The 65509-nt window shown below is 48.4% G+C and overlaps 6 protein-coding genes and 1 non-coding gene across 18 annotated transcripts in view; 4 read left to right on the forward strand and 3 right to left on the reverse strand.

The window, feature by feature from the left end:
* Positions 1-6659, reverse strand: part of SZT2 (SZT2 subunit of KICSTOR complex) — a 51479-nt gene extending 44820 nt beyond the window's left edge. For both annotated transcript variants that reach the window (XM_040231421.1, XM_040231420.1), the window contains exon 1: positions 6569-6659. In XM_040231421.1, coding sequence (XP_040087355.1) covers positions 6569-6595 — 27 coding nt within the window. In that variant the 5' untranslated portion in view covers positions 6596-6659. The remainder of the gene's footprint in view (positions 1-6568) is intronic.
* A 70-nt stretch (positions 6660-6729) lies between these two features.
* On the forward strand, positions 6730-11954 carry MED8 (mediator complex subunit 8). 3 transcript variants are annotated; one of them, XM_040231425.1, is made up of 7 exons: positions 6730-6779; positions 8109-8227; positions 9253-9397; positions 9807-9947; positions 10142-10223; positions 10592-10840; positions 11570-11954. In XM_040231425.1, exons 1-7 carry the CDS (start codon positions 6774-6776, stop codon positions 11632-11634), a joined length of 807 nt encoding a protein of 268 aa, XP_040087359.1. In that variant the 5' UTR covers positions 6730-6773; the 3' UTR covers positions 11635-11954. The 3 variants fall into 3 exon arrangements, with proteins under 3 accessions (XP_040087359.1, XP_040087360.1, XP_040087362.1); XM_040231426.1 differs by lacking the exon at positions 6730-6779 and adding an exon at positions 7382-7886; XM_040231428.1 differs by lacking the exon at positions 6730-6779 and adding an exon at positions 7382-7657.
* A 10772-nt stretch (positions 11955-22726) lies between these two features.
* On the forward strand, positions 22727-24816 carry LOC120856286 (transmembrane protein 258-like). Its single transcript, XM_040231439.1, has one exon. The coding sequence runs from the start codon at positions 24423-24425 to the stop codon at positions 24711-24713; it is 291 nt and encodes a 96-aa protein (XP_040087373.1). The 5' UTR covers positions 22727-24422; the 3' UTR covers positions 24714-24816.
* A 2030-nt stretch (positions 24817-26846) lies between these two features.
* On the forward strand, positions 26847-32925 carry ELOVL1 (ELOVL fatty acid elongase 1). 9 transcript variants are annotated; one of them, XM_040231433.1, is made up of 10 exons: positions 27596-27649; positions 28161-28268; positions 28974-29066; positions 30751-30810; positions 30938-31128; positions 31348-31428; positions 31552-31608; positions 31699-31804; positions 31887-32023; positions 32194-32922. In XM_040231433.1, the coding sequence occupies exons 4-10, from the start codon at positions 30765-30767 to the stop codon at positions 32413-32415; spliced, it is 840 nt and encodes a 279-aa protein (XP_040087367.1). In that variant the 5' UTR covers positions 27596-27649; positions 28161-28268; positions 28974-29066; positions 30751-30764; the 3' UTR covers positions 32416-32922. The 9 variants fall into 9 exon arrangements, with proteins under 9 accessions (XP_040087365.1, XP_040087367.1, XP_040087366.1 ...); XM_040231431.1 differs by lacking the exon at positions 28974-29066 and having other exon boundaries at positions 26847-27649; XM_040231432.1 differs by lacking the exon at positions 27596-27649 and having other exon boundaries at positions 28149-28268.
* A 177-nt stretch (positions 32926-33102) lies between these two features.
* Positions 33103-38521, reverse strand: CDC20 (cell division cycle 20). The gene is made up of 11 exons (XM_040231429.1): positions 36977-38521; positions 36617-36805; positions 36355-36503; positions 36172-36268; positions 35884-36012; positions 35586-35782; positions 35381-35475; positions 35015-35243; positions 34729-34854; positions 33713-33830; positions 33103-33362 (listed from the first exon to the last, which is right to left on the reverse strand). Exons 2-11 carry the CDS (start codon positions 36795-36797, stop codon positions 33184-33186), a joined length of 1500 nt encoding a protein of 499 aa, XP_040087363.1. The 5' UTR covers positions 36798-36805; positions 36977-38521; the 3' UTR covers positions 33103-33183.
* Positions 38522-41699: 3178 nt separating this feature from the next.
* MPL (MPL proto-oncogene, thrombopoietin receptor) lies at positions 41700-56515 on the reverse strand. The gene is made up of 12 exons (XM_040231440.1): positions 56437-56515; positions 56139-56271; positions 55632-55810; positions 54819-55117; positions 54024-54186; positions 53523-53649; positions 48819-48997; positions 48514-48656; positions 45708-45867; positions 45418-45514; positions 43292-43379; positions 41700-43086 (listed from the first exon to the last, which is right to left on the reverse strand). The coding sequence occupies exons 1-12, from the start codon at positions 56513-56515 to the stop codon at positions 42799-42801; spliced, it is 1935 nt and encodes a 644-aa protein (XP_040087374.1). The 3' UTR covers positions 41700-42798.
* On the forward strand, positions 49884-49986 carry LOC120857191. Its single transcript, XR_005719647.1, has one exon. It is a non-coding gene; the product is annotated as a U6 spliceosomal RNA (small nuclear RNA).
* Positions 56516-65509: the final 8994 nt, after the last annotated feature.

Raw genomic sequence — 65509 nt, forward strand, 5'->3', positions numbered from 1 at the left:
TTCCCTGCTGAGACGAGGCGCTGTACTAGAATGTAAAACTACCACTGCCTTTCACTGACGGTCTTGGGAAAAGTCAGTTGAACTAACCTTTAAGACAAGTGAGCTCAGTTGCACTTTAAGGAATCTTTATAATAAGATGGCCAAGAACTGATGATTAATCAAAGTAGGGAAGAGAAGTGAAGTCGCTCAATGTCTCTGACTCTTTGCGACCCCATGGACTGTAGCCTGCCAGGCTCCTCCATCCATGGGATTTTCTAGGCAAGAGTATTGCAGTGGGTTGCCATTTCCTTCTCTAGGAGATCTTCCCAATCTAGGAATCGAACTCAGGTCTCCCACATTGTGGGCAGACTCTTACCGTCTCAGCCACCAGGGAAGTCCAAAGTAACAACAACAAAAAAGGTGTCAAGGATGCTTAAGGTAACACCAAAAACCAGTAGGTTGCAGGATGATTTCTGGTAGCTAGAGAAATCAGGTATAGTTATTTCTTATCATTTCTAACCATCATTCCCCTCAGAAGGTCCCATCAAATTGAATGCTCTTATTGCCAAATTCTTAAAAAGACAAAAGGGGTCTAATTGGCTTGAAAGGAAATAGCAGCAATTACATGACCTCTTTCTCAGAATGAGTTACTTTTATCAACTAGGCAACCTCTCCCTCTGGATTGGCTGTGTGGTCTTAGTGACCTCCCTTGTCTACATGTTGACGGTGCCACGGTTCTTATCTTGAAAACGGCTGGGGTGGGTTCAGTATTATCAGAATAAGAAGGATATCCCAGTTCAGCAGCCCTTTCTGTTTATCACTCTATCCCTGGAGTCTGGTGCACTGCCTGGCAATAGGATGCTCTAAACAATTTTGCTGAATAAGTGAGTTCACTCTATGTTCTAAGCAAAGCAAATGCAACGATTAAAACCAATCATAGGCAGAACAACTCTTCTCAAGGTGAGGTCATCATAACACTAGTCTCTATTCTATTTTCCTGTTCTTCTTTGGTGGTGAGTAAAGATATTTTTTTTTAAATGCCAGTTTGTTTCAGTTGTGCAAGGAAATAGCCAGGAAAGGAGTTTTTTTGGCCCATACTGGGCCAGGGTTAAAGGAGGGAGAGCACAGGTCTACATGTCAGCACCATAAGGAGAGTTGGGGACACCTGGTCACTTCATCTTCTAGGACTAAAATCTTGGCCACTCGGGGCTTAATAAATGAACCTTTGTTTCCATGATTCCCTATACTGTTTAGTATCTTGTTAGGCATTCACAAAGTGGCCTGAATTTCTTCATATCACCCACCAGAGTTAATACTGAAAAACTCCTATCCTGCCTCATCTGCTTTGTGGAAAAACTAGTTTGGATTTTTCCTTTGCCTCCATGAAAGTTGTTTTTACCAAGTTTTTTTCCCCCTACTAGTATGTTCTTTAGTAATATTATCTTCTTCTCTACAATTCTGGAATGGGGGGGTGGTGGTTCTGGTGTAGACTCTTAATAGATTTGTTTTAGATAGAATGACAGTATTACAGAAAGAAAATGTGATGTGACAGCTGAGACTCTGGCCTTGACCTTTAGTTTCCTCCTCTATAAAATATCATCACCTATCCCAATGATGGGTGAAAGCACATTGTAAAGTTAAAAGTGCCACATAAATGCATGTATCAATACTAACAAGGTGCTGCTGCTTTGAGTCTGGAGGAAGTCCTGCACAGCCATCCACTTCAGCTTTTTGTGCTCACCCTCTCTTGGTTGGCAGAATTAGAAATTTCTTCACACCGAGCCAGAATCTGTCTTCTTGATATTACGTTGACCTGCTCTTGAAAATATGTAACTCATCTTGGGTTTTACCTCCTGAGGCCACAGAGGGAAAATCTGACCCCCTGCCAAAGGAGAATCTATCAGCTATCTGATGATGGTTCTGAGTCTTTGCTGCTCCACAATAAACATCTCCAGGTTCCTTAAGTGTATCTCTAACAGTATGGTTTGAGTTCCCTATTTTATATCTTAGATCACAAGCCCATGAACGAACTCTGGCTGGTCTACTTTTCAATTTAAAATGTGGACGCCAAAATGGAGTATAAGACCCAGGTGAGGGCACAGATTCAGAGTATCATTCTGTTTACTTTGGGGAAAGCTTTACCATGCTGTTGACCCGAGAAATCTCTATGACTTTCTTGCTTCTGCAGCTTAGACACAGCCCCCATTCTGTCCTAATGCAGCTGGCTTTTTTAGGACACACACAATTATTCAATTCGTCCTATTACATTGGATAAACCCAGCCTATTATTCTATTGTGAAGCTTAGGCTGCTGTTTTGTCTTCTAGTAAATCTCTTTACAGCTGAATTTCCCTGCTGATTCAATCACGATGCCATCAAGTTCTTATCCAAGTCCAAAGAGGACAAAGGTAAGGTGAGTATGCATCCATTTGTCACTCAACAAATTTACGGACAGTCTGCTATGTGCCAACACAGGGCTAGGTCCTAAGGATATGATGGAAAGCAAAAATTGGCATTCTCTGCTCTCACAGAATTTACCCTACAATGAAAAAAAACAAACCAATCAGATAACCACTCTAATTATTATATTAATACAAACTAGGTGTGCCTAAGGATAAGAATGTGGTTTTATGAGAGCATGTAACAAAGTAACCTGACTCAGAGGTGGGTCTTAAGAGAAAGTGGCTCTGAAGGCTGAGCAGAGTTGACTAAGTGAGGAGGGAAAGGGGGATTCAGCAGATGGAGGGTACAGACAAGCACTGTCCCTTTAGAAGACTTTCTTCAGACTATTTGTTAGTAGGCTGCTTAATTCCACTACTGTGTAGCTTCTGTTTCTCCACCTTGTCTCAAAGGTTATTTTGAATGACGGACTAACTCTTCAAGGCCAAACTGAAGTCTAGCTCATCAATCAGTTCTTACAGAATCCACACTCTTGAAACCAGGAACATTTCCTAACTCGAGCCTTCTCGCAACATTCCCCCTTGTATGCATCCTTCAAAGTCAACAACTACAGTTTCACAAACATCAGCTCTAAGTTTTCTTCACTTTCAAGATGCAATTTATCGAAACCAAAAGACTCAAGAATTAATTCAGGCAGCTAGAGTGGTATTTTTCCAAGTGTGATCCAAGGACCCACTGGCATCAGAACCACCTGAGGTGCTTGTTAAACTGCAGAAACCTGGGCACCACCTGAGACCAAATGAATTAAGAGTTGAGAGGGCTCAGGAGTCTACACTTCATGAGCTCCCCCAAGTCACTCTTCCACTGCACTGGTTGAGAATTCCTCAGTTAGCTGTGTTCTCACAGCACTGACACGTGGAGATTTAATCCCTGATACTGAATCCTCCTGAGTTTGAAGTACATTGGCGTTGTCTGGCAAAGAGAAAGCAGGGTTTTGAAGGCAGAGACCTGGATTCAAATATGTTCTACTACTTAATAAGCTTGGACAAGTCAGTTTTTCCAGGCCTCAGTTTCATCTGTAACATGTGAATAAGAATGTTTACTTCAGAAGGATGTTGTGGCAATTAACCCGGAGAATCAGACAATGATAGAGAAAGCCTATCATTCTCTGGAACATTCACTGAGGCCTACATACCATCCATAGCAAGCTGAATAAGACACAAGGCATGTGCTGCACACTATGCACGCCAGGATGAAGGAAGCAATGTCCATCTCATTGATTTGTTTTTTGTTTGTTGCCCCTGTCCCTTGGTGGTTAAGGTACAAATTATTCTTGAAGCCTTTTCCAACCCTGTGCCGTTTTCTGTTAACAGCGTTCCACAAGAGTTTTCACCTGCCCTTGAACCACTGTACATATGCCAAAGTCCTGAACCTCAAGCATGGCTTCAACCTGAATTTTCTTCACCAGTCTTCTCTCTCACCCACCTCCCCCTGAGTCTGAGATCACACACTGGTTCCACTGCTCATTAGAATAAGGCCTTGGTGAAGTTACTTAAACTCTCTGTGCCTGAGCTTCCTCACCTGTGAAAGAGGGATAATAACTGTGCCGATTTCACAGGGATTTCCCAAGTAGTAGATGATGACTCAGGAAGCACTTGTGTTAGCTATTCTGTGTCATTGAGCCCACATGAGCAGCTGCTTCCTCTAAGTTCTCTGAAGGCTCACACCTCCTTCTTCTCTGCTGCCGCTAAGTCGCTTTAGTCGTGTCCGACTCTATGCGGCCCCGTAGACAGCAGCCCACCAGGCTCCTCCGTCCCTGGGATTCTCCAGGCAAGAACCCTGGAGTGGGGTGCCATTTTCTTCTCCAATGATGCATGAAAGTGAAAAATCAAAGTGAAGTCACTCAGTCGTGTCTGACTCTTAGCAACCCCATGGACTGCAGCCTACCAGGCTCCTCCGTCCATGGGATTCTCCAGGCAAGAGTACTGGAGTGGGGTGCCATTGCCTTCTCCTCCTCCTTCCTCTCAGATTGTCAATTTCCCTTTGCCTGCAATGTATTCTGCCTCTCCTCACTGCCACCCTCCACTCCTCCATGCTTAAATGTCATTCCTCTGAGAAGGCTTTAGGATCCACCCACTTCACTTAACAATTAGGTTAAGAACCCTTGTTAAACACTCACTCGCTCTGTACTTTTCCTTTGAGGCACTTATTATAATCCAATGTTTGTTCACCCCATTAAAATAGGGACTCTGCTCCCTATCCACCCTGATACTTAGCACAATTCCAAGTCCATAACAGCACACATCATTTAAGTATCTGAGGAATGATGACTTCTTAAATCTGACTAGGCCCAAACTTTCTCTCTCGGGATTATAATAACCTCTAACAGTCAGTCACTTTCTCTTCACTCCCTTTGCCTTCTGGGGCAAGATTTGCAGAAATGCAAATCAAGAATTTAACAAATGAACTTGTGGCTGAGTGAGACTGCCAGGAACGTGTGTTGATTCAAGTTATTTTAGATTTGCATTGCTCAGTATGGTAGCCATTACTATCTGTGGCTACTGAGCACTTGAGATATTGCTAGCCCAAAGTGACATATGCTTAAGTGTAAAATACACTCTGGATTTTAAAGACTTGGTACAAAAGAAGAACATTAAATATCTCATAATTTTTAATATTCATTACATGTTGAAATGGCACTATTTTGGAAATATGGGGTTAAAGAAAATATATTATTATAAATTAATTTTACCTATTTTTTTTAACCTCTTTAAGCGGCTACTAGAAAACTGGCATATATGGCCTGCATTGGGTTTCTATTGGATAATGCTGTTTTAGACTATCTGCATGAAAGGTTTGTTGTATTTCACAACATCCCTCCATGTCTTCTCATTTTAATCCACAAAACATGCTCCAAATTCTTTGAGTATTCCTCAGTATAGTATTTCTGATGCCTAGGCTACTCCACCAGCCCTGTGAGCACATATGATCCTTTTTAATAGGGTAGTTTCCTACAGTTGTATTTAATCTTGGATCTCATTACATCAAATCCTAGCACTGGAGATTTACCATCCTGTGGCTACTTTCTTTTTGCACTGTAAACATTATGGCTAACAACACAAGATCTACAAGGGACCACCTGTTTTGGAGTCCTGGCTCTGCCACTTACTAGCTGTGCAACTTTGTTACTCTTAAAATCTCTGTGCCTCAGACTCCTCAACTGAAAAATGGGGATAAGTGTCTACTTCTTAGGGTTGAGAGTAATCTTTGACATTGGTAAAGCGCTAAGATGGTCTCTGGCACACAGTAAGCATTCGATAGGTAAGGATTCAATAAATGATTATACACCTCTCACCCTTCCCATCCACTCACATGTTTTCCTGTAACACTGGGCAACTCTCCTAGTGATGTTTTCTTTCCAAATCTGACATTTTAGACTTCTAATTCCAAAACTCTGCCACTCCCCAGCTGAGAGTAGCACTTGGGTACTCACTTCCCTCGATTTTTAGTTTGTCTGTAAATGAAAATGGGTATTGTCACCTTCGTTGCACAAGTCTGAACCACACAATGTATACAAAAGTTCCTTGCATGGTCCTTCGTACTTAATGGATGCTTCATTTGCATTTTCCGATTTAAAACGTGTGATCCTCACAATAGACCAGAAGATAGATATTTTACAAAGAAGGAAACAGGATCCGGGAAGTCAAGATTTGCCCAAAGTTGCACAGATAGCTACAGGGCAGCGCCAATACTAGAACGAGGTTGCACTCTGAATCCAACGTTTTTTCATGAAATCGAAGCTGCTCTCCAATAGCATGAGCGCTAGAACCTAATTAATTTATGCTGTTTATGGCATTCCAATAATATTTGAATGAGGCAGCAACCAGCAAACCTGCCCACTGAAACTGCAACAGAAGATCAAAATACAGATTTTCTGAATGCCATTACGAGGTCAAAGAACCCAAGAGCCCTAGAGTTGAGAGTCGTGGATTAAATTTCGGCAAACAAAACTGAGCCACGAATTCCTCCTCTAGCCCTCCCCAAGGAAAGTAGGGGTGAGGAGATGCTAATTTGGGGCCTTCAGGAGGGCCAGGCGGCCCCCAGACCCGGAGGAGGCCACGGCCGCGCCTGGCCGCCGGACCCTCCCCCTCGGATCTACAGGCCCAGCTCTGCGCCCGCCCGCCCCTCACCTCCGGCTCCGGGCGCTCCGAGGCCATCACACAACCCTCCCGCGCCGGCCCGGGCCAGAGACGATGCTCCGCTCCTGACCCCTGACCCGGAGGTCTCGCGACTGGCGGGGCCGGAAGTGAGTGGGAGGGTCGAGTTCTGCGCTTTCTAATTGGCCTGCTTGGGAACCGGAAGAGGAAGTGATTGACAACGCCCCCCGCCGCCGCAATGCAGGTGAGGACCGGTTTGGCGCTAGCGACGGCTAGCTAGCTTGGGGTAACGAGACAGAAAGTGGGCTGGCCGAGGAGAGAGTGAGGAGTTAGGGGTGAGAGGAGGGGGTCGAGACCGCGACTGTGAGATAAAGGGGTGCGCGATGGGGACGAGGACCTCTGGAGAGGGATGGGGGTGGAGCCCGGCTGACAGGAGACAGAAACTGCGGTTAGGTTGGCACGGAGAAGGCAGCACTGTCTTGCTAGGGTGTGGAAAAGGATCAGGTTGTTGCTAGGGTGTGAAATTTGGGAAGGTGCAGTCCAAGGAAGACGGCTGAAGAAAGAGGTGGATTGGGCTCGGGCTCAGGCCCCGGCCTAGACGTCGGATGCCGACAGAACAGAGAATCTGTAATTGGAGAGAAGCCCGAGGTTGGAAGGAATTGTGGGACCGTGGTGGCCAGAAGCCAGACTAAATAATCTGAGGCCGTGGGTGGAACCCGGCTCGTGTCCTCCACGTTCGGGGTTTTGCAGTTTTGTTTCATTCTTCCTAGTATGTACCCCCTAGTAGTTAAAGGGTGAAATGAGATAAAACTGGAGATCGCAGACGTAAAGGAAATGCCATGGAGACCCTTCAGCTTTTAATATAGTTTGCCTAATGCTTAGGGGCATGTGCGGTTTGGTTGTTGTTGTTTTGTTTTGTTTTTCATTTGTCACTGTTTGTTGCAGAAGGGTAGTTGTCAGTACATTTTTATAGGTTGACTAAGCTTGCGAAAGGAGCACAGGAATATTGGCACAGCAATAAAGTGAGTGCAGATTAATTTAGCAAGGAAGAGGTTGAAACAGCAAATGCTGAGGGAAGAGGAAGGTGACGGTGGCAGTATTCAGAGGAGCCTTCCTGTGTAGGTAGGTTTTCAGAGATTATGTCATTGCCAAGAACAGCCAGGTTCACAAGGCAGGTTCTAGAACAGAGGACATCAGAGTACGTCTGCTGCTGATGTGTCCCAAACAGAATAAATCCCAGGCATTACGTCTGGTGAAAATTGTCCAGTGAGGGAGAACAGATAAAAACCAAGCCTAATATAGAGAAACAGTCACACCTGGATTAAAAGCACTGCAAGGAAGGAATCAGTAGGTAAGAGGAATTGAGGTCAGATGAATGGGTTTAAAGGTCTAAGGGTTGATGCTGTCTGTGATCCTAACAACAAATAGAGTAAACAGCCTGACTCTCCCTGTGCCAGTGGGATTCTGTGTCACTGTCCTGGTGTTGCACACTGTCACCCTGGCTTTTCAGCCTTCCTCTGTATGTGTCATCCTTACACTCAGCTGAGTAACCAACCTATTCCTATTGGCTCAGAGGGAGGAAAAACAGCTTGAGGCATCACTAGATGCACTGCTGAGTCAAGTGGCTGATCTGAAGAACTCACTGGGGAGTTTCATTTACAAGCTGGAGAACGAGTATGACCGGCTGACCTGGTAAGAGTTGCCAGGGCAAGCTGGGGAGGGCTCTATGGGTGGGGGCTAGGCCACCTGCTGCATAGGGTATCTCCAGCATTTATCACTTTGTGAACATCTTTTGATTTAGAAAGAGCTGGCTTTCCCAACATTTAACACTGAAGTTGGCCTTGGACCCCAATTGTAAGGGTAGTAGAGAAATGCCCAATTTCTCAACCCGGGTTCTTTCTAGCTTTTGATTCTCCCTGTTTGACTTCTCCAGGATGAGGTCCTCCTGCAGTGAGTCCTCCCACCACAGTATTCATACGGGATTTCTTTTTTTTTTTTCATACGGGATTTCTTGCATGGGTTTTGCCAAGGCTTTTAACTCCAATCTAGTAAAGTTTGGATCTGGAAAGGGATCTTTCACCCGGTTTCTGAAGTTCTAGTGATAATAGTGTAGCCATCGTTCCTATTTTGCCATTGTCCTCACCCCATTCAAATGTAGCTCCTCGTAATCTATCAGGGATAAGTTCTAAGACCCACTGTGGATTCCCGAAACTATGATAGTACTGATTCCTATTCTGTATATACTGTGGGTTTTTTTTTTTTTTCCCTATACTACTTGTGTGGGTACTGTATACAGTATGGATATGCTAGACAAAGGGATGATCAACATCCTGGGTAGGACAGAGTGGGATGAAGCAAGATTTCATCACACTCCTCAGAACACCTCCCAATTTAAAAACATGGATTGTTTATTTCCTGGATTTATCATTTAATATTTTTGGACTGTGGTTGACCACGGGTAGATGAAACCTCAGAAAGTGAAACTTAGGATAAGTGGGGATTGCTATAATGACCTGTCTTTTTTCTCCATCTGTGTCAGAAACTCAAAGTGTATCCCTCTTTCTTAACCCCATAATCCCTGTGAGCCAGTCTAGTTCCTGCCTAGGCCAGCATAGGGCTGTGAGTGTTTTGGGGGTGAGTCTGGTTATTCCTAGTCCGAGAGACCCCTTTGAGGCTCCTTTACCAGGAACATGCTGACATCTTCTTACCACCACCAGGCCATCTGTCCTGGACAGCTTTGCCTTGCTTTCTGGACAGCTGAACACTCTGAACAAGGTCTTGAAGCATGAAAAGACACCACTGTTCCGCAACCAAGTCATCATCCCTCTGGTGTTGTCCCCAGACCGAGATGAAGATCTCATGGTAAGAGGAGGAGAGGGATGCAGCTTCGGAAAGGAAGCTCTTAAATGAGAACTGATGGCACAGTGGTTGGTTTCTATCTAGAAATCTGGAATATGCAGTAGTGTGTGGCAGTAAGTGGGGGCTACATTTTGGAGGCCTTGCTTTTTGTCCTTCTGTCCTATTTCAATCTTTGATTAAAATGTGGCAGAGAGGGGTTTATCCTTAGATCTGGTAGAGATGGGGTGTGAGTAGATAGAGTTGAAGGATGGAATGAGGGGAATGGTGTCTTAGGAAGCCAGATATTATTAGTCTCAGGTTATGTTTTCCCTGAAAGTGCACTGTTTGCCTGTGGAAGGAACTATGTGTATATCAGGCCAGAATTGAATCTTCTTGGAGTGCCCAGTAGGATCATAAAATCTGTGTGTTACAGAGGCAGACTGAAGGACGGGTACCTGTTTTCAGCCACGAGGTGGTCCCTGACCATCTGAGAACCAAGCCTGACCCTGAGGTTGAAGAGCAAGAGAAGCAGCTCACCACGGATGCTGCTCGCATTGGTGCTGATGCAGCACAGGTTGGACCGAGTCCCTGCCCTGCTGCCCTACACCCTCCTGTTTTACCATGAGAGGCTGAGTATTCCCACTCCTCTATTGTAGGGTATGGCAGTTGGTTATGCCTCCATTGCCCTTGGAATAGCTTAAGGAAGAACCTTTCCTGTAATCATTTCTTGCTTGCCCTAAATTCTGCACAAACTTACATGTGTTACAGAAACAGATCCAGAGCTTGAACAAAATGTGCTCAAACCTTCTGGAGAAAATCAGCAAAGAGGAACGAGAATCAGAGAGTGGAGGTATGGAGGGATTGGTGGCAAAGTGGTGGGGGAATGAGGGATAAGATCACTGGAATAGGAAGGGTGGTGTTGGTAGTGGTGAAATGAGGATGCAGGGATGTGCTCTTTAGCCAAGGGTATGCATCTATTCTATTGGCCTTCTATATTTCAGGCCAGCACTGGGGCAGGTGGAGAAAGGAGCAAAGGAAGAAAGGCGAATTCTGAGATAGTCATGGGGGTCCTCTGGCTCTTCTTCTGGGTTGCCAGGAAGTCTGGATGCTACCGAAGTCAGAACTCCAAGACCAGACACTCATACTGGTCTTCCTGGTGCTAGAAGAAGTCCAGGGCCAGAGGCGTACCTCAGGGTCTCCACTTACTTTGCCCTTCAGGTCTCCGGCCGAACAAGCAGACCTTTAACCCAGCAGATACCAACGCCTTAGTGGCAGCTGTTGCCTTTGGAAAGGGGCTGTCTAACTGGAGGCCTTCAGGCAGCAGTGGTCCTAGCCAGCCAGGCCAGCCGGGAGCTGGAACAGTCCTCGCAGGAGCCTCAGGATTACAGCAGGTGCAGATGGCAGGAGCTCCAAATCAGCAGCAGCCAATGCTCAGTGGGGTGCAGATGGCCCAAGCAGGCCAGCCAGGTAAGGTGACAAGGATTGGCTTGGTGACAGACCTTGAGCAGGGATGTGAGAATCAACTGGGTTATCTGCCACACTTCCCCCTCACCCCATCCCCAGGGCTGGAGACATTTTCCTTTTCTCCCTTGGACTGTGACCCAGAAAAAAACTCTTGAGAGTGAAAGTCTCATTTGAGACTCTGTTAATAGACACCAGACAATGAGAAAGAACTTTGACTAAAATTGCCTTTAGCTACCCTTCTGTGCCCTTTAACTTTGGGTAGGTGTGTTGTCAGTGTCTCACCCTAGGTATTAGGATCATTGGCTAGATGTGTTGGGAATTGACAAGTAGGCAGGTTTTCCAGTGCTACGCGTATTCCTTGCTCTGTATCTTGTCTCTTCTGCTCACTTAGTAATTATCAGAACAGTCTGGAGGAATTTGGATATAAGCAGCTAAAAGAAATATTTTCTTCCAAGCTGTCTAGGCAAAGGGACAAGCTCTCTTTTTCCATTAGGGGAGGAACAGGAGCCTGCAGGTTTGTGTTCCAGCCCTTCCCGCTATTCCTCTTCCTGACCATCTTCAGGTAGAGGGCTGGGCAGGGAGCCGCACCTCTGAGCCTTGTCACCCAAGGTCAGATGCCACAGATTCTGAGCTGATGGAGGATGTGACAGAAGGGAACCTGGGAGGCAATACTTCCGATTTATGACGAGCATCTGACTATGCTTCAGGCGTCTTTCTTCATGTTCTTTTTAGGGAAAATGCCAAGTGGGATAAAAACCAACATCAAGTCGGCTTCCATGCATCCCTACCAGCGGTGAGTGTGAGTGGCAACCTCCACTCCCAGGTGTTCTTTTCAGAGTTGGGCAGTGAAACTGCCTTTTGCCCAAAGCTGACCTGGATGGGTACAATGAAAAGAACACAGGCTTTCGGCCACAGACAGATCCCATCTCCACTGCCAACTAGCTGTGTGACTTTGGGCAAGTGACCTACTTTTCCTGAGCCTGTTTTCTGGTTTATAAATGATGATAATACCTACCTCATAGGGTTGTTGTGAGGATTAAAATGGGAAAACGATGTAAAACACTTAGCACAATCTATGAAATAAGGAGTATTCAATAAATGAGAGTTTCTACAGCCACTTCTCCCCACTGCCCCCTCCTCGGTCCTCGATCCAGAACTTGCCCTGATCTGAGACTGCTTCATGTCTGTGGTGAGCTGATGGACACAAGATCGTGGACTGCTCAGCTTTGTTTGAAAGCCTGTGTTTATTTTGTGCTGCCAGAGATGGTGACAGCTTCTGTGTCCTTAGAGGCCCGCTGCCTCCACAGGCCTTGCTTCCCACATTCCAGCCTGGCCATCTCTCCAGGCTGCAGGTGACGAGGCCTCCGGGCCAAGACAGACCATCCACTTACAACTCTGGAGAAGCTTGGGATTGCTCTACTCTCCATCCTCTCAGAAGCCAGTTCAGCTCTCATCTGGGAAACAGTCAGAGTCCCCTATCCTTTACCCCACCCTGGGCATGTGAGGGAAGATGTTGAAGTCCCAGTAGGTGGGGGCTTCCTCAGGAAGTGGCTCTGCCAGGCAGGACTACATGAGAAAGGGTTTTGTGAGCAAGTGAAAATGTCCCTTGTTCTCCAGACCTTTTTTTTTTTTCTTTCATATTTTGGAGGGAAAGGGGACTTGCACCTCACATCATCTCTCATCATGGTTGAGGCATCCTCAAAGTATGCCTGGTTCCTGGGCTCAGTTAGCATGGCTTTTCTCCAGTCCACTGAGCCAGTAGTTCCAATAAGGGTCAAGTGGATGGTGGGAGGTGGCAGCCGCCAGCACTTTTGCCTGCTTCTATAAAGCTGGAGAGGAGAGTGGGCTTGGGTCACCAGCTTAAGCTGCCTTTCTTGGCTCTCCTTTGCAAGCAAGGGCAGGAGTTGAGTCAGCAGAAGTGGACCAAAGGATTGCTCTGAATAAAGTTATTTAAGTTGATGACCACTGTGTCAGGGTTATCTGACAGCAGGTAAATTGAGAGAGCTATGTGGGGATTGGAGACTACACGTCAGAGACTTTCAAGGTTGCAAGGCAATATTTTAAAAACTTTTACTTATTTATTTGGCTGTGCTGGGTCTTAGTTGCAGCATGAGGGATTTTTGGTTGCAGCAGGTGAACTCTTAATTGCAGCATATCGGATCTAGTTCCCCAACCAGGGATCAAACCCAGGCCCCTTAAAATGGGAGCCCAAAGTCTTAACCACTGGACCACCAACTCCCAAGGCAATCCTTTTTTCTTCTCCAATAAAAAGTTTTCTTAGGTTTTTTTTTTTTCCCCCTCTTATCTGGTGGTTTGATCTAAAAGTCCTGAGAGGTAATAAGAGGGTCTGCTGATTCCTCCCAGCTGCCTTTTCTCTGTTCTCTTCTGTCACATATTAGCACTTTGGTATTTGTTCAGTGCCAGGCAGGACTCTGCCAGGCTGTGGCAGCAAAGGACTGGAAAAGTAGTCACAGATGTCACATCCATTCCAGTTCCATCACGACCGGAAATGTATCCACACAGCTCACTGCTCATAGTACCCAGAGGACGAAGAGCCCTGCCGTCAGCTCTGAGGCAGTGGCAGGCGCTTTCCCCACTACAACAGGGCTGCCTTACCGGTCTGTCAGGCCACTCGCTTGTTCCTTCTCTTCTCTTCCCTTTGCACTGGAAATATCCGAGCCCACTGTCACATTGGATAGAATTCAAGGTGTGCGTCTCCAAAACCCCTGGAGTATCTTGGTGACCACCCTCCTTTATTCCACCCAAAGATTTCCTTCCTGTTGAAAGTTTCTTGAAAACTTTTCAAACCTATTGAAACCAACCCCAAGTGTCTTTGTTGCCTCAGACTAATAGCAACATCATTCCCAAAGTACTATTTGAAATGGATTCCTTGTCCTCCCAGAGTGGAAGTGCCCTCCTGTCCCAAGAGGAGCATACTCGGGGACCCCACCTCCATCTCGTGCCCTTAAGCAAACCATCCTTATGTCTGTATTCACTCTGAGTGGACATGCTCTCGTTCCCAACCTCCCAACCCCAGATCCTCTGGAGTGTACAAACCTAGCAGCATCACCACCTTTGGGGCTCATACAGCCCAGCAAGTGTCTCGGTGGAGAGTATCTCCTATCCCTAACTCACTCATCCCCAAAGGAGGAAATAGAATATTACAGAGTTTCGAGAAGAGCACATTGACCTGCTGCTCCCTTGCTCAGATTTAAGATGAAAAAGATGGCACTTTTGCTTCTCTCTGGTAGTGTTGTCCAGTTTCTAATGTTTCTGTTTTGCCTGGGGCCTGTGTTTGCTTCTACTCTTGGGGACCTGGGGAAAATGAGATTAGGCCATTGTCTCCCAAGTGTGTGTCTGGGATGGCGAAAGAAGCAGCAGCTGTTAAACTTAACTGCAGCGCAGAGGTCATCCTGTTGAAGGCGGAAGCTTACTGCATCAGTATTTGCATGACACCCGTTGCTAGGACCGCCCCCTCTCCAGCTCTGCCCTGAGGCTGGGACTCTTGTCATTGCTGAACCTCTCTTTTGCACATTGCCCCAGTCACCCTGTTTTTCCTCTGCTGATGTCTATTGCTGCCCTACCTAGTTAGGTCATTTACTTGGCCTTGCACTGTCTTGGGAAACAGTCAAGGTAAATAGGTTTTAGCTAAGTGCTCCTTCAAACTCCCTAGTCAGTCTTGGTGTTTGGACTGAACTGGAGCCGGTATAGTGCCCACCTCCTGTCCTGCTGTTGAAGGGAAGAAGCTGATCTCTGCAGGAATGCCCTAGTGCAAGGCCAGTCCCTTTCCAACCCCCTTCTCACCTCCCCCAGGCAGCTGGGAACAACCTCTCCCTTTGTCTGAACTTCTTGTACAGAATAATCCTCCTTATGGACAATGTATTCTCTGTGCCTTGTGGACACAGGAGCCGTGTGAGCTGATCCCAGCACCAGGCAGGACGGGGGCGGAATCCTTCCAAAGGCCCATGCTAGATTAGCTCCTGATTACTGTCTAGAGAAACCGCCAAGGGATGTACATTTTCTTCCATCTTTACCAAGTGGTGGGGGCTAACCTATTGAAGTTTAGCAGTGGGCCAGGAGTAGGGCTGGGGGCTGTGGTCCCTTTGTGATTCAGTCTGGAGGGTTCACTGTACCAACCTGTGGAGGCTCAATGTGGCTCTGGCGTGACAGCCTTGAACACACAGGGGCTAACATTTGGAAAGAGTTTGCCACCTGCAGGTGGGGCTTGCTAACTGAAACTCCAGTCATTGCTTAAAGATGTATTTTGTCCTATGGGACAAATTTTCTCTCTTCTTCCCTTTAACTTCTGTCTCTTACTTTCTATTGAGGCAGGTTCTGGCTCTCTGTTGTCGTCTCTTGATCAGTTCACGTGCTCTCAAGATATCACCTACCATATGGACATGGCGGTTCCCCCAAGTACACAATGGACAAGGCCCCTGACTTCCCTGGGCTTTAGTTTTTTCACCTGGGTGCTCCCAGTGATACTTCCTAGCTTTCAAGTCTTTGGCAATGATTCTGAAGCCTGTATATCCCCAGGCACTTTTCATTTTCCTCATCACATGACTATGTTATGATAGGCAAAATTTTTCTTAGACTGGCCTGCCAATCCCTTGAACCTCTCCAAACTGTTCCTAAAGTTCCCTGTCACCTGCAGTTTAGAATACAGACCTCCCTCTAGACCACTTCCCTAAAATTATTTACTAACTTTCACTAGTTCTTTAGTAAAAGTTACAACAGAGATGGTGGCTCAGATGGTAAAGCGTCTGCCTACAATGTGGGAGACCTGGGTTCGATCCCTGGGTTGGGAAGATCTCCTGGAGAAGGAAATGGCAACCCACTCCAGTCCTCTTGCCTGGAAAATCCTATGGACAGAGGAGCCTGGTAGGCTACCATCCATGGGATCACAAAGAGTCGGACACGACTGAGTGACTTCACTCACTCACAACAGAGATAAATGCATTGAATGCCAGAAGTCACCTTCCCACTTAGGCATCTCTTTCTTTCCTCTGGGCAAGATATATGTACCAGAGACTCCCCCTCTTAAAGGCAGCAAATTACACTTTTCCACGTGATGATAACCTTCCCCATGGAATTGAATCCAAGGCACCACGGGCTGCTCCCCTTCCTGTGTTTCCTCTGCCATTTCACTCCCTTCCCTGCTGTCACCTGAATTTCCCTCCTTCATGGTCATTTTGATAATTAATCTTCCCTGGCCCACAGCCCATGTGTAGACTGTCCTTGTTCTTTTATACTCATTCCTCTAGGCCCTGGTTAGTATCCTTCTGTGTTAACCCTTGAGCCCATGTCACCACTCACTTGACTCTCTGCCATGCTCTTGAAGTACGGGGTCTGCCATCACCATCTTCCTTCACGCCCCATACTCGCTCTTTAATCCCGCTTCCACTCTTCCTCAGGCACTAGCCTGTCTCAGATCACTGTTGACCTGAGAGCTGAATCCAGACTTTCTTCAGTCCTTCTGTTTCTTACTTATCTCCATGGTTTTAAACAGTGCTGGCCGTTTCTTTTCCACCTTTTCCCCTTCACTGACTCCCGCTTCTCTGACCATCCCTTCTCTGCAGCTTCTGGCCTTCTGTCCCTCTGCCTGCTTCTTGAATGTTGTTATTCTCTAGGACTCTGTCGTTAACCTGCTGTTCTTTTTCTACCTGCTGTCTCTGCGACCACCACCTTTATGTACATAACTCAAGCAAGTTTTATCAGACAGCCCAGACCTCTTTGCCGACGTGCAGATGCCTATTGGGTATTTCTGCCCCTATGATCCACAGAGGATGAGATGGCTGAATAGCATCACCGACTCGATGGACATGAGTTTGAGTGAACTCCAGGAGTTGGTGATGGACAGGGAGGCCTGGCGTGCTGCAGTTCATGGGGTCGGAAAGAGTCGGACATGACTGAGCGACTGAACTGAACTGAACTGATCCACAAGTACCTCAGGTTCTGAATGTGCTAATCCAATCATCTTTCCCTACCAACCTGTTTCTTTTCTAGTATCCTAGGTGTGACCTAAGCCAGGTCTATGGAAACTGTCGTAAACACTTCCCCACTCTGTGTCCCAGCACTGCCCCCTAACTCAGTCAGATATAAATCCTGTCAATTCTGCCTCCCGAGGATCCATCCATCTTGCCCTGCAGTTTGGGCCTGGAGCCTCGCCTTAAAAGTAACGTTTGGACGCCCTGCATCCAGGCTTGCCCACTCCAACTCATCTTCCATGTGGCTGCCAGATAGATTTCTGTAGATTTGATCACATTACTCCCTTGATTAAAGTCCTTTTGATAGTTTCCTTCCTATGGTTCTCAAACTAGGGTCCACATACTGGGCAGATTGGTAGTATGCCAGGCATACTGAAAGTTATAGAGTAGAGCTCATCCTAGACTGCCCATTTTACTCAAGGGTAAGTAACTTAAACAAAATGCAGAATTATCAGGCATGCAGTAAAGAGTAAGCAGACTTTGGGGAGTTCCTACTAGTCCGAAGGATTTCATACTAAGCCGCTAAATTGTCTAGGGATATTTATTCTTTTTCTTTTTCTAACATTTATTGCAGTGGACAAATTTGAAAAACACCTTAAATTTCCTGGAAAAACAAGTTGAGTTTTTTGTGATCTAGCTCCCTGACTTCTCCTGACTTAATTTCTGTACTGTCTTGCCACCCACTCTATTCCCACGTTGTACAAATTGCTTGACGTTTCCTGAATGTAACTCTCTTTGGCCCCCCATTTCTTTATTCCCACTGTTCCCTCTGCACAGAACATTTTGTCCCATCGTTCTGTGATGAATATCCAATCTTCTTTCAAAATTCAGCTCACAGGTCACACTCTGAAGCTTTCCAAGAAACCTGTCTGTCCACAGCCCAGTGCCATTCCCACTTGGTGTGGTCAATGACCTGCTCTTTTATGCTCTATGTTTGTACCTTGTACAAACTTATTCTAGCTCCTGCTGCTCTTTATTGCCCCCCAAGTTCAAGCACCCTGCACTGTCAACGTTTAAATCCAGTTCTTCTATCTGACAGCTATATTTTCTTCTGCAAGAAATGTGCATGCCTAGCATACATGGCATCTGGCCCACTATAAACACTGTAAGTGGTAGCTGCTGCTATTACTGTTGTTATCTGGTTGACCTTGGAGAGAGAGTATAATCTAGCATTTTGGTTAAAAGAGCATTTTCTAGTGCCAGGTGGTTGTTCAGTTGCTCAGTTGCATCTGACTCTTTGAAACCCCATGGACTGCAGCACGCCAGGCTTCCCTGTCCTTCAGTATCTCCCGGAGTTTGCTCAAATTCATGTCCATTGAGTTAGTGATGCTGTCTAACCATGTCATCTTCTACCGCTCCCTTCTCTTCCTACTCTCAGTCTTTCCCAGAATCAGGGTCTTTTCCAGTGAATCAGCTCTTCACATCAGCTGGCCAGTGTTGGAGCTTCAGCTTCAGCATCAGTCCTTCCAATGAATATTCAGGACTGATTTCCTTTAGGTTCAAATTCTAGCTGTGCCACCTACTAGCTGTGTGGCCTTCAGCGAGTTACTTTACCTCTCTCTGCCTCAGATTCCTTATTTTTAGGGATGATAGTACTAGTGGCTATTTCACAAGGCTTCTGTGAGGTTTAAATATATTAATACATACAAAGTGCTTAGGATAGTGTGCCTGACAATAGTAGAAGCCCAGTGAATATTAACTATCCTCAGGGTAGTGTCTGAAAGTCTGCTGTCAGCAATTGTTGCTTCAATCAATCATTGACCAGTCCCTCTGTGCGGAGGTAACTCTTCCTCCCTCTGTAGCTCATCTGTGCTCACAGCTACATTCACACTAGGAGAGACTCTCCATGCACATTTAATCCCCCCCTGTGTGCAGAGCAGACACTGGAACACTTCTGCACTGGCTTGCCTGATGCAACGAGTCATTTCCAGATCTAGTTGTGTGAACTTCCTTTCTCCCTCTTAGTTGTCACCTACAGACTTGTATTAAAGCCCAGTTTGGTCTCCTGAACTGTGATTTTGAGTTGAGACCATATGACAGGCTTCCTCACTGGCTTCGTTCTAAGCTCTATCTGTTCTCTGTCCACACCATTTGAAGACCCAGTTCCAGTCTGCCCACATCTCATCTAAAGAGGGGCGTTCACCACTCAGGGGTCTCCCTGTGCAGCTGGGATGTGTTCTTCTCTGTCCCTGCTCACTCGTCCAGGCTTAGGTCTTCACCAGTGGCTGTGTGATCCACTGGTTATCGCACACCAGAGCTCCATGCTTGCTCTCTCCCCTTCACAGTCACCACCAGTCCTTTAGGCCTTGTTTTGCCATAGCAGCTCCATGGTTCTTGTCACTATACTCTAAGCTGTAGCCAGTACCTGTGGACTAGGTGCTGTCTCACACTTCCATGCCTTAAACATGCTTTGTCCTCTTCTTGGTGTGTCTGCCCTCTCTTTTTCTTGCTCCAACCTCCTGTTCACCTAGTGAACAATTTGTCCTCCCAAATGCACCTACTCCTGTGAAGTCTTTATCACTTCCTCCCTTTTACGGTTGACTGTTTTTAAATTATACCCGACCTGGAGATGGTGACTGCAGCCATGAAATGAAAGACACTTACTCCTTGGAAGGAAAGTTATGACCAACCTAGACAGCATATTAAAAAGCAGAGACATTACTTAATCAACAAATGTCTGTCTAGTCAAGGCTATGGTTTTTCGAGTAGTTGTGTATGGATGTGAGAGTTGGACTGTAAAGAAAGCTGAGTGCTGAAGAATTGATGCTTTTGACCTGTGATATTGGAGAAGACTCAAGACTCCCTTGGACTGCAAGGAGATCCAACCAGTCCATCCTAAAGGAGATCAGTCCTGGGTGTTCATTGGAAGAACTGATGTTGAAGCTGAAACTCCAATACTTTGGCCACCTGATGTGAAGAGCTGACTCATTTGAAAAGACCCTGATGCCGGGAAAGGCAGGAGTAGAAAGCAGTGACAGGATGAAATGGTTGGAGCACATCACCAATTCAATGGACATGAGTTTGGGTGGACTCCAGGAGTTGGTGATGGACAGGGAGGCCTGGCGTGCTGTGGTCCATGGGGTCACAAGAGTTGGACATGACTGAGCGACTGAACTGAACTGGACACTTATCCGTTATGTGACCTTAGGCAAATTACTTTAGTTCCAAGACCCGTGATTTCCACCTACTAAATTGGTGCTATAATCCCGTAATATGCTCAGAGAAAGGTACCTTCCACTTAGCATATTTAAAATTCAACTTAAGTAGCTCTTACTTTACTATAGAATAAAGTCCAAGCTTCTTAGAAGGGCATACAAGGCCTGCCAGGCATATAGTCAGCACTGAAATGCCAATACTGTTCTTCCCCTGAGCAATTCCTTACGCTCTCCTGAGAAATCTTGTCTTTATCACATAGCATACTAGACTATTTTGATTACAACTTATTACAGTTAAACTAGTGACAGACGTGGTATGGACCTAACAGAAGCAGAAGATATTAAGAAGAGGTGGCAAGAATACACAGAAGAACTGTACAAAAAAGATCTTCACGACCTGGATAATCACGATGGTGTGATCACTCACCTAGAGCCAGACATCCTGGAATGTGAAGTCAAGTGAGCCTTAGAAAGCATCACTATGAACCAAACTAGTGGAGGTGATAGCATTCCAGTTGAGCTATTTCAAATCCTGAAAGATGATGCTGTCAAAGTGCTGCACTCATTATGCCAGCAAATTTGGAAAACTCAGCAGTGGCCACAGGACTGGAAAAGGTCAGTTTTCATTCCAATCCCGAAGAAAGGCTATGCCAAAGAATGCTCAAACTACCACACAATTGCACTCATCTCACACGCTAGTAAAGTAATGCTCAAAATTCTCCAAGCCAGGCTTCAGCAATACGTGAACTATGAACTTCCTGATGTTCAAGCTGGATTTAGAAAAGGCAGAGGAACCAGAGATCAAATTGTCAACATCCACTGGATCATGGAAAAAGCAAGAGAGTTCCAGAAAAACATCTATTTCTGCTTATTGACTATGCCAAGGCCTTTGACTGTGTGGATCACAATAAACTGTGGAAAATTCTGAGAGAGATGGGAATCCCAGACCACCTAACCTGCCTCTTGAGAAATCTGTATGCAGGTCAGGAAGCAACAGTTAGAACTGGACATGGAACAACAGACTGGTTCCAAAGAGGAAAAGGAGTACGTCAAGGCTGTATATTGTCACCCTGCTTATTTAACTTCTGTGCAGAGTACATCATGAGAATCGCTGGACTGGAAGAAACACAAGCTGGAATCAGGATTGCCGGGAGAAATATCAGTAACCTCAGATATGCAGATGATACCACCCTTATGGCAGAAAGTGAAGAGGAACTCAAAAGCCTCTTGATGAAAGTGAAAGAAGAGAGTGAAAAAGTTGGCTTAAAGCTCAACATTCAGAAAACGAAGATCATGGCATCCGGTACCATCACTTCATGGGAAATAGATGGGGAAACAGTGGAAATAGTGTCAGACTTTATTTTGGGGGGCTCCAAAATCACTGCAGATGGTGACTGCAGCCATGAAATTGAAAGATGCTTACTCCTTGGAAGGAAAGCTGTGACCAACCTAGATAGCATATTGAGAAGCAGAGACATTACTTTGCCAACTAAGGTCCGTCTAGTCAAGGCTGTGGTTTTTCCAGGAGTCGTGTATGGATGTGAGAGTTGGACTGTGAAGATAGCTGAGCGCCGAAGAATTGATGCTTTTGAACTGTGGTGTTGGAGAAGACTCTTGAGAGTCCCTTGACTGCAAGGAGATCCAACCAGTCCATTCTGAAGGAGAGCAGCCCTGGGATTTCTTTGGAAGGAATGAATGCTAATGCTGAAGCTCCAGTACTTTGGCCACCTCATGCGCAGAGTTGACTCGTTGGAAAAGACTCTGATGCTGGGAGGGATTGGGGGCAGGAGGAGAAGGGGACGACAGAGGATGAGATGGCTGGATGGCATCACTGACTCGATGGACGTGAATCTGAGTGAACTCTGGGAGTTGGTGATGGACAGGGAGGCCTGGCGTGCTGCGATTCATGCAGCAAAGAGTCAGACATGACTGAGCGACTGAACTGAACTGACTGAACTGAAAAAAAAAGAGACCCAATGGATTTGGGTTATACAGATGGGGAGTTGAAGGGTGACTGGCTCCAGGCAGGTCAGGGGCTTGGTGTTGTCTTGGCTCTGTCTCTGCATTTCTCCACTCTACTACATATCGCTCACTTCCTGGAAGAACTCTCTTGTTGCTTGGATTCTGTGCCATTAGGAGCACTGAGGGAAATGGAGAGAACGCCATGACTAAAGCAGCAGTGGGGCTGGGCAGAAATTCCATAAAGGAAATGAAAGCAGGGGGATGGGAAAGTATCTGAATGGGTCCGGACTTAAAGCTACAACAGTCCACTGTGTGTGGTTTTATGTCTGCAGACAATTCGCAGGTATTGTCCCCCACGCCCCGCCCCCCACCATGACCAAACCCCATCCTTTCTCCTAAACTAACAGTACTGTGTTTCAGATTGCCTGTGGAAGGGGCCATCTTTCCTCAAACTCAGGATATCCCAAACTGCATTCACTTCCTCCATCCTGCTCCACGGTGTTACCCAGCTTGCCAGCCTGGCTGTCAGTTCTGGTCCCATCCCCTCTTCTTCCTTCTTGCTCCGTTGCTCTAGGTTAGACCCTCACCGTGTCACACCTGCGCCCCTGAGCTGGTCTCCCACCTGGCCTCCCTTCCTCTCTGTCTTCCTCTTGATAATCTCACTGTCACCAGGTTTTTCTTTGTAAATAACAATGGGAATCATACCAACCCCTTAAAAATCTCCAGGGACATCTCAGTACAAACAAAACTCCTGTTTCTTTCATTCAAAATACTTCATGATATGAAGACCTTTGATTCACTGGATCCTTTCGCCAAATAGAATCGCTTCCAGTTCCCTGCTCCTGACCTGTTCTTCCCTCCATCCATCCCTTTGTCCATGCTTTTTCCTCAGCTTGAATCATCTCCGTTACTTCCACCTCACTTGCTGTGTCACCTTGAGAAGAAACCCTTCGCCCTTTCTGATTCCGTTCTTTCCCCATCTGTTCGGCAGTGATCACAGTACTTACCTTACAGGACTGAACCATAAGAGCATATGGGAAGCAGCTGGCCCTGTGCTTGCCAGAGAAAGTGTTGCATTTTCTCTCTCCCCTTTTTGGCCTTTCTCCCACATCTTCCAGATCTTGCTAACTCTCTTCCGTCTTGATAACCTCCTCTGGTTTGTCCCCTCACCAAAAGCCTTCCCTTTTCTCTCTCCAGAACTCTTCCAGCACATTTTATCACAGCCCTTTCCCCCGAAACTGAATTTTTTTTTTTTTTTTAACCTCAGTTCAGTGAACACTGAACAATACTCATAGGGTGTTGGCATTGGCTACCTACAACAGATCAGGCCTTGTCCCCCTGACCTCTCAAGGGTTCAGGCAGCCCCCCAGCTCAGATGGTATGATGAGTGTTCACATGCAGTCTCTCTCTTCTGCTGGCTGGATGTCTTTCCTTCAGCCAAGGTCCCAACCTTAGGCAGAGGACACGAGCGAGCTGACTGAGGCCCATGGACATGCAGAATCATTAACCGACAAGCCCTTCCCCTCATCTTCATTCCTCTGTCCTCAGGGACACAGCCCTCCCCTCAGCTCCTCTGTGCGGATACAGTTAGAAAGTGCCCTTTGTCCTTTACAGGTGGGGAAGGGAGAAGCTCAATACAGGCCCCGGAAGGCTGCTTCCATCCCTACCTGCCACTCCTGTGGCCTCTCAGCCTCTGACCCTCAGTACCTGTTGTTCTCAGCCAGTTCTCCTGCCGCCCCCATACCCTGTTCCCTCCACTGCTCCACCGGCTCCCTTGCAGGCACATACAGATAATACCTTTTACCATTTTTCTTTTTCCTGCTGCTTTGATCTGATTTCCCTTTAGATTTTTTTTTTCCCAGAAACACATAAAACCACATAATCATGGAAATAGAGTTGTTAGAGTTCAGTTCATACAGATGGTGGTTTTCAGACTGAACCCTTGGAGAAGGTAAATCAGTAGTTTATCTTCTGGGGAGAGAGGATAGAGAAAGGCCCATGTGAGTGACCTGTGAGTCAGAGAGGGTGGAGCCCAGGGGAAGTTGTCACCTCACTTCCCTTTAGTCAGGAAGACTCCATGAATTTCAGGGGGAGTTTCAGCTGTTGGACTTGGTATTCTTCCCTACCCACACACACATCTGGCCTTTATCCTTATCAAGAATGACTTCCTGGACTCTTTCAGCTTCTTCAGTTTATCAGCCTGCCCCCAGTGTAGGTAGGGTTCCATGGACTCTCTTACCTCCAAGATCTTCCATCCAGCTTCCCTGCAGGTTCTAAGTGGTCCCATTTCCTAGCAGTCCATTGACAGACTTACCCTTCTTTTCTGTATATTTCAGTCTATAAGGTGTTTTCCTGAGCCAAAGTCTAAACCCCATGTGTGCTGTATCTCATTGTCTTCTACACAGCACATAAACATGCTTCAGCCTCTTCCCATTAAAAACAACCTTTAGGGGAGCAGCAGATTACCCTGAGCCCAGCAAAATGGAGCTTGAGGCCATGAGTGGATATACCAGTCCAGTGAACCCAGCTATCTTTCCCCATATGACTGTGGTGCTGTTGGCCGTTGACATGTTCTTCGCCTCTTGGTTCTTTGTTTATAAGGTCACCTCCACCAAGTACACTTGGGATATCTATAAAGAGCTCCTCATCTCTTTGGTGGCCTCACTCTTCATGGGCTTTGGAGTCCTCTGCCTGCTGCTCTGGGTCAGTGTCTTATGTCTGAGCTCCCAAGGGTTCCAACCAAGGGTCTTCACTGAGTCCTTCCTTTGGTAAATTAATTTTTGGATTTTGTTTCTACTATTGCTAGAAGTGTCCTACCTGCTGCTCACAGTAAAGGCATATATGTGAAAAAACAAAATCATAACCTTTAGAATCAGGTGAGAGTCAGGCACTGATATTTTTAAAACTCTCCAGATGATTCTGGTGTGCAGCCAGGGCTAAAAAAGATAAACAGCTAAATCCAGACTTCATACCAGGCCATACAGAGCTCTTCATGACTGACTCCTATACGCCCTCTGGACTGGAGACTCCCCAGAACTCCCCACGCTGGCCATATCTTCTGCTTCCATACCTTCACACACGCTTCCGTCTGCCTGAAAATGTTTCCCTGTCTTCTTTAACACTCAGCTTTGGTGTCATTTCTGTGAAGCCTTCAAGAACTAACCCCCTCCTTGGGGTAAGGTGCCCCCCCCTCCACTGCTCTCTTAATCCTCTCGGTTTAACTCACCACTTGCTATTGTAACTGTTAATTTATCTATCTGTCTTCTTTTCTAGACTGTAAATATTTTCCAGGAACCCCAGTGCCTTGGAGATGCCATTTGGTAGGACCTGGGTTGGTGGTCTATATCAGATATTTGAAGGTGCTTTCTCCTAGGACTAGGAACTGAAGGACATGGGCATGTTCATGTAGTCACTGGGCATTTACTGAGGGCTCGCTGTGGTCATTCATTAATACCGGTGTGGTCCAGGTGACTAATGGATAGTTGAAGATCTCTCTCTCTACCAGGTGGCACAGTGGGAAAGAATCCTCCTGCCAAGGCAAGAGATGCGAGAGATGTGGGTTTGACTCCTGGGATGGGAAGATTGCCTGGGTTGGGAAGATTTCCTGGAGTAGGAAAGGGCAGCCCACTCCAGTTTTTTGTCTGGAAAGTTCCATGGACAGAGGAGCCTGGCGAGTGACAGTCCATGGGGTCAGAAGGAGTTGGACAGAATTGAGCACAGCACCCACACACACATCTCTACCATATTTAACCTCAGGAACTGTTTCATCATTTATAAGTCTGCTTTGTTTGTCTCTAGATGGACACTTAGTTCAAACCTCTCAATAGTGCTCTCCAAACAGTGCTTTGCACAGTTTATTCAGGAAGTATTTGTTGAATGAATGCTCATTAATCGACATACAAGAATATACCTTCTTGCTTCACCCCTTGGCTATGAAATGTCGAGGTAGAAACAGTGCTGAGTCCTTTACCTGGGTCATCTCCTTTAATCTTCACAATCCAATGAGACAGGTGCTGTTGGAGGTTCAGGCACTTAACATTAAGTCATATAAATACTAACTGGAGATTTAAAATCAGGTCTTTGGAGTTAGGTGTGACCCCCAGGCCTACTGAAGTATACCTAACACAATAAATATTTATTGACTCAACTGATACTGTCATCCCAAGGCAAGTAGAAAAGCTTTTGAATTCTTACTGTCTTCCCCACTTGACTCTGGGTCCCTCGATCTCTCTTCCCCTTCTCACATTTCTCATTCACTCTAATACTCTGCAAACACTGTGGAGAGGCAGATGAGTCCAACACTGGTCAGATACTAGAGGTACAGAGACGACTAAAATATTGGTCCTTGCTGAGAAAAACCTACAGTGAGGGGGTATGCAGATAATTGCATTGCAGTAAGATTGTGAAAGCAAAGGGAGGGACTGCTTTATTGCCTGGAAAAGCTGCTTTTATCTTGAGTTAGGAGACAGGGCTTGGAGGTGTGGGGGTATATGAAAGATGCTGATCTCCTTGGGGAACAGTTAAACCATAGGATGTGGCTCAGGAGAATGAGGGGAGGCTGAGGACCAGATCAGAGAGCCCTTCAGGTACAATGCTAAGTAGCCTGAGCCTTTTGAATAGCTGAACTCTTTTGCCATTTCCTTTCAAGGGTAGGTACTCTGTGAGCTGGATCAGAACTATACTTTGGCTCTGACCTCTTAACTCTAAGACTAAACTTCCACATAGCTTGTTGTTTAGTGGCTAAATGTCTGACTCTTGCGACCCCATGGACTGTAGCCCACCAGGCTTCTCTGTGCATGGGATTTCCCAGGCAGGAATACTGGAGTGGGTTGCCATTTCCTTCTCCAGGAGATCTTTCCTGACCAAGGATTGAATCCAAATCTCCTGCATTGGCAGGCAGGTTCTTTACTGCTGCAGCACCAGGGAAGCCCCTCCACAAAGATACATTCCACTACTGATGAACACATTGTTTCTCCCAAACCGCCACCTCCTCTGAATTCCACATGAACATCATACAGTCCTGTGCAGTCTCTGGGTCACTGGGCGCATTATAAGCACTGTTACAGGAGCTGCTGGAGATACAGATTTCATTTTGCTGAAACCTAGTCTTCAACCCCAGTGGTTCTGTAGAGTTGGTGAGTGTATGGCATGAGGAGGGTGCAGGGAGCCAGAGAGACAACTAAGTGTGCAGAGTGAGCCTAGCTGTCTCAGGGAAACCTCCAGTGTCTGTTTTTCCAACCCTGTCAGTTTCCAGACCTTCTTGGGTGAGGGTGCTCTCTCACCTGCCCGCCTACCAGGTACCCTCTCTCACTGGCTGCCAGTGTGAAGTGATTTGGCTAGACAGTGAACCCCACGTGGGGACAGCATATGCCTTGTTCATTGATGTGCCACCAGCAATTAACCCCGTCTTGCACGTGGTAGGTGGTCAGTAACGTGGATATTTACTAACACAGGTCTGATTGTAGCCTCCTCAAAACTCTTTGGTTTCTCCTCTGCTTCCAGAATAAACCAAACTGCTCCATTTGGCCTTCAACATTCAGCCACAGCTGGCTTCACTTCCCCCTTTTCCTTTCACAACCTTGAAGAGGCCAGCGTAGCCAGTGATTCATTAATTTCCCTTGCCCCGGGCTACTTGTATTCTCCCACCTCCGGTCCACACAATCGTCTCAACAACTCCTAATGCTGGGCTCACCCAAGTTTATGGGCTGGTAAGGAAGGTCTCCCCACACAGCGGCTCCCTGGGCTGAGACCTTCCCGCCGACCGAGTCCACTCTTGGGCCACAGAGAGGCTGCCTGCAGCCCACCCCTCGGGTCCCACTCTCTCTGAGGGGACGGCTGACCCTGGAACTTGCTCCAAGGTCCCAGGTGGGGTGGATCGGTTACGAACAGAAGCTGTGTTGGTCGTGTTGGTGGACGAATCCCAGAGGGTCCAGAAGGAGGCCACGCCGGGGCTAAACATTAGGAAGGCGCAGGGTACAGCCTGGGCGGGCAAGGGCCCAGGGCCAGGCCGCGCGAGCTGACCGAGGCGGGAGGCGATGCGGCGGGAAGGGGTGGGGAGCCGGGGCTAGGCGCGCTTCCTGCCAGGGGCCCAGTGGCCCGCCCCTGCCTCCGCCCTGCGGGCCCAGCAGAGCCGGGGCTGGCCGGCCCCTCCTGCCTCGACCAGAGGCCCAATCAGCGGGCGCCCCCTACCCGGCCCGCCCTCTCCCCCTCTGGTGACAGAAAGTCGGCCCAGCAGATGAGGAAGTGGCAGGCAGGCTGGCCCTGGGGACTCCTCTCCAGCCCTGCTCCATCCCAGCCCTCCACGACTGCCCGCCTGGCCCCCCACTGGTGAGTCGGGACCTCCCAGGGCGGGCTCCCACGTGCCCAGGCCCCTGCCCGCTGGGCCACTCAGCCCAGCGCGGCCCTGCCCTGCCCAGGCTGTGGGCGAGGCTGTGCCTGTGGAGAGTGGGTGGGAGGTCCCAGCTCTCCGGGGCTGGGCCTCCCCAGCAGCCTCCATCGCGCCTGGCCCCCATTTGCTTGAACCTGGGCCTTCCTCCACCACCTCTGACTCTGGCCCCTCTCCGTCTCTTACTCCTCCCTCCCCTTGGCGCCCTTTTGCACCCCCCGCTGCTCCCTTTGCCTGTCTCCTTTTCCCTTCCATCCATCTTAAAGCAAGGAAGGACCAGACCGAGTTTCCCTACTGGGGACACACCCAGACTCTCCTGAAACTTGGGGAGAGGGCCTTCCAGAAGCCTGGAGCCACCCCTGGCCTCCAGGGTGCCGGCGTGTGTGAGGTGGGGGAGGTGAACTTGGGGATGGTGGCAGAGAGAGACCGGGAGATAACAAGCTGGCAAGCTCCCATGGGTCGAGGAGGGGCTGTGTGTTAGAGCACATGCTTCTGGGCAGGCCCTACCCTGGAATAAGCAGCCAGCAAAACTCTGTGAATGAATGAATGATGATTGCCATCGGTGAAGAGAGTTGTGGGAGTGCATGACCCAGGGCAAGTCTATGTCAGCACACGGTGTGGGTGATGTTGGCTTCATTCACCTGCAGGTGGGCTGTGTGAGTTTATGTATGTGACCGCGCTCATCTGAGACTCACAGACGCCAGAGGAAACCTGCATGTGAGCACAAGCACTTGCACATGGTAATGCGGCTCCTGTGAAGGAGCATGTGTGTTTAGGTGTGTTTGCCAGTGTGCGCGTAGCTAGGAGCAGGCCCGAGTATTAGAGACCGTGCATGTCAAAGTCCACGAAGACTTGTCCGGGTGGTGTGTCAGACAAGGGCAGTTGCAGCCGGCAGGAGGCAGGTGGGCTCTGCGTGCGTGTGCTTGCCACTGGCCGGTTGTCGCAGGGGCGAAGGGAGAGCTGTGGCAGGGGCTGTGTGTATGGGAGGGCTGGGGGCTTGACCGAGGTGGCGCAGTTGTGGGTGGGCGTAGAGGTTGGGGGAGCGTCTGTGAGACGTATGTGCAGCCCCCGTGACTGTCAGAAGTTGTGTTCTTTACTTAGTACCTGCAGGGTTGCTTCTCTGGGTGGAGGGAACCTGGCCAACCCAAGTGAAGGCAGCTCACAGAGCACCTGCTGTGCTGGCTGTTTGCGGAGTTCCTTGCCCCTTGAGGGCTATCTGTCTGGAGTCCCAGGCTCTCCTCCTGGCCAAGGCTTTTGTGTCCCTTCGAGCCCTCCCCCGACATTCCTTCAGGCTCGGAGAGGGAGAGGGCCTAGTCAATTATGACCCCTCCTTGAGGGAGGGGAAGATTCCTGAGACCTCTCCCACTCCCCACCTCCTCACATGCCACTGGCTCCCGGCCCCTCCCTGGGAGAGAGGGGTGATGGTACCCATTCTGAAGTAGGACAGCCTGAGAATTTATGGCTCATTTAGAAGAGGATGCCCAGGTATGGGTTTTCAGCAATTCTCTTTGGGCTGAGGCTAGGCCTGGGGCTGGAGTCCAGGTTTTTGTCTCAAAACCTAGAGTTCATGTGACTGGTCCGGGGTGGCTGGGTGGGTGGTGAGTCCTGCGCTTTACTTGGCTTTCTCAATCCTGGTGGGTCCTCCAGGCACTGACCTGTGACCTGGACCCACCCTCCACCTCGGACGCTGTGCTGTGGAGGTGGGCAGAGGGCGGGGCTGCTGCCAGATCTAGTCAGACAGGTGGAGCCGCCAGGGCAGGAGTCTCAAAGAGACAGGCTTCTGGAAAGGAAGGGTGAGAGGAGAGCATCTGAGACAGAGGAGAGGCTGCAGGTGAGAGCCCAGGAGGGCAGAGGAGAGCCTGAGGGAGTGTCTCGGCAGGGGAGAGTAGGGAGGGACAGTTCCTGAGAGGACAGGAGGGACCATGCCGGGAGCTGTGCATCCTGAAATGGGGCAAGAGAAATTGAAGGGGAGGACCTCTGGAGAGGTGAGAGACTGGTGAGGAAGGGAGAGGAGGTTCGTTCCGGAGATGAATTCCCTGGTGGTAGGAGGTAAGCCTCTCTGGAAGGAAACCAGAAATTGAGAGTCCTCTTGTGGAAGAAGAAGGGAGGGGAAGTCAGAAAGTAGAAATCCCTGGAGAGGAGCAGAGTGTTAGGAGAGGGAGGAAGGTGTGGAGAGGAAGGGCAGAACAGCCCTCCCCAGGCATGCAGGCTGTGTGGGAAACAGATCCCCCACCCACCATGGCCACCTCCTCTCTCTGGTCCCCAGCAACTCCTTCCTCTCACTGCTCTGTCCTTTCTGTGGCAAGGTGTCTGGAACTGTCCTGTCTGGTCTGTGTCCTGTCTGTGGGTCAAGGGTGAAATTGGGGGGCGGGCAGTTGGGGGAACAGTCTCCCTCTCTGACACCTCTCCTCCTGACCTCGCCAGAGCCCTTAGCCAGGATGGAGGCTGTTGTGAACCTGTACCAGGAGATGATGAAGCATGCAGGTGAGATGCTGTCTACTAGCCCTTCCTCCTTACAGACCCTTTGACCCTTTGTGACCTGACCTCATGTCTGTTGGGGACCATTTAGACTCTGTGACCCTTCCTTACTTTTTTTTACCCTTATTCATAGATCCCCGGCTCCAGGGCTACCCTCTGATGGGGTCCCCCCTGCTAATGACCTCCATCCTCCTGACCTATGTATACTTCGTTCTCTCACTGGGGCCTCGCATCATGGCCAACCGGAAGCCCTTCCAGCTCCGTGGCTTCATGGTTGTCTACAACTTCTCACTGGTGGCACTTTCTCTCTACATTGTCTATGAGGTAGGCCCCTGGGATGCCTCAGCTTTATTCCTCCAAGATAATGGGTGGGCCCTCAGGCTAGAGCAGGCATCTTCTTTCCAGAGAGGCTCAGCTCTGTTTCTCCATCTACAGCAGGGGTGCCCAACCTCCAGGTCATGACTGGGGACTGCTGGTCTAGAGAACAAAAGAGATTTGCGGGAGGGAGGGATGTCTGGCTCTCTAATCCACACTTCTTCATAGTTCCTGATGTCTGGCTGGCTAAGTTCCTACACCTGGCGCTGTGACCCAGTGGACTTTTCCAACAACCCGGAGGCACTGAGGGTAAGTGGTGGTGGAGGCCAGGCCCCAAACAACCACTGGTAAGAGCACTTTGGATGTGCCCTGTCTTATAGGCCCGTTTAGAGAGGCTCTTGGCAGTCCTAAGGATGTCCTGACTTCTTACAGATGGTTCGAGTGGCCTGGCTCTTCCTCTTCTCCAAGTTCATTGAGCTGATGGACACAGTGAGTAATTACGTGAGATTTGAGAACGTGTGGGGAGAAAGATGTGAGAGGCCTTGGCTTTGAAACCCCTTCCCCCCACACTTCTCTCAGGTGATCTTTGTTCTCCGGAAGAAAGATGGGCAGGTGACCTTCCTACATGTCTTCCACCACTCAGTGCTTCCCTGGAGCTGGTGGTGGGGGGTGAAAATAGCCCCAGGTGAGTGGGGATGGCCACTGGGAGAGGGACAGGTCCTGGGGCCCAGAGGCTTGACTCTCCTGACCCTGTTGTCCACTCACAGGAGGAATGGCCTCTTTCCACGCCATGATAAACTCCTCAGTGCATGTCATCATGTACCTGTACTATGGATTGTCTGCCCTTGGGCCTGTGGCTCAGCCCTACCTTTGGTGGAAAAAGCACATGACAGCCATCCAGCTGGTGAGGGGCCCGAGCCTGACCCCCAGTCATCCCCCCGACATTCTGGTTTGGACCCTACCTTTATCCAGTCTACCTCCCCTTTGCCTCCAGCCCTCCCCACTCACTGTCCTGTCCCCTGGCCCTCCAGGCCTCTCTCCCTGTGCCCTCTGACCCATGCCTTTTGGTCCCAGATCCAGTTTGTCCTGGTCTCGCTGCACATCTCCCAGTACTACTTCCTGCCCAGTTGTAACTACCAGTACCCCGTCATCATCCACCTCATCTGGATGTACGGCACCATCTTCTTTGTGCTCTTCTCCAACTTCTGGTATCAGTCTTACACTAAAGGCAAGCGGCTGCCCCGTGTGCTTCAGCAAAACGGAGTTCCAGGTACCACCAAAGTCAAGGCCAACTGAGAAACATGGGCTAGCTAGGTGCCCACCTAAGTGCCTCAGGACTGCACCTTAGGCAGCAGCTGTCATTGTCCTCCCCAGCTACACCTGTGACCAGGGTTTATGTGGTCAGGACTGAACAGCAGACAGCTCTCTGCACCCCACAGCTGGTACACAGAGACCACCGCTTCCGTTCCTCCCTGACTTCTGGCCAGCCCCAGGGATGTGGCCTCATTGCCCTCGGCCACTCCAGAGCCGGGGGCTGAAAGGGCTGGACACTTACTTCCCCCTCCCTGCCTTACACTTGGGAGAGGAGCACTCAGGGCTGGCCCCCACCAGGGTCTTGTGGCCTTTTTCCTCACACTGTAAGAGGTCAGCAATAATCTGTCACTGTGGACCCAGGCTCCTCCCTTCTCCACCCCACACTGAAGTAGGAGCTTCTTGGCCAAAGGTCAGGGTTGGGGGGGGCCTGGGAATACAGCCTGTGGAGGCTGCTCACTCCTTTATGTCTTTATTAAAAGTGACAGAGGAAAACACGGTGGCTGTGTGTGTACATGTGTCAATGGAAGAGGTGGGTACAAAGCCTGCCAGCCTGTCTGCAAACAGGAGGGATGGTCAAGGTGCCCACAGAATGGATGTTTCTAGCTCTCTGATCACAGTAGAGAGGAGCCTCTGGGAAGGCTGCTGGCTGGGACAAAGGTCATGCCAGAAGAGAGGGAGACGTGACTTTATTAGAAAAGTAAAAAACAAAACAAAAAACAAACCCCACAGAACACTGTGAGGAGTTGGTCCTCAGCGGATGCCTTGGTGGATGAGGCTGCTCTTGGCCGCACTGGCCTTCTCCCGTTCCCGCCGCCGGGCAGGGTCCAGCTCAAAGCAGCGCCACAGACGCAGGGTCTCATCTGCTGCTGCAGATGCCACTGTAGCCCCATCTGGGCTCATGGTCAGACTGAGCACCCGGGCTGTGTGACCTGGGATGTGAGGAGGAAAAAGTGAGAGCAATACAGAGGATGGTAGGTACCTATAGCCCTCCAATTCTAAGAGTTTTTGTAACAGTTAATTGAGATAATTAATAATTCACATACTATAAAATTCATCCTTTTAAAGCATACAATTCATTGGTTTCTAGTATATTCATAAAGTTGTGCAACCATCACAATGATAATTCATCACTCCATAAAGACAGTTACTCCTCAGTACTCTCTCCCCCCAGCCTCTGGCAACCATTAATCCGTTTCCTGTCTCTCTGCATTTGCTTCTGCCGGACATTTCATACAAATAGTCATACAATATGTGCCCTTTTGTGTCACTTAGCACTCACCTTTCAGCTCAGCCACCTTGGCCATGGTTGGGTACTTCCAAATAACCAGCTGGTTCTGGGCAAAGCCATGGCCTGAGATGAGCTCCTTGTAGTGGGGAGACCAGAGGATAGAGCACACCTGCGGAGAGGAGATGGCATGGGCATGACACACACAGAGCCGGCACTACTCAAATCGGAACCGCGTCCACCGTGGTGGTAGGCGCTCCGCCAGAGGCTCCAGACTCAGACTTGAATGACTAGTCCTTACAAAACCCTTCTGAGAGTTAGAACTATTAACCATTTTACAGATGAGGAATCAGCTGGAAGGACGTTCAGTAAGTTGTCTAAGCTCACATACAAATTAAGTTGAACTCTGGCTCCAGAGCCTGAGGCTCGAATAAAGCAAAGTCTGCATGTACTGGGCAGGGGGGTGTCAGGAGAGGAAGCTGCAGGGCTTGCAGGGAGACCCACCTTTGAGCTAGGGCCTCAAATATCATTCTAAAACATTTGGATTATACACTGTAGGTAATTGGGAGCCCTTGCAGGGCTTTGAGGACAGAAACAGACTACCGAGACCAGTACAGAGGACAGGCTGGAGGCAATAAAAGACCAGTGCTGTGAGTCTCCACAGGAAGAAGGATGAGGCCGAGGGGAGAGGACACATGTGAATGATACTCTGAGGGAAAACTGATATATCTTGGTGACTAGGTGAGAAAGATGAAAGAGTCTTACTTGTTCTGATTTCTTAGTATCCCCTTCAAATAGCAGAGGAGGAACACACATTTCAGGGAGGCAAGGGGAAGCGATGAGTTTAATTTGGGACATACTAGTGTGGTGCCACCTTATAGAACGTGGGGTTAGCGACAGGCTGGCTGTGGACTGTTGAAAATGTGTGTCTGGAATTCAAGGGTGACATCTGAGCTTGGAGATCATGCCAGTATTGCATCAGTGAAGCCACTGGAGGGGAGGAGGTTGCCCAGGAAAGCTATGCAGAATAAGAACACATCTGGGAGTGAGGCTGGAATAAGGAAGACTACCTGGGAATGGGCATCCACGGCACTCAGACAGGCCCCAGAGCAGACGTTCCAGATACGAATGTGTCGATCACTTGTGCCCCCGCCAGTTGCCAGGACATTGGACTGCCAGGGACACCAAGCTACAGCCTAGGTGGGATAAAGGTGAAGTCAGCAGGTACTAGAGCAAGACAAGGAGTTATTGGGCACACAAATTAACTCAGTCCAATTCCACCATCCCATGTCCTCTTAACAGTCCCCAGGTTCTTCTGGGTAAGAGTGCAGAGGCCCGGCCCAGCCCCACCCTCACCTTGACAGCCCCTTGATGCTGGGTGAAGGTCTGCAGAGGAACCCAGCCGCCCTCTCCAGGAGCACTAGGCCACACGTTGACCAGGTTGTCGTTGCCGCCGCTGGCTAAATGCCGTCCATCCGGGGCCCAGCGCAACCCACACACTTCCTGGCTGTGGCCACTCAGCGTGGCCACATGGTGTTCTGCTACCCGAACGTCGTGGTGGTGGATGTGGCCGGAGCGGGAGCCACTGCGGGAGAGAAGGGACCCGGGCCCTGCAGCGATGCCGGACAGGCGGCAGGCCAGAGCCGCTTCTGCTCAGAGGTGCACAGTCCAGGGAGAGGGGGCCCAAATCTGATTTTGTAACAGATTAGCAAAGCCACTGACCTGGACAGGATATAGCTATTCCAACAGAGGGAGCCCACTCGGGCAGAATGACTGGTCATGTTTCGAAGCCGTTTCTGCTGTTGCACATCCCATAGCTACAGAGAGAGAAGACCATGAGGATCGAGACTTGGCATTAACATCGTCCTGCGGGGCAAGCCCCCTGGGTCTGGGGACAACAGAGCTGCAGCACTGGGACAAATCTCACCTGCACCTCAGCACTGCTGGTGCCCACAGCCAGGTAGTTGCCCTCTTTGATCCAGGCCACAGAAGATATATAGTCCCCAGGCTGCTCCATTTGCAGCAGCTGCAAAATGTCACCAGTGCTAGCGCTCCACAAGTATACACTGTTGTCCAAAGCCACAGCCAGTACATTCCCAGAGCTCCAGTCCACAAGGTTCAGGTCTGCCAGAGGGGGAAGGGAAGACATGAGCTGTCTTGTTTGCCTTGTCTCTCTCTCTCTCCCTCTTTCTCCATCCGCTGGACAAGGAGAAGACTGCACTTACAGTAGTCATTCCGGATTTCAGGGGCATCCAGGATGCGGTCTGGCAGGGAAGGAATGTAACGACAGGTCTTCCTGCTGGAGCCCGGCGTGGCCTTCTGGCTATAGAGTACTTTTAGTCTGTTCTGGTAACCTATGGCAACAGAGTGGGTCTAGGCACTGGGAGGATTGACACTTCTGCATGCCTTCAGCCGGAAGGCCAGATAAGCACTTCCTTCCCCTCCATCCTAGGTGGAAAAGGCAGACAGCCATCTCATCCACCCTGAGCCCTGGGGATAGAATGACATCTTACCCTCTGGGGCATTTTGTGGTTTTCCACTGAGCCGAAGGATCTTGGCTTCCTCCATGTCAAAACCGTTCAGATTCAAAGCCCATGCTTTCTGATGTTCCTGGCACATAAGGGTGGGGATGAGGTGGCGGTATTATCTAGATTTCACAGACCAGTTTCCTGCCAGAAGTCCCCTGAGACACATACCTTCTTGGTGGGCGTCTCACTGTTGTCGGGCTGGTTCTCCTTGCTCAGGAGGAAGCTAGCCACCTCCATCTGGGAAGCATTGCGATGGGGGATATAGCGGTCACCGCCAGGTTTGCTGGGAGTGGTCTGAAGCTTGGAGCTGGATTTGCCTGGGACAGGGAGAGGGAAGCCAGACTGTCAGACCCGGCTCAGGGGGAGGAGGCGTGAAGGCTGCTTCAAGCCCTTGCCCTCCCCTCCCCGCGACCCGCCGCACCCTACTGACCGGGAGTTCGGCCTGGGGTCCTGCCGGCGCTGTGAGATCGGTTGGCTGCCCGCATAGGCGAGGGGGCCGGCCCCGCGGCTTCCTTCGCTTTGCGCTGCCAGCGCGCAGGCGGTGCATTGGGGATGGGAGTATCCAGCTGCAGCAGCGAGTGCAAGTCACTCTCGAACACGAACTGGGCCATGGGAACGTCTGGAGGGAGAAGGTTCCTTGCAGTGGCTGCCTGCTGAGCCCCAGAGTAAGAGAGGCGACCGTGTTCTGGGGCGGCCGACTACAGTCAGGACCACCCTGGCCGCACCCTTCCCGGCGCAGCACCCTCGGCAGCGGGCCCAGACCGGTTCGCTCAGTCCAGCCGTCTCTCACCGTCAGTTTAGAGCAGGTTCCAATCCCAGACCGGCTTTAGCAGTGAGGACTTGGACGACTTAAACTCTCCGCTCCAAGCACTCATTGGCTCCTTCAAAATCCAACCGTCGCAACCGTCGCCCTAGCCCATTGGCCTCCACGGCACAGGGGCGGGTCTTCCGGGGGAAGCTCCTGATCTCACGGGAGTCCAGCAGGCGTGCGGGATTTGAAGGATGGGAGAAAGGCAAAGGCCACCAGGTGCCGGGAAACGGGGCGGGGTGGGGGCGCGTCTGGGGGCGGGGCCTGCGCTGGCTGCCTTCCCCTATTGGTTTCATTCATTCTTCAGTCTCCCCGCACCCGTCCTTCACGCTTCATGCTTGAGGATCGTTTTTATGATACGAAGTGCAGAACTCGGTGGAATGCACTAAAGCACTTAAGCCTGTTTAGAGAAGGCAGTGTAAGGCAGTGGCCGACCAGCCGGTCCGAAGGCAGGCAGGCGGGTTGGGAGTGGGGGTGCTGCAGGAGTTGAGAAACTTAGACGAGAGAAGGCCGGAGCGTCTGTTGTTAGCTTAGTGCTTGCGGGAACACTGCTAGGAAGGTAGAAGTGCCTGTGTTTGTTTTCAATAACTGTTTTGTTTGCTGTTGTTTTAGAAACGAGGAAAATGACGCTGAAAGAGGGGTGAATTCCTTATGGTCAAGAAAAAAGGATTCAGACCTGCCTATCCGGGAGATAAGATTGGATAGCCCTGTGAGGGAAACTGGGGCTGACCCCCATGGAGCTCAAGAGATGTCAGGATTTTTAGAGATGCACGAGTCTAATCTGCGCATGGCGCATCTCCCCATCCCAGCAACACACCCGTATTTTACAGATGAAGAGACCGCAGCCCAGAAGGGATTTGTGCGAGGTCACATGCTGGTGGGAGTCCAGATCTGACTCCTGTTCAATAGAGTGCTCTAACAGTGACTTCAGTGAATTGTATGATATACTTAGAGGTGAAGAAGCAATCATAACGGAGAAGGCACTGGCGACCCACTCCAGTACTCTTGCCTGGAAAGTCCCATAGACGGAGGAGCCTGGTAGGCTGCAGTCCATGGGGTTGCTAAGAGTCAGACACGACTGAGCGACTTCACTTTCACTTTTCACTTTCATGCATTGGAGAAGGAAATGGCACCCCACTCCAGTGTTCTTGCCTGGAGAATCCCAGGGACGGGGGAGCCTGGTGGGCTGCCGTCTATGGGGTCCCACAGAGTCGGACACGACTGAAGCGACTTAGCAGCAGCAGCAATCATAAAAATGATAATGGGCACCATTTACTGACCATCTGCTAACTATGATGTTTAAAGAGTTTATGTACATTACTGCAGGTAATCCTTAATCCCATAAGGCAAAAACTTTATTCCCTTTTTTTTAACAAAAAAGAATGAAAGAAAGAAAGAAACCAGGTCAGGGAAAGGTTAGAACCTTGCCCAAAGGCACACAGCCAATAATAATTAGTGGAGCCAAACTAACTAACCTCAGAATTTAACCATATTCTACACTGTCCCAGAGAGAGACTAGGGGGAAAAAAAAAATCAGTCGTTAGCCTAAAATCAATTCTGATGATGACAAGAGAAAATTTTGGAGTTTTCACCCAAATAATATTGTTATTTAATTTTGAAGCATTCATGTTATCTCTTTCCAATTACCTTGGAAAACAAGGATTTATGTGTCCTAGGGTTGGAAATGGGGAGTCCCTGAATTCTAGAGGACATAAAAGGAGTCAAGCTGGTCCGGGCCATAAATGTTAAGCTAAGGAGTTTGGACTTTTATCTGCTAGGCATTGTGGAGTCAGTGAGAGTCTCTATTCAGGGGAGGGCCAAACAAAACATTTCTGAGGACAAGGCATGGCCAGCAATTTGCAGTTTCTGGAGTAAGGGTCACCATAGAGGAAAAGAACAACAGGGTAAATAAGGGTACAACTTCAGGGAATTTGAACCTTGAAAAGTAAAGGAATGACGGGGCTTCTTTGGTGGCTCAGTGGTAAAGAATCAGCCTGCTAGTGCAGGAGACACTGGTTTGATCCCTGATGCAGGAAGACCTCGCATACCATGGAACAACCAAGCCTGTGCACCACAACTACTGACCCTGTGCTCCAGAAGCCAGGAGCTGCAACTACTGAGCCCACATGCCACAGCACTGAAGCCTCAGTGTCCTAGAGCCTGTACCACAATGAGCAGCCTGTGCATGGCAGCTAGAGAGTAGCCTCTCTGTGCAACTACAGAAAAGCCCCACAGCAACAAAGACCCACCACAGCCCCAAAATTAAATAAATAAAATTATTTGTTTAAAGACCATTAAAAAAAGACCTTTAATTTAAAAAATAAAAAAATAAGAGGAATGGCAGAAACCAGTGGAGATTGTACTGACATGGACCTGGAAGTGGGAGGAATTCTAATATCCCAAATAGTCGGGTGATGACAGAACAGGTCAGAGTTGGCTATGGAGAAATAAATCATGGGTGACCTTGGAGAGAAAGGAATCAGGGGAGGGGGTGTTCGGGTTTCCTTTGGAAGGGGTTGCAGAAAGGAGGGTGGGGAGAATATGGAGGCAGCAAGCATGGGCTACTTGTATAAGGAATTTGACAGTGAGAAAGAGGGCAGTTCATGGGAGCTGGAGGGAATGCCAACACTAAGATCCTATGCATCTTTTATTTTAAATTTTTATTTTTGGCTATGCTGGGTCTTTGCTGTTGCCTGAGGGCTTTCTCTAGTTGTGGAGAAGGCTACACTTTGCTGGGTCGCCTGAGCTTCTCATTGCGGTGGCTTCTCTTGCTGAAGAGCAGTCTTGCTAAAGAGCAGGGTCTCTAGGGTGCTTGGACTCAGCAGTTGTGGTGCACAGGCTTAGTTGCCTCGAGGCATGTGGGATCTTCCTGGACCAGGAATCGAATCAGTGTCAACTGCATTGGCAGGTGGGTTCTTATTCACTGGACTTCCAGGGAAGTCCTACCTATGAATCTTTGAAGGTGAAGGCAAAAGAGCCAGAGGAGATAGAAGAGGACAGGCAATGGCCTATTGGTAGAGCAAGGTATCTGGATACCCGATGAGCTGCTTCGATAAGGGAACTCTCACCTGAAGGACCTGAAGGACCTGAAGGAGAGGGTATGGAGGGAATAAAATATAGGTAATATTCAGGGGGTGGAACAGTCTAGTTGGGATAATAATAAAGATACCTCTGTAAATACTGAGTATTTACTATGTGCTTGGCCTTGTATTAGCACTTTTAATTCTCACATAGCAAAGTAGTACAAGAGAATGAGATCAGTTCTGAAGAGCCAAACTAAAGATTTAGAGGTAAGGAGTGAGCAAGGAGTGAGATGAATGGGAAGATAAATCTGGAGGCAACACACAGGTTGGATTTAGGGAGAGAGACTGGAGGCAGAGGTAGTTGGTAGAGGCTGTAATAATAACTCAGTGAAGATGGAGAAGAGGACACAGAATTTGGTAAGTAAAAGGGGTTAAGGACATGGTGGCTGAATTGGTGTAGAGGTGAGAGTTTCAGTGGTTTGGTTCTCAGTCCTAGTTTTGAGTCCCTAGGAGTCGATTTGGAGCCTTGAACGTGGCTTGGACAAGTATGGAAAGTGAGTATACTAGGTGTCATCCATTTGTCCCATCCAGGGCCACATTTCATCCTTCTCTGCTCTGCTCTGTGCCCTGTGAGGCTGACTCATATGGCCTGCGTCAGTGGACTCCCTTGAACTCTGGTTTCTGTTTGTATTTCACCAATGGGAGGATATTATGGGTTAAATTGTGTCCCTCACCCCCAAATTTATATGTTGGATACTTAAGTCCCAGTACTTCAGAGTGTGACCTTATTTAGAAATAGTCACTCCAGGATATAATCAGTTAAAATGAGGTCATTTGGGTGAGTCCTAATCCAACATGACTTGCGTCCTTATAAAATGGAGAAGTTTGGACATACACACAAGTAAAGGGAGAACGCCATATGAAGATGAAGGCAGAGATGTAGGAGAGGCCTAGAAACAAGTCTAGGAACACCAGGAAAGCCCCAGAAGCTAGGCGGGAGGAATGGAACAGATTCTTCCTTACAGCTCTCAGAGGCAACCAACTCTGCTAAAACCTTGAGTTTCTAACCTGCAAAACTATGAGACAATAAATGTCTGTTGTTTGTGGTATTTTGTTAGGGCAGTGCTTGCAAACTAATACAGAGGGGGTCAAGGGGTGGTGTTGGAGGGAGGGGGAGAACAGGCAGGAGCTGTGTGTTCCCCTGCCTCCATTACTGTTACATCCCCACAGGCTGGCTGCAGCTCTCTGCCACAGCTCCTGCCAGGCAGCCTTCTCTGTAACCACTCTCTCCCGTGACCCCTTGATACACAGGGTGAGGAGGGGTGGGCCCCACCTCCCAGTTGTTGTTAGCCCCAGGACACTGCACTCCTCCTTGATGTTTTTCCTGAATCCTGCCCCATCTTTGTAAATACTCCCTATATTAAACTCTCATCCAGATACCCAGGTTGAGTGTGTGTGTGTCATCTATTTCTGCCAAGACTCTGACTGATACAGTGGGTATGTTTGGAGTCAGCAAAAAATACCATTTGTTTGAGAATTTGAATGGGTCAGGGAATCCATAATCAGAATGGCCTAAGCATATTTACCACTGCATATGAATGGCATAGAGGATGAGAGAGGTTGGCATGGGATGAGGTGGCATTGTCCAGAAAGATTTCCTTCATTTAGAAAACATTTATTGGAGGCCTGCTATCATGAATCAAGCACTACTCTAGGTACTAGGGGGTGGAGGAGGGGGAAAGCAAATGAATCACAGCCCTTGCCCCCAAGGAGCTCACAATCTAGTAACGGAAGACAGACATGTAAACAGTTATTTGCATAAAGCATTACAGGTGCTATAGTAAAAGTCTCGGCTGGAGATAAGAGCTTTAGAATCGTCAGCATGTAAGAAAGGCTATGAGAGCAGATGGGTTGGAGACTGTTAAGAATTGACTCTTAAGTGACTGCAATAATTAAGGAGTGGAAGATATGCCAAGATAAGAGATTAGGAAGGAATAATTACTATAGTCTAGTCTAGATATCTCAAACACTATGTCTTAGTCGGCACTGTGTTGGTACTGCTGCTGACATTAATCCGGGATCCTCTTTCACTGTGCTTTATTTAGACTATTTCACTAAATACTCTTTACAACTCTATAGCATTCTGTATTATCCCTATTTTATAGATGAGAAAATTAAGGCTCAAAGACTTTGAGTTATTTCTTCAAGGTCACACAGCTAGCAAGAATAGGAAAGATAGGAATTGAACCTAGCTCTGAGGCCACAAAGTTTATGCTGTCAACTATCAGTATAGTCAGAGAAGCCCAAGCAGAGCCAGGAGAGATGGTGATGCATGCAAGCCACGGAGGAGAGAATTTAAAGGAGAAATAAGTAGTCACCATGACAAATGCCAACAGAGAGATTAAACAGGTTGAGGACTAATAAGATCTGATCGGATCTTGTGATGGGAAAGCTTGAGGTGAGCTTTGCCTGAGTAGTTTCATTAGGAGAGTGGCAGCAGGGGAATAAATTGAAGCAGTCTGAGGAGCAAATGGAGTTGGGAAGTGGAGACTCCTTTTCAAGGACTTTGGCATTAAAGAGCAGAGAGAAAGGAGGTGAAAGTTAGAGGGGCTTAGTCAAGTGAGCCTTGCCTGAGGAGGAAGAGTCCCAGGTTGATGCCAGCAGCATGGTGAAAGATCAGTGCTATGAAGTCCAGCCAGAAGGGTAGACAACAGGGAAGGACGTGAGATCTGAGATGGTGGTTGTTGGGACGGGATGGGTTAGGAAGTTCAGGAGGGAGGACTAGAGAGTTTGGATCTGTCCAGGGTACTGGGAGCGAGGGACCTGCCAGCAGCTGAGTGGTAAGTAGGAATGGTTGGCGATGTGAGTAGTACAGTAGGACCCTGGCTCAGCCATTGGTGGGCACACAGACAGGGGCATGGTCCCCAGGCAAGAAGGCTGCAATCCTCGGTAGTCCAACTGGGCCTGGGAGGGACACAGGGGCAAGGGAGCCTTCTCTGAGGATCTAGGTAGAATTTCAAGGAGGCTGGGTTCCACTTCCTCATAGACATCTGAGACTGCAGCCTTGGGCTGGGAGAGATGTGGGGAAAGGGGTCTGGGTTAGAGCAGGTCCTGTGGGAGCAGGACCTGGACTGTGCAGGAAGGAGGGTTGGGCTGGAGGTAGGGCCCAGGGATGGTATACTTGTGGGGCAAGGGCCTTGGAGAAGTTGTGTGACGGGGCAAGGAGCTCTAAGCAGGGCTGGTGGTGGGTGGTGGGGGGAGGAGGTGCACTCACCGGACTCAGGGCTGCAGTATCCCTAAGGTACTGGCCAAGGACCCGGTGCAGGTCTGGAAGTGAGGGCCACAGGGCATGCCTCAGGCTCCTTGAGGAGAAGGAAGAGGAGGACACTGGGCTGTGGGAGTGAATTAGGAAGGGGGAGAGACCACTGAGGTGTGTGGGGGAGGCAGTGAGGTGGGGGAGTAAGCTTGAAGAGGTGAGAGGAAGGTAGGGGAGCCCTCAGGAGGTAGGGGGAAGTCAGTGGTGTGGAGGCTCAAAAAAGCAGTTTGAGTGTCCTCCCACATTCTTGCCTCAGGGTCTTTGCACTTTCTGTTCTCTCTGCCTGGAACATCGACTCATTTCCTCATTTTACTTAGGTTTCTGCTCAGATGTCATCCCGACAGAGAGGCCCTTCCCTGACTACCCTGTCTAAAATAAAACCACCTCCCTTCCCCATCACTCTTTGTTTCCTGCTCTGCTTTTTATTCTTTATAGTACTTGACTTATTGTATATTTATTAGAATCTTATTTTATATATATATATATAATATAAATCCACGAGAGCAAAGAGTTTGTCTATTTGCTCACTCTCGGATCTACAGGGTATAGAACAGTATCTGACCCATAATAGATTCTCAAGAAATTAGTTTAATGAAGAGAACTTGTGGGGCTTTTATTAAGTTACTGGGGAAGATGGTCTCCCTGTGAAGAATGTGGGTTAAGATATGTCAGGGGAACCTCCAGTTCCTTAGGCTCATATTTCCGCAAGGAAGGACTTTAGCTGAATGACCTTCGGGCCTCTTCTTTGTTTTTTTTTTTTTTTAGTTGAGCCTCTTCTGTGACCACACTTTTATCTCTCCAGGGGAGGAGGAGTGGTATCTGGTAAACTGGGGGAAAGGAACTGGGTACACTTGGGTCAGCAGCGCAGCCTCCCTCTTCTCCCTCAGCCTTTTAGGTGGATCTGGATACAGGCTACATCCCAGTCTGCTCATACATTAGAGAGGATTAAAAGCTCAAAGACATGTTCAAGGAGAGATGTGAGCCCAAAAGAGGGGCATCTAATCCAGCCTAGGGCCATCAAAAGAGGCCACCTGGAGAAGTCACCTTCTGAGCTGAGTCCTCAAGAATAAAGAGATGTTACCGAAGGACTGAGGTGGTATGGAATCTATCTTTTATGTTTATAACTTCCAGTGACATTTATCCTCAGCCTTAGTCTCCCCACATAAACAACTTATTCATTAACAGCATTTATTTAAGGGTGTGCTATTTGGCAGGCACTGTGCTGAAGATTTAAGGATGACCACGTAAGGCACAGGGAAGACATATAAAGAAATGAATGCAGTAAAATGCTTCCTGCTCTTGAAAGAAGTCTGTATTGGGGCACAAAGAGAGTAGCCAATAGGGAAGGGTCAGGAAAGGTTTCCTAGGAGTTGGTGAAGAAAGTTATTTAAAGATAAATGGGTATTAGTCATCCAGGCAGGATATTCCTGGCAGAGGGGACATTATGTTCAAAGGCACAGAGAAGTAAAACCACTGGACTTGTGGAGGGAATCACCGACAGTGTGGCAAGGCTGATGCACAGGGTGGGAGGTGGAAACTCTGGCAGGGGCACAGCCTTGCTTGTTTTCCTAAAGCCTGGACTTTATCCTGGGGAGCTAATAGTGAAACTTAAGGAAGCAGAGTGACAAGTTCACGTGGGCCGTTTTAGAAAGATTATTCTGGTGGCTGTGTGAGGCTAGATTGGAGGGAGAAGAGGCTCCCTTCTGGTGAGTCAGGTAGTTCCTGTAGGGCTAGAGAAAGGGTGCTGTTTTTGAGTGAGGTTTAGGAGGTGGAATGACAGGACCAGACTGGATAATGGGGAGGGAGCGCCCAAGTGGTCTGGCTTGGGTAACAGGTGGACTTGTTACTGATATGAGGAGCCAGAAGGTGGGGCTGTTTGAGGTGTCCCGCATAGTGGACATGTTCGAGTGTAAGGAGGCGGTGGGAGTCCCAGGGAAGACGTGCGGGGAGCGGCAGATGCCACAGGTCTGGATGTGAGATTGTCTGGAGAGCGGGCGTCATAGAGTGACCCGAGGATGCTTCTTTAGGGGCCGCCGGCCTTGCCCGGATCACAGCCCCCCTCTCCCACCTGGCCGGAGCGGTACCTGTAGTGCTCAGGAAATTGCCACCTCAGCAGCAGCAGGCCCAGAAGGGCGCTGACGCCCAGGACCAGGAGCAGAGCAGTCACCAGGAAGATCCAGACTAAGGGACAAAAAGCAGTCAGCCCTCAGGGGGAGGCGCCTGGCCAGAGCCCTGCCCGCAGGTCCACCAGCCCCATCCCACTCGCTGTCCCCGGGCGCCGGGTATGTCTGCGCAACCGCAGCCTGGTGAGGTCGGAGCCCCGCCCCTCCACTCGCGCAGCCGCAGAGAGCTTTTGCCCCTGGCCGGCCCTCACCCGTCTCCGAGGCCGTCTCCACCTTCACTGGGTCGGACCAAGAGCTCCAGGGACCTTGGAAGGTGGGGCCGTGGAGCCTGGCGCGCAGCTGTACGCGGTAGCGGGAGCGCGGGCGCAGCTCCAGGGTCTCTCCCTGGGCCCCAAGAGGTGGCTCCAGCACCTACGCAAAGGGGCAAGCGGTGGTCAGGTCCCCGTGGGACGGCGTTGGGCCCCCGAGAACTCGGCCTCTGTTTGACCCCGATCCTACCGCCTTGAATTCGCGGGGATTCCTCCAAAGCGCCTCACTGGCAGAAAACTGGCATCCCCGGCGGAAACTGGCTGGAGAGAACACTCGGACAGAGAGCCTCGCCCTGCCTGGCGTGATACACCCCTGACACACTGACTCATCTACACACAGAACTACTTATCCTGACACGCATACGTATGATACATCGGCAGAGATCCGGTACACACACACTGACCAGGTTGGGCGATGGAAACCCCGGACACACTCAGATACTCATAGCCGTGTAAATGAAGTTGCTCAGTCGTGTCCAAGTCTTTGCGACCCCATGGACTGTAGCCTACCAGGCTCCTCGGTCCATGGGATTTTCCAGGCAAGAGTACTGGGGTGGGTTGCCATTTCCTTCTCCAGGGGATCTTCCCGACCTAGAGATCGAACCCAGGTCTCCCACAGTTGCAGGCAGATGCTTTAACGCCTGAGCTACCAGGGAGGCCCATAGCCATGTAAACCAGGCCACAAATAACATCCTCTCAGTAGAGGATGCCAGCACTGTGCCAGGCGCTGGGGGTACGAGGAGAGTCCAAGAAGAGGGAACAAACATCGTGTATACCAGCAGGGACACATTATTAACTTGATCAGTAGTAAACATTTATGAATTGCTTGTGACAAGCCAAGCCTTGGAGTAGACATTGGGGAAAAAGAAAAACAAGGTCTCACATGTCTTATGAAGAAGATATCCAAACAAGTAAATAGTTACAAGAAGTAATGAGTGCAGTAATAACAATATAAGTAAGGTACCACAGAGCCCTCAAAAGAGTGTTACGCTGACTGAGTTGCTTGATTGTGGGTTACAGAGTGTTCTGTGTACCAAGAGCATGCAAGGGTGGACTAGAGGGTCAAAGATAAGACTAAAACAGTGGTAGTAGAGATGTAAGGCCTATTAGTACAATAAACTCAACTAAGTTGTTGATGGAGGGAAGGGGCAAGGGAGAAGGAGAGAAGAGTCAAGGATAGTTCCATGCTGAAGTAACTGGGTGAAGTGTTGGTGCCATTGTAACAGACAAGGAACAGGAGAACTAAGTCTCAGGAAGAAATGCTGTATTTTTCTATTTTATTAAGTTCAACAATAGCCGGAACTTATGAATAGTAATGTCAGAATTGTAGTTACCTCGGAGGGTGTGTATGTGTGACCAGAGGGCATAAGACACTTCTGGGGTACCAGAAACAACCTTTATCTTTATCTGGGTAATGGTTACATGGATGTATACACATGTACAAATTAACCAATATTATATTTAAGATTTATATTACTTTATGTAATGTATACCTCAATAAAAAAGTAAAAAAGTCTGGGGAAGAAAATGAGTTCAGTTTTGGATATACTGAGTCTGAAATGTCCTAGGGGGCTTTTAAGTATAACTGTCTCGTAAGACGGAGAAGGCAATGGTACCCCACTCCAGTACTCTTGCCTGGAAAATCCCATGGATGGAGGAGCCTGGTAGGCTGCAGTCCATGGGGTCGCTAAGAGTCAGACACGACTGAGCGACTTCACTTTCACTTTTCACTTTCATGCACTGGAGAAGGGAATGGCAACCCACTCCAGTGTTCTTGCCTGGAGAATCCCAGGGATGGGGGAGCCTGGTGGGCTGCCGTCTATGGGGTCGCACAGAGTCGGACATGACTGAAGCGACTTAGCAGCAGCAGCAGCAGCAGTCTGGTAAGAAGTCATATATACACGTGGTAAATGAGAATAAAAGAGAAAGAAACTAATATTTAATGTCTATTGAGTGCCTTCTATCTACCAGACAGTATGCTAAATATCTATATATTTAATTTTTACTATAACTCTGGAAAGTACGTAGCTTTATCCCCATTTCACCAGTGAGGAAACTGAAACTCTTCAGAAGTTTAGGTAATTCACCTATGGTATAGAAGTTATTTTCCACATAGGTGTTGGAATAAGTTTGGGAAGGTTAATGTATAGTCATTGAAAACGTGGAATCTAAGCACGCACCTAGGGAGGACATCTAGATGTCGGTAAAGAATCTGCCTTCAATGCAGGAGACCTGGGTTCTATTCCTGGGTCAGGAAGATCCGCTGGAGAAGGGAACGGCTACCCACTCCAGTATTATTGCCTGGAGAACTCCGTGGACAGAAGAGCCTGTCGGGCTACCGTGCTTGGGGTTGCAAAGAGTTGGATACGACTGAGCGACTAACACTTTCAGAGAAGAAAAGAGTCTAGGATGGGACTGCAGGAAGCATAACCTATTAAGGAAGTGTGGAAAGGAAGAGCCTGGGAAAGAGTGAGGAGGTTCAGTCAGAGAAGTGGTAGAGAATCAGGAGAGAATGATCTCCCAAAAGCAAAGGGAAGAGAACATTGTAAATAGGCACAGTCAGCAGTGTCACATGTCAAAGAGAGATTAAGATACCAGTTGAATCAGATAGAACAGAGATAAACAAGCCCAGACACAGATACACATGAGTATATAGTGATATCTTGGTTATCACTCCTGGTAACAGACATCCTGAAACTCAGAAATACCCCAAGTGCGAGGTCTGGGGTCATCTGTCCCTTGACTGTACCTTCCAGTCCTGATGGCCTTCTCCTGTGTATCGGAGCTGGTAGCAGGTTTCTTGGGCTGCCCAGGCTGATGGATGCTGCCATTCCAGTTCCAGCTGCCCGCTGGAGACCTCCCTCCAGAGCAAGTTTGGAGTGGGGATGAGCACTACAGGGATGTCACCAGGGACTGGCCTAAGCCCTTCTGTGCATGGGACATCATGTCACCAGGGCCATGGGTCAGAAGTATCAGAGTAGGTGATCCTGGGCATGGGGTCAGACAAGGTAGGGGTGGGAACTGTGTGGGAGGAGAAGGGAAGAAAGTCCTTACCAGCCTGGTGGATCCAGAAAGGGGAGCCCAGGTAGCTGTGAACAGCACCCTGGGCTGTGGTCACCTCCACAAGGATGTGAATAGCACTGTCATTTTGTGACTTGAAGTGACAGCGGGAGAACTGGGAGGTCTGTGATCCTGAGTTTTTCTCCTCTTCACACTTCTCCCAGACAGGGTCCCTACAAATCAGGCAAATAGAGTCATCTGATTCAATGCCTGCCTCAGAGACTAATCCAGTCTCACAGGGAATTTGATTATAATCTAATTTGTTCCTTGGACAGGCCTCCAGGGCTTTCTCATGCTATGTATTTTTTTCTGAGGTTTGCTTTGGGGTTCAGCCTCTTCTTCTTAATAAAGAGGTAGGGACTTCCCTGCTGGCCCAGTGAAGAATCTGCTTTCCAATGCAGGGGATGGGGGCGTCGATCCCTGGATGGGGAACTAAGATCCCACATGCCACCGGGCAACTAAGCCTGTGAAGAGCAACTAGAGAAAAATCCCAAGTGCTACAACAGAGACCCAGTGCAGCCAAAAAAAAAAAAAGAGCAAGAGCTAGGTGAGATAGGGAAATTAAATGGCCTATAGAGTTCAGGTCTTGGCTTATTGGCATAAAACTCCAGGCAAATTACTTAATTTTCATCTCTGCCTCAGTTTCCTCATTTGTGAAATGAGCCAGTAATACCTACTATGAATGAGATTGTTTCAAAGAGTAGAGCAAAACATATTTATGTTCTTAATCTGTTCTCATTAGGCAGCCTTCTTAGTCACCTCTAAATGTTATTTTACTAACAGATTATTGCGACAGTCTCCTAACTAGCTTTTCTGCCTCTGTTTCTGTCACTCCCTTCAATTTGTTCTCCACACAGCAATCAGAATTTAGGCCCAAAATGTTGATCTGATAATGTCCAGAATATATGTCAAAGCTATCCCTTTATTTTGACCTTTATTCTTGCCACATTAGATGAAACCATTATTGTTGCCTGGATTAAGGCATATTTCTAAATGGTGATCCTGCTTCCACTCTTACTTCTTTTTAATTGCACAGAGAAACATCTTTTAAAAATGTAAACGCTTCAGCAGCACATATGCTAAAATGGGAATGATACAGAGAAGATTGGCATGGCTTCTGGGCAAGGATGACATGCAAATTCATGAAGCATTTCATGTTTTTTAAAACGAATTTATAGTTGCTAGGGGCAAGGGATTGTTAGGAAATTTGGGATGGTCATGTGTACACTGCTATATTTAAAATGGATAACCAACAAGGAACTGTAGTATAGCACATGGAACTCTGCTCAGTGTTATGGGGCAGCCTGGATGGGAGCAGGGTTTGGGGGAGAATGGATACTTGGATATACGTACGGCTGTGTCCCTTTGCTGTTCGCCTGAAACTATCACAGCACTGCTAATTGGCTGTACCTCAATACAAAATAAAAAGTTTAAAGTGAAAAAAATGTAAATCATATGGGGTCACATTGTTGTTTAGTCGCTGTGGTGTCCGACTCTTTTCTGACCCCATGGACTGCAGCCCGCCCGGCTCCTCTGTCCAAAGGGTTTTCCAGGCAAGAATACTGGAGTGGGTTGCCATTTCCTTCTCCAGGATATCTTCTTGATCCAGGGATTAAATCCACATCTCCTGCATTGCAGCTGGATTCTTCAGAACCTACTGAGCCACCTGGGAAGCTCATATCATATCACTCTTGCTTAAATCTTTCCATGCCTCCCCATCCCAAATAAAACCCAAACTCCACCCCAGAGCCTATAGGACTTCATATGGTTGAGTTCCTCCCTGCCTTGCCATTCTCATCTCCTACAAGTCTCACGCAAAGTGATGACCCTTCATCCACGTGGGCCTTCTCTCTGTGCTGCAGACATACCAGATCTACTGTCTTTGCAGCTCCCGTGCCCTGGATTGCCCTGCCTCTAGATCTCACGTGACTCATTTCTTCTCGCCACTTGGGTCTCAGCTCATCTGTCACCTCCTTGACAAGGCTTTCTCCACCCACTCATGAAATTAGCACCCATCCCCACCCTTCCACTTAGTCTTTATCATTTAACCTTGCTCCTTTCTTTCTTGTTGGTCTCCCCCCATTCCCCTCCCCCACTAAAATGTAAGCCCTACAATGCTGGAAGCTTCTCTGTTTTGTCACTCTATCCCTGGGGCCTGGTACATAGTTACCTTCAAGAGTTGTTTCCTGAACAAATAAATCCTGTCTCCTTCCTGGTTATAACCCCTAAATAGCTAGCTATTACTAAAATCATTTACCATTTTATGTATTTTTATTTTTACTAGGTTATTCAACATATAATTTATACTATGTGCTAGGTACTATGGTAGACCCTATGAATACACAGAGGAAAAATTTTCAAGGAGCTGTCATTTCACGGGGAAAGGGAGAAAAACAAACAGCTGGTATTTTTCTGTGATGTGCACAGGCTGGCTGGGGAGTAGCAAGGAAGATCATCTAACCCAAATAGGGAGGGTCAGAAAATAGTTCTTGTATAAGGCAGTGCTTAGAATGAGTCTTCAACTATAAATAGGACAAACAAAGGGTACAAACAGGCATCCCAGGCACATGCTTGCGCACAGATAAGAGATATGGTACTTTGGGAAACTCTAAGTGGTGCAGAAAGTTTTTAGCACAGAGGGCTTGATGGAGAGTGGTAAGTGTGGGCAGATCAAGGTCACAGGTGGCCTTATTGCCTTTCTAAGGAGCTTGAACTTAATCTTGCAGCAATGATGGAGACATTCAGGGATTTTAAGCAGAGAATTGTCATCACTAGCTTTGTACTTTAGGAAAGTCTCTAACTGCAGTTTGTGAGAAAGGATCTGTGAGGGTGGACTAGAAGCTGAGAAATTTATTAGGACAATGTCATGGAATTTTACATGCAAAGGGATGAGGATCTGAAAGCAGGATTGTGGCAGTGGGGGTAGAGAGAAACAGATGGATTCAAAAGGGGTACTGAAAAGGTAAAAATGACCAGTGTTTCTGATTGGATGTCGAGGGTGTAGAAAATGCAGAAGTTCAGGGTGGAAAAGTGAGTTGATGGCAAGATGGACAAGAAGAGAAGGAGCAGGTTTTGACAGAGAGTATGTGAAATCAGTTTTGCCACCCTTTCATTCATGGCCCTCTTCATAGTATGGAAATCTATACAGCTATTAGAAAGAATGAGTTACATCGTTACAGATGTCCAAGACATATTTTTAAGTAAAAAAGTAAGTTAAAAAGAAGTTAAAATGAATCATACATACAATGTGATCCAATTTATATTGAAAATTAAATATTATGTTTAGGTATATGTAAATGCACAGAAAACTGGAAGAATACACTAAAACTGTTAATTTTTTTTTCATCATTCCATAATTTTTTCTTTTTACTGAGCCCTTACTCTGTTATAGGCCCCATGGTAACTGAGAATACATTGGTGAGTAAAAGCAGACACTGATTTTGCCCTCAGGGATCATGTTTAGTTAAGATCAGCCTTTCTCAACAGAGCTCTGAGAGAGAATTTTGTTATCAATCAAATAACCATGTAAGGTATAAATGTAAAATTATAACTATGTTAAGTATTTAAGGAGAGGTGCGTGGTACAACAAGGATATATAATAGTGCCACTGGACCTAAGAAGGAAAGTCAGGGGAGGTGACATCTGAGTTGAGATCTGAAGGATAAGTGGAGGTTAAGTAAAGATAAACAAGCTGGGTAAACAGCATGTGCAAAGGCAGGAGGGATTGTGGCAGGTAAGAGGGAATGAAAGTAGGCCAGTATTGGGGCAGAGCGCACAGAAGGCAGCATAGAATAAGATAAAGTTGAAGGCACAGATATAGGCTGAGTCTTTTGGAACTTTATACAGTCACAGTAGAATTCTTTTCTTTGTCCTAAGATCAGTGAAAGCTATGGATCTTGGAAGAGTTTTAAGCAGAGAATGTTGCATTTATTTTTCTGCTTTTAAAAACTCACTTCAGCTCCTGTGTGGAGAATGTTTTGGAGGATCCAAGAAGTGATCAGTTAGTAAGTCTTCTCAGTAACCTAACTCAGAGATGAAGATGGCTTGTACTAGGGTGATAGCTATGATGAACAAACATGGACAGATCCTAGAGATGTTTAATAGGTAAAATCAACAAGACTTGGCTATATATTAGATATGAAGGAGGTGACATATCAATGAGGTGTTTGTGGAAATGCTTGAAGACCAGGTGAAGTTTTGATTGGATCCAATAGATAGTGAAAAGTTGCAGTACATATTTGGAGAAGGAAATGGCAACCCACTCCAGGCAACCTGGAGAATCCCAGAGACAGGGGAGCCTGGTGGGCTGCCATCTATGGAGTTGCACAGAGTCGGACACGACTGAAGTGACTTAGCAGCAGCAGCACATAGTTGAGTAGGAGAAGGCCATGCAAAGTTTAAGAAAGGTCAGTTTGTCAACAGCATGCAGGGGCAGGTAAATTGGAAGTGATAGAGAATGAAGGTTGTTGTAATGGTCTAGGTGATTTGATTACACTGAATTAAACCAACGCATTCCCAGGGAGTATGAAGAGAGGTTGAAAGGATACAATACCCATTGGCAGATGAGAGCATGGAGGGCCTTTGGTTTGGGGAATAAGGAAGGGGACTGAAGTGGATCAAGAACAATCTCTCCCTTCTTTTTGCAGAGTTGTGCTGCTCTCCTATGACATCAAACTCAATCAGCGGTTCACTTCTCACCTGTCTTTGGGGCAGCACCATGCCCTGCTGTGGTAGAAGAAGCCTTGGGAGCTGGCATGGTCCTGTTGTTGCCACTGACAGGTAACATTCGTCAGGTCCAAGGTAAAGCATTGTAGTCCAATTTCCCCTGGGATCGGAGAAGGAGAGATCCCCTGGAGGAGGGTATGGCAACCCACTCCAGTATTCTTGCTGGAGAATCCCATGGACAGAGGCGCCGGGTGGGCTACAGTCCATAGGATCACAAAGACTGAGCATGGATGTGGAGAAAGAAGCCCTATCAGAGCCCACGTGCTCCTACTCCATAGGGTATCCAGATCATCTTTGCACACATAACTTGAACATTTGCTCCTATCCTTTCTTCTCTCCCTGAATATAGTTCATCCTGTGCAGTAGCAAGTTTGAGATCATCAGGAAGGACCATAGTTCTCTGAGCTTCTATATCTAGCCCAGGTATCTCTAGAGATCTTTTCTATCTCCTCCTCCACTCCTCTGTTGACTCACCTGCATCGCCAGGCAGGTCCACAGTCACAGGGAGGGACCAAGATCCCCAGGAACCACGGAGAGAGACCCCGTCAGGTTGGCTGCGTAGCTGGAGCCAGTAGGAGTTACCAGGCTGGAGTCCTGAGATGAGGCAGCTGCCACCCTTCGTTGTCAGAGATGGAGCCTTGGGAGAAGAATCCCAGCCTCACAATCTAGGTCTGCCTCTCAGCCAAGAGAGCCTCCATCTCTTATATTTGAAGCCCCACAACATGCCTGTGGAGAGACACTCAGTTCTTCACTGGATAAATATGTGCACAGACCGGGGGCCAGGTTGGTGGGTTTCAGGTGGAGTTCAGGGTTTTTTAGGTTTCCCTGGTGGCTCAGACAGTAAAGAATCTGCCTGCAAGGTGGGAGACTCAAGTTTGATCCCTGGGTCGGGGAAGATCCTCTGGAGAAGGAAATGGCAATCCACTCCAGTATTCTTGCCTGGAGGATTCCACAGACAGTGGAGCCTGGTGGGCTATAGCCCACAGGGTTGCAAAGAGTCAGATACGACTGAGTGACTGATACTTTCACTTTCAGGGTTTTTTTGGGAAACCCCCACTAACTTGGGGCCGTGGAGTGCTCAGTTGTGTTGGTCTGAATGATCTAAAGTGGGAGATTCCTAAATAAACATGGCTTCTGAGAACTAATCAGAGCCTATGCTAACTCTCCAAGGACCAACCCAGTCTGGAATCCCCAAAGCATGGCCTGTCCTTTCTTGGGGCAAAATTGAGGGTAAGAGATAGGAGGTGGAGCAGAAGAAGGCCAGGGTACTTCTCTAGGTGGGGAGGTCTGCTCTGGTCCGGTCTGTTGAGGCATCATGGGCTGTGCACATGGAGACTGGTCCAGGGCTGCGGCTAGGTTTGGTCTCCGCTGAGCGGGGCAGCAGGTTTCTGCAGACAGCAGCTGTGTGACTGTGGGGCCAGTGGGGTTCTTGGGGTCCTTGGGGCCATAGCGGAGTTCATGCCTCAGAAATTCATTGATTTCGGGGGCTGGGGCCTCCCAGCTGATCTGAAGTTCCCCTGGCTGGCTCCCACCCATGGCCTTGATGAGACTGGGGGGAGTTGGCAGGCCTAAGGGCGAGACAGGGCACATCAGAACTCTTTGGGTGCTGCAGCCTACAGCTCAGCCTGTGGACTGTGGAGAGGGGTGCTGAAGGCTGGCGTGAGGGCAGCCCCTGGGGCAGGGGCAGGCAGGCTCCTTATCCTGTTCTGTCCTCGGATGGGTAGTGGCCTCACCACCGATGGGTAGGCTCAGTGCTCCTCAAGAGAGGGACCCCTCCTCATCTGTGCGAGCTTGTCATGATGCCCAGTGCCTAGCACAGGGTAGGTATTCGGTTACTGATGAATGAGTGAGTCAATGAATAGGTTAATGATGGGAAGGTCGGGGTGTCTCTGATGTGAAACGAAGTCTAGCTCTGGACGCTGAGGCTAAGAGGAATGAGAAAGGGGTCTCGAGGTGCCTCTGGGAGTCTGGTAGTCGGGGGGCACTCACGTCATCTTGAAAGAGCACAGCTCGGTCTGATTCTAAGAGCTGGCCCAAGGGTGGCAAACAGAGGGGCCAGGTTGACAGGAGGATGCTGCTTACCCACGGCATCCACAGAGAGCACCCGCTGGGTCAGATTCTGGTTCAGAAACACGTTCTTCACCCAGAGGTGCAGTTGAGAGAAGAGGCGAACTTCAGCCTGGGCTGGAAACTGGCACACGTATCGGGTTCTAAAGGGCATCACATGCTGGGAACTCAGGGGGCAGGTGCGGGGCTGCTCCCTGTGGGCACAGGAGAAGTCTGGGCTACCTACACGCTCACCTGTCCAGCCCTGAGGACCCAGGTCTGGGCCCAAGCCTGACTTCTGTTTCCATTACTGCCATTTCTCTTCTCGGTGCCTGGGATGGGTGGGATTAGGGGGTATGTAGGGGCTGGCGCTGGCTGTATCCAAAGCACCTCTGTTCATTAAGTGGCTACTTCATCTCGGGCTAGTCCTCTGACAGGGCCAAAGGCAAGGAAGCTGCTGGAACAGGGCTCAGCTGCGGTATGCACAGAACAGAGACAGGGGAGTGGCATACACACGCTATACATATATAATACAACACATACCCCGGATAGGCATACAGCAGCTGATACATTTCACTGGGCGCTCCCTCTTCCTCATCCCAGAAGCAAGTGAGGTCCTCAAAGGTTCGGGAGAAACAGTTCAGGGACTCTGAGTCCGAGGCCAGCAAGGAGGCATCTGAGGAACAGCTGGTGAGTTGGGCTCCCGGTCCTCCCCAGCATGTTTGTGGGCAAGAGTAGGGGACCAGTGAGGGCCTCCCACTTCACACTTCCCTCCCCCCGCCGCCCGCCCAGAGCTCCATCTTCCTGGGTATGGGTGTTTGCTACCCTCCACACACCTCACCTTGGCTGGTGACTTGTGCCAGGTATTGGGGGACCGGGAGGAGGTAGGAGATGACCGCCAAGAGGGCCCAGGAGGGCATCTTCTCCTGCACTGTGTGCCTGCCTCAGCCCATCCGCCCTTCAGGAAGCTGGGCCCCAGTCCCCTCCCGGGCCAGCCCCTCAGGTTCCTGTCAGATACAGCCCCACGTCCTGTCCCTGTCCCTGCCCCTGCCCCTGTGGGGCCCATCCGGACCACACTGGGGCTGGGGGCCAGGGGAGGGGGCGTGGGAGTGGGCAGGAGGGAAGGAGGAATTTGAAAGGGAGGATACAAGCCTTTCATTAAGAGAGAGATGGGGGGTTGCGTTTTTTTTTTTTTTTTTTTTTTGACCACGTACCAGAAGCAGGGTAAGCCTCTGTGTTGGTCCACGTTCACTGCTGGAGAAGGCGTATTGTGAGCAACACTTACTGAGGGCTGTTCACTGCTGCCATGTGTGAGGTACTTTTTATCCCCTGACTCAGCCAATCCTCGTAATAGTCTTATTATTTCCATCATAGTGATGGGGAAACTGGAGATGCAGACAAATTGAAGATTTGCCTAAGATGACGCACCTCCTAAGAGGTAAAACTCAGGACATCAAGCTTAGAACCTAAGTGTTTAACAACCATGCCAGTGCCTCTGGAACCTGAAATCCACCAAGAAATGACTGTCTGCCTTGCAGTGGTGACAAGATGGTGGCTATTTCCACTTTAATAGGTTCTGTCACTTTGTGCACAAATAAACACGTTCTCCTTGGAACTGGACAGCCCCCTCCACTGTGGGGAGCCTCCACAGCTACCTTTCATCCTTTTGCTACTCAGAGTGTGGTCCATGGACCATCAGCAAAAGCACTACCTGGCAGTTTATTAAAATGCAGACTCTTGGGCCCCGCCCCAGACCTTCTAAAGCAGAATCTGCACTGGCCCCAAATCCCCAGATGATGTGAATACATATTAAAGTTTGAGAAGCTCTGGGCTTCAGTGCTCTTATCTGGTTGGCTCAGAATCAAGGGATGATTGGTCTCAGCTCTCCAGCTCTGGCTCATCTTCACATTAGTGGTGGAAGAGTTGGTGCAATCCCTTCTCTGAAGCCCAAGTCCCCTCCTGCGACTGTTGTAGCTGTGGTGGCTTTTGCGCCGACTCTCAGGAGCTTTGACTCTGGCAGGGCGTGGGGCCAGTGCAGGCCATGGTAACTTCCCACATTTAGCCCCGCCGACCTCACCTGGGGCTCCCCTCACTGGCTTTACAGACTGAGTATCCTTCTTTCTTCCTCCTGAGTTAATGATATTAACAGAGCGCTGTAGGGAGGGGTAGGAGGATTGTAGGATGTGAAACCTTCAGCCTCGTCTGTGAGGTCTTAGCTTCTCTTGCATCACTTCTCTGCAAGAAGTCCCTGAGGCCAGATTTGCCCTGATTCCTGTCCACCTCTCAGGTTCCATGGGACCAGCTTCCTCTGCCCAATGGAGATGACATCGGATGTCTCTCCCAGCCCCCAAGCAAGAGGCACCAGATTTGTTGGGTCAAGTGAGAGGGGAAATAACTCTAATGTTCATGGAGTCCCATGGCTTTGATGCTGTGGATGTGTTGATGATTTCAAAATTAATGTCTCTAGCTGTGACTCCCCCTCCTGGGCTCCAGATTTGGATCACCAAGTGCCTACTTCAAATCTCTACTTCCATGTCTAATGGGCATCTTATACTTATGATGGCCAAAATAAAACTCTTGAGTCTGGCTTCCTCCCTACACCTTTTGTGTTTCCTCTAGTCTTACCTACTCAGTAAGTGGTGTCACCATCTACTCAGTTGATTAAGCACCAAATCTCAGTACTCCTTGATTCCTATCTTCCTCTTACCCTACATTCAAATCATTAGCAACTCTTGCCAGAAAGTCTTTCAAAATGTACCCTGCACCTGAGTGCTTTTTACCGCTTGCACTCCTACCATCCTAGCCCCTGTTTGAGTCACTGATAAGCTTCCTAACTGCCTCCATTCTTAATCCCTCCTGCAAATCTTCCATAGAATGGAGTGAGATGTTCAAAATGCAAATCACATTTCTTCGCTCCCTTGCTTAAAACCCCTGATGTTTCCTATTGCACTTAGAATACCTCTTAAAGACAAGGTCCTGTCTGATCTGACCTCGGCCTACTTAGGTCCTATCTCCTACCACTGTCCCCTTCTCTCTGTATCAGTCACAGTAACCTCATTGTGTCTCTCATTTTAATTCTCATCATGCTCCACTTTTCTGCAACGCTTGGTACTCCCTTCCTTGGGTTCTGCAATATGTCACATTCACCTGATTTCTTCCCACTCCTGTCATGTTCCCTACCAGTTTCTTTCTTTCTTTGCTCCTCTTAAATGTTACTGTTCTAAAGATCTCCTTGCTTCCCCCTTTTTGTTACTAGTTTCTGAGTAGCCTCATGGCTTCAATTCCATTTATAAAATCTACCAGTAACTCCCCAAATCTTAACACTCTTGAACCTCAAGTTTTCAGTTACTTACTAGACATCTTGAGTTGTTGTCCCATGGATGCTTCAAGCTCACGGGCTCCCAAACAGAACTATTCCTACCTCCCTCCTATCTTTTCCCTTCCTAGGTTTGCATCTCCCCATAGGCAACCTGGGTATGTAAGCTTGGAACCTGAAATGTTTAAATTTTCATTCTGCCTCCACTCCTGCATGCAAGTCTTACCAAGTCCTGTGAATTCTACAGAGTTAGGGGTGCAGAGCCCACAAGACAAGGGGCTTCTTTATGACCATTGCAGAGTTGAGTTGGGGCCTGTTTGCTCCTGCATGGAAGGAGGTCCGATTATCTGTCCCTTTCATTTTCCTGTTTTTTTCTACTTCCACACAGCTGGAGGGAGATGCCTTCCTGGGCCCTTTGCTTTTGTAGAATATCAAACAAGGACTGGGATAACCCTCAGGGAAGGTTCCTTTAGGTTTGCTACTCTCTGGTCAGAGCCCAGGGGGTCCAGCCCAGGTCAGCAGGCCTAGACTTTGCTGTTGGTATATCAAGCCAAAGCCCTGGCCTACAAAAGTCTGTATTTATTCTCTGTGCAGCCGTTGCTGAGGGAACTCAAAGGGTTGCTGTGTGAGGGCTGGCTCAGGCAGGTATGTGCTGTTGATCTGCTCTTTGGTGGGTGGTGGTGGAGGGGAGTGGGGGGCATGGAAGTCCTGTTGTGTAGCATTTGCTGACCTTTGCGGTGTAAGTGGGCTTCCCAGGTGGAGCTAGTGGTAAAAAACCCGCCTGCCAATGCAGGAGACGTAAGAGATTTCGGTTTAACCCCTGGGTTAGGAAGATCCCCTGGAGGGCCTAGCAGTGGATCTACAGCAATCCGCTCCAGTATTCTTGCCTGAAGAATCCCACGGGCAGAGGAGCCTGGTGGGCTGTGGTCCAGTGGGTCACAAAGAGCTGGAGGAGACTGAAGCGACTCAGCACGCATGCACATGGGATAAATACTCCAGGGATTTCCCTGGCAGTCCAGTGGTTACTTCTAATGCAGAGAGTGCAAGTTCGATCCCTGGTCGGGGAAATAAGGTCCCATGTGCCACGTGGTTAAAAAACAAACAAACAAACAAAAACCCAAGACCTGCAAAACAGCCAGTTTCAATCTACTCATGTGATGTGCTCCTGCCCTGTCCCTCCCAGATTTCCCAACATTGTCGTTTTAATCCAGTCAGAAAGCCTGGGAGAGGCAGCTTTGGGCCCTTGGTTTCTCCATCTCCCTGCCTCTTTCCCAGCTTTGCCAAGCTTCTCTCTAGAATCCTTGTTGTGCTGGCACCTGGGGCAGCGTGTCGGGGCACTGTGTTTCCCCATATCCTCTTCAATATTATGTTTGCCATTGCCATTGTTAACAAATGGTATCTCCTTACTCAGAACTTCTTCTGAAGCTCAAATCTGCTTTTATTCTTTCCTTGCTTAAAACCCTTTCATGATCCTGTGGACCAAGGCTCACCTCTTGATGCTGGAGCAGAAGCCCTTTGCTTCTCTTCATCCCATTCCTGACTCTCTCCCTCATGATGCCCGCCTTGCTCTTTCCCAAATGCGATCCCTTTTCCTGCCACAAGCCCTTGCTTCCCTGAGCACAAAACCCTCCAGAACCTCTCAACCTATTGGAACGGTCCTTGTGACTCAAGATTTGTCCTGAGTCATTACTTTTTGGGACTCTTCTCTCCCAACTAAATGTAATGGGCAGTGGGGGGGCGGGGAGCTCAGGGGAGTCTAACTGTAAAAGAAAAACCCATTGTCACATTCCTTTCAGAGGCCTGGTAACTCTTCTGTGATCAAAAACAACTGTGTGAGCCTTTGGGCCTGGGAAGGATTTAGAGAGAGAATTTGCCAAACACGAAATTCGTGAGAATTTTGAAGTGTATAGTGGTAACTCCAGAGAAGAAGAAGGAGGGCTAATAAATGGAAGATAGCAGCCCGAGGAAAAGACGTCTTCACCAGGGAGAAATTTCAGTAGAACGGCCGTTGGAGGAAAATTTTAGAACAATGATGCCTAATACTCAGTTTTAAGTTTATACTCTCTCTTCTGTGAAAGCTTAGCTTCCCTAAAGCATACTATTGGTACAGGCATTCTATCCACGAAAACTTACATGGTGTTTTAGAAACAAAGGGAAAAGGTGACAGTATCTGAGGAATCAAGAGACAATGGCAGCCACAGAAAATGAGCAAGAAAGCGGTGAAAAATTTAGCAAGAGCAGGAATTCAGACTGAGAGGCGATCGTGAGGGTGTACTAAAGTCCTAGTCAAAATAGAGACGGGTACGGACTTTCCAGAGGATGTGGAGTAGGGACAGGGCTGTTCTGATAGGATGTAAAGGGAAAAGGTGACCTCAAAGGGTTGAAAGCCTTAAGGATATTTGGGTTACACACACATTCCTCCCTTCCTCTGAGTCCCCCCAGAATTTTGCGCCTCTATTGGGCTGTTTTATATATAAACAGCCATGCATACCTTTGCCTTTGCTACACAAGATGTCAACCCTGCTTAGAGGGTACCATCATTTTATACTCATGCTTCCTGGGGTAAAAGCTGGATGGGGTGGGCCAGCCTCTTCCTCTCTAATTCCCTGTCTCACTAGCTACCACTAAAGAGTGTTTGCTGTTTGCCAGCTCTGTGCTAACGCATTGTCTCATTACATCACATGAGGAATTGATTATATGCCCTTCTTCTGGGACTTCCCTGATAGCTGGTAAAGAATCCACCTCCAATGCAGGAGATCCCAGTTCAATTCATGGGTTGGGAAGATCTGCTGGAGATGGGATAGGCTACCCACTCCAGTATTCTTGGGATTCCCTGGTGGCTCAGCGCGGGGATGACCCAGAGAGATGTTGTGGGGAGGGGGGTGGGAGGGGGGTTCATGTTTGGGAATGCATGTACACCTGTGGTGGATTCATGTCAATCTATGCCAAAACCAATACAGAATTGTAAAGTAAAAAAAAAAGAATCCGCCTACAATATGGGAGACCTGGGTTTGATCCTTAGTTTGGGAAGATCCCCTGGAGAAGGGAAATGTTACCCACTTCAATATTCTGGCCTGAATAATTCCATGGACTGTATAGTCCATGGGGTCACAAAGAGTCAGACATGACTGAGCGATTTTCACTTTCATGCTTTCTTACCTGGCAGAAGAGAAAACCAAGCCTGAAATGGATTAATGGATTAACTGGGTTGTCCAAAGTCACAATTCAAGCGTAGAGCTGAGATTTGAATTCAGGCCTGTCTGACTCCAAAGCCTGTTCTTATAACTTCTACATGGACACCTCTGACGAGGACTACCACTTCCTTCGCTTCATTGACTTACAGTAAGTCCTCTACATATGAAACTTCAACTGGAGGACTTTCAACGACGCACACGTGCATCTGGTTCCAGCAAGGGACCAGAACCTGGGTCACCAACGTCAGACGTGAGTGGAAGTGCAGCTTGCCCTCTGTCTCCCATTGCTGACCATCCTTCAGCTCTGCTATCTCCCACCTCCCCTCTCCTCCAGTCAGTCACTCTTCTTGCCTGCTCACTCGATGCCAATCACTGTATGTTAGCTGTTGTACTGAACTACTGTGCTTTTCAAGGAACTGTGTTGGAAGATTAAACATGTTTATTTTTTGTATTATTTGTGTGAAAAGTATTATAAACCTATTCTAGTACAGTGCTCTATAGCTGATTGCTTTAGCTGGGCACCTTGGCTAACTCTGTTGGACTTATAAACAAATTGGACTTCTGAATATGTTCTCGGAAAGGAATTTGTTCAGATGCAGGGGACTTACAGTATGTAATGTTTTGTGCCTGGCACAGGGCCACACTAGGCCAGAATCTCCCACAGGATGAGGCTGGGTTGAAAATAGGCATCAGGAGAGACTTAATTCAAGTAAAGGGGCAAAGGATCCCTAGGTATCCACCAGTGACTCCAAGCGAGAGAGCTTCCAGAGACCCAGTTTGCTTAGGCCTCTGTTCTCCTGAGCTGCTGGGCTCTTTCTGAATCCATGTTTCCTGCTCAGGAAACATGAAGACCAGACCACTCCAGCCAGACTCAGGCAGAGGGCCTGGGGTGAGATAAGAGATGCACAACCCATGAGAGGAGCCTGAGCTGCCCAGAGGGCCAGGCAGGAAATCACCCTTTCCTTGGGGCTGAGAGGGGAATGACTCAGGGCTGACGGATGGGAGTTCCGTTTTTGCAGCCCAGGCAGGCTGCAGCAAATCCTCTTGGGGTTTGCCTTCCCCATAGCCACCAGCCTAATGAGGCTTTAAGAGGCATGCCTTGGCCTTCCGTCTTCCGCTTTCCATCATTTCCCTGGAAACAAGTTTGTGCTCCTGGTCTGGCCTCTTGCTCCAACGCTTATCCAACCCAGGCCAGGCCCTGTGGGAATGCAACCGCTGAGAGAGGCGGTGAGGACCACAGCTAGACAGGACTGGGGCAGGTGGGGCTGAGAAGCCAGGTGCTTTGGCTTGAAGTTCTTATTTGCAGTGGCATCCTGAGTCCTTGGTGCCAAGTGGACACGTGAGCTCTTCTGTTGGGGAGGGTACCCTTGGGGCCCGCCCTTAGCCCGTATGGGATCAAAGTATTGGTGTTGGATTGGCAAGCTTGTACTGGGGGATAGGGCAGGCTGGCAGGCTGCATGCAGTCCATGGGATGGCAAAGAGTTGGAGATGACTCAGCGACTAAACAACAACAATCACACCTCAGCTGGGCCCTTTCTCCTGTGCCAGAGAAGCACCGTAGCACTGTGGCTAACAGAAAGATTCTGGATCCAAAATTCTCAGTTTGAATCCTAACTCTGCCATTTACTAACTGCCAGACTCTGGTTAAGTTACTTAACCTCTCAGACTTGTTGTCTTTTCTGTTAAATGGGAATGATAATAATAGTACCAACCTAATAGGGTTGTTGAAGATTAAAGGAATTAATATATGACAAGTTCTTGGGACAGTGCCTGGCAACTAAGTATCATGTAAGTTGTTGTTCAGTCAATAAGTTGTGTTTGACTCTTTGTGACCCCATGGACTGCAGCATGCTGGGCTCCTCTGTTCTCCACTGTCTCCCAGAATTTGCTCAAATTCATGTCCCTTGAGTCAGTGATGTTATCTAACCATCTCATCCTCTGCCAGCCCCTTCTCCTTCTGCTTTCTATCTTTCCCAATATCAGGGTCTTTTCCAATGAGTTGGCCTTTCGCATCAAACAGTCAAAGTATGGGAGCTTCAGCTTCAGCATCAGTCCTTCCAGTGAATATTCAGAGTTGATTTCCTTTAGGATTGACTGGTTTGATCTCCTTGCTGTCCAAGGGATTCTCAAGAGTCTTCTCCAACACCACAATTCAAAAGCATCGATTCTTTGACACTCAGCCTTCTTTATGTTTCAACTCTCACATCCGTACATGACTACCAGAAAAAACATAGTTTTGACTATACGGACCTTTGCTGGCAAAGTCATATCTCTGCTTTTTTTTTTTTTAATTTCTTTCTTTTAAAAAAATTAACTAATTTATTTTTTAATTGAAGGATAATTGCTTTACAGAATTGTGTTGGTTTCTGCCAAACATCAATATAAGTATACATATGTCCCCTCCCTCCTGAAACTTCATCCCATCTTCCTTACCATCACACCCCTCTAGGTTGTTACAGAGCTCTGGTTTCAGTTCCTTGAGTCATATAGCAAATTTCCATTGGCTATCTATTTTACATATGGTAATATAAGTTTCCTTCCTTGCTCCTCTGTGTGTCCATAAGTCTGTTCTCTATGTCTATGTCTCCACTCAGTTCAGTTCAGTTCAGTTCAGTTGCTCAGTCGTGTCCAACTCTTTGCAACCCTATGAATCGCAGCATGCCAGGCCTCCCTGTCCATCACCAACTCCCAGAGTTCACTCAAACTCATGTCCATCGAGTCAGTGATGCCATCCAGCCATCTTATCCTCTGTCGTCCCCTTTTCCTCCTGCCCCCAATCCCTCCCATCATCAGGGTCTTTTCCAAAGAGTCAACTCTTCGCATGAGGTGGCCAAAGTACTGGAGTTTCAGCTTTAGCATCATTCCTTCCAATGAACACCCAGGGCTGATCTCCTTTAGAATGGACTGGTTGGATCTCCTTGCAGTCCAAGGGACTCTCAAGTGTCTCCTCCAACACCACAGTTTAAAAGCATCAATTCTTTGGCGCTCAGCTTTCTTCACAGTCCAACTCTCACATCCATACATGACCACAGGAAAAACCATAGTCTTGGCCAGACGGACCTTTGTTGGCAAAGTAATATCTCTGCTTTTGAAGATGCTATCTAGGTTGTTCATAACTTTCCTTCCAAGGAGTAAGCATCTTTTAATTTCATGGCTGCAATCACCATCTGCAGTGATTTGGGAGCCCCCCAAAATAGTCTGACACTGTTTCCACTGTTTTCCCATCTATTTGCCATGAAGTGATGGGACTGGATGCCATGATCTTAGTTTTCTGAATGTTGAGCTTTAAGCCAACTTTTTCACTCTCCTCTTTCACTTTCATCAAGAGGCTTTTTAGTTCCTTTTCGCTTTCTGCCATAAGGGTGGTGTCATCTGCATATCTGAGGGTATTGCTATTTCTCCCA

This window comes from Oryx dammah, unplaced genomic scaffold (genome assembly GCF_014754425.2).
Source record: "Oryx dammah isolate SB20612 unplaced genomic scaffold, SCBI_Odam_1.1 HiC_scaffold_28, whole genome shotgun sequence".
Taxonomy (NCBI): Eukaryota; Metazoa; Chordata; class Mammalia; order Artiodactyla; family Bovidae; genus Oryx; species Oryx dammah.

What these genes read in the sequence shown, in the direction of transcription:
- MPL (XM_040231440.1), bottom strand. Translation starts at nt 56,515, where the DNA reads ATGCCCTCCTGGGCCCTCTTGGCGGTCATCTCCTACCTCCTCCCGGTC. An exon ending in GGCACAAGTCACCAGCCAAG is followed by an intron (nt 56,272 to 56,436) that starts GTGAGGTGTGTG and finishes GCTGTTCCTCAG; the next exon opens with ATGCCTCCTTGCTGGCCTCG. An exon ending in AAGGCCATCAGGACTGGAAG is followed by an intron (nt 45,868 to 48,513) that starts GTACAGTCAAGG and finishes CCCTTTGCGTAG; the next exon opens with GTGCTGGAGCCACCTCTTGG.
- MED8 (XM_040231425.1), top strand. An exon ending in TTGGTGCTGATGCAGCACAG is followed by an intron (nt 9,948 to 10,141) that starts GTTGGACCGAGT and finishes CATGTGTTACAG; the next exon opens with AAACAGATCCAGAGCTTGAA. An exon ending in GGCCCAAGCAGGCCAGCCAG is followed by an intron (nt 10,841 to 11,569) that starts GTAAGGTGACAA and finishes TGTTCTTTTTAG; the next exon opens with GGAAAATGCCAAGTGGGATA.
- LOC120856286 (XM_040231439.1), top strand. Translation starts at nt 24,423, where the DNA reads ATGGAGCTTGAGGCCATGAGTGGATATACCAGTCCAGTGAACCCAGCT.
- CDC20 (XM_040231429.1), bottom strand. Translation starts at nt 36,797, where the DNA reads ATGGCCCAGTTCGTGTTCGAGAGTGACTTGCACTCGCTGCTGCAGCTG. An exon ending in AATAGCTATATCCTGTCCAG is followed by an intron (nt 35,244 to 35,380) that starts GTCAGTGGCTTT and finishes TCTCTCCCGCAG; the next exon opens with TGGCTCCCGCTCCGGCCACA. An exon ending in CCGTGGATGCCCATTCCCAG is followed by an intron (nt 33,831 to 34,728) that starts GTAGTCTTCCTT and finishes TCCTCTCCGCAG; the next exon opens with GTGTGCTCTATCCTCTGGTC.
- ELOVL1 (XM_040231431.1), top strand. Translation starts at nt 30,765, where the DNA reads ATGGAGGCTGTTGTGAACCTGTACCAGGAGATGATGAAGCATGCAG. An exon ending in ACAACCCGGAGGCACTGAGG is followed by an intron (nt 31,429 to 31,551) that starts GTAAGTGGTGGT and finishes GACTTCTTACAG; the next exon opens with ATGGTTCGAGTGGCCTGGCT. An exon ending in GGGGGTGAAAATAGCCCCAG is followed by an intron (nt 31,805 to 31,886) that starts GTGAGTGGGGAT and finishes GTCCACTCACAG; the next exon opens with GAGGAATGGCCTCTTTCCAC.